This window comes from Camellia sinensis, chromosome 4, assembly GCF_055761805.1.
Source record: "Camellia sinensis isolate YWXY chromosome 4, ASM5576180v1, whole genome shotgun sequence".
NCBI classification, from domain to species: domain Eukaryota; kingdom Viridiplantae; phylum Streptophyta; class Magnoliopsida; order Ericales; family Theaceae; genus Camellia; species Camellia sinensis.
The window spans coordinates 155,758,334-155,830,422 of record NC_138964.1 but is presented as its reverse complement, the minus strand read 5'-3'; the positions used below and the strand labels follow the sequence as shown (position 1 = coordinate 155,830,422).

General features: G+C 33.5%; 4 protein-coding genes across 11 annotated transcripts; 1 reads left to right on the top strand and 3 right to left on the bottom strand.

The window, feature by feature from the left end:
* Positions 1-13,168: 13,168 nt before the first annotated feature.
* Positions 13,169-19,733, top strand: LOC114285615 (transcription factor PIF7). Of its 2 annotated transcripts, none has more exons than XM_028228667.2 (6): positions 13,169-13,457; positions 16,491-16,977; positions 17,512-17,610; positions 17,716-17,781; positions 18,039-18,455; positions 19,378-19,733. In XM_028228667.2, the coding sequence occupies exons 1-6, from the start codon at positions 13,312-13,314 to the stop codon at positions 19,489-19,491; spliced, it is 1,329 nt and encodes a 442-aa protein (XP_028084468.2). In that variant the 5' UTR covers positions 13,169-13,311; the 3' UTR covers positions 19,492-19,733. The 2 variants fall into 2 exon arrangements, with proteins under 2 accessions (XP_028084468.2, XP_028084469.2); XM_028228668.2 differs by having other exon boundaries at positions 19,242-19,733.
* Positions 19,734-20,352: 619 nt separating this feature from the next.
* On the bottom strand, positions 20,353-24,988 carry LOC114285613 (uncharacterized). 2 transcript variants are annotated; one of them, XM_028228666.2, is made up of 3 exons: positions 24,722-24,988; positions 20,883-22,528; positions 20,353-20,766 (listed from the first exon to the last, which is right to left on the bottom strand). In XM_028228666.2, the coding sequence occupies exon 2, from the start codon at positions 22,480-22,482 to the stop codon at positions 20,893-20,895; it is 1,590 nt and encodes a 529-aa protein (XP_028084467.2). In that variant the 5' UTR covers positions 22,483-22,528; positions 24,722-24,988; the 3' UTR covers positions 20,353-20,766; positions 20,883-20,892. The 2 variants fall into 2 exon arrangements, with proteins under 2 accessions (XP_028084467.2, XP_082722754.1); XM_082866628.1 differs by having other exon boundaries at positions 20,353-22,528; positions 24,722-24,969.
* A 16,502-nt stretch (positions 24,989-41,490) lies between these two features.
* LOC114285612 (uncharacterized) lies at positions 41,491-47,190 on the bottom strand. Of its 3 annotated transcripts, none has more exons than XM_028228663.2 (3): positions 46,935-47,190; positions 44,909-45,144; positions 41,491-43,833 (listed from the first exon to the last, which is right to left on the bottom strand). In XM_028228663.2, exons 1-3 carry the CDS (start codon positions 46,990-46,992, stop codon positions 41,695-41,697), a joined length of 2,433 nt encoding a protein of 810 aa, XP_028084464.2. In that variant the 5' UTR covers positions 46,993-47,190; the 3' UTR covers positions 41,491-41,694. The 3 variants fall into 3 exon arrangements, with proteins under 3 accessions (XP_028084464.2, XP_028084465.2, XP_028084466.2); XM_028228664.2 differs by having other exon boundaries at positions 46,648-46,982; XM_028228665.2 differs by lacking the exon at positions 46,935-47,190 and adding an exon at positions 46,691-46,928.
* Positions 47,191-56,166: 8,976 nt separating this feature from the next.
* LOC145789615 (uncharacterized) lies at positions 56,167-69,249 on the bottom strand. 4 transcript variants are annotated; one of them, XR_014327718.1, is made up of 8 exons: positions 66,728-69,246; positions 65,981-66,092; positions 62,570-62,682; positions 62,394-62,487; positions 59,972-60,003; positions 59,703-59,875; positions 59,284-59,364; positions 56,167-56,463 (listed from the first exon to the last, which is right to left on the bottom strand). XR_014327718.1 is itself a non-coding variant. In XM_082866626.1 (7 exons), the coding sequence occupies exons 2-7, from the start codon at positions 66,072-66,074 to the stop codon at positions 56,373-56,375; spliced, it is 597 nt and encodes a 198-aa protein (XP_082722752.1). In that variant the 5' UTR covers positions 66,075-66,092; positions 68,721-69,249; the 3' UTR covers positions 56,167-56,372. The 4 variants fall into 4 exon arrangements, 3 of the variants coding, with proteins under 3 accessions (XP_082722752.1, XP_082722751.1, XP_082722753.1); XM_082866626.1 differs by lacking the exon at positions 59,284-59,364 and having other exon boundaries at positions 68,721-69,249; XM_082866625.1 differs by lacking the exon at positions 59,284-59,364.
* Positions 69,250-72,089: the final 2,840 nt, after the last annotated feature.

Below are 72,089 nucleotides of genomic sequence, written 5' to 3'. Positions count from 1 at the left end.
AAAGTGAATATAAGTTTTTGTTTCTCTGAGCAAAATTATTTTTTGTGTTTTTTCTTTCAATTTAGATGGACAATGCAGTGTTTTTTGTTATCTTGAAGGTGTATATAAGTTTGTAAATTTCTCTGGATTTTTGTATGAGTGCAATATTGCAGAATGACTCATAGAAAATTATTAGCTTGTAGTTCAGTGAAAATCACAGAAAAGCCTATAATTTCATAACAGATATTCTGTGTGATTTTTTTCTATGATTGTGTTTAATAGTTAATAGTAAATTTCTCTGTGATTCTCTCTAGATTCATTAAGTTTCTGTTATTTTGTTTTTGTTATCTTGAAGGTGAATATAAGGTTGTAAATGTCTCTGGGCTTTTATTTGAGTCTAGAGAAAATTATAAGCTTGTTATTATAATCCAGAGAAAATTATAATTTTTAGAAATTTCTCTGGACTTTTATGTTGTTCTTGTGAGGTGTTTTTATGTTGAACAAATTATTTTTCTTGTTTTTTCTTTCAGTTTCGATGGACAGTGCAATGTTGTTACTGTGCAAATATGTGAATGATACTATTGTCATTAATGTTTCATGCGAATTGAATTTTGAGGAATTGGTTGGCATTTTGTGTAAAACATGGGAGAATTTGAAACCTGAGACTCTGTGTATTTCATATTCTATTGTGGGCCATCTAAATTGTATGGTTCGAAATAATATTGATTTTCTGAATATGTTGAGGGTTGTTTGTTGTTTGTGCACGTGGTGTTGATATAGTTGATGTTTCAGTTACTAGGTGTAGTACTTTTGATAAAGAAGATGAAGTGGGGTCTAATTGGGTAGATGTTGTGGATGGTAAATGTGATAGATTGGTGGATATTGAAAGGAATTCACTCTCTAAGTTTTGTTCTCACCAAGAAAATGTGTTATTGTCAGCTAGTTGGCGAAATAATATTACGAGTGTTGGACAAAAGTTTGAGGGTGGTGTGGTTGAGTTCCGTACTTTTTTATGCAAGTATGCTATTGAGGTTGGTTTTCAGTTTACGTATGTTAAAAATGACAAGCTGAGGGTTACGGCAGAATGTGCATATAAGGAATCAAGGGGATGTATATGGCATGTACATACTTCAGTTGAAAAAACAAATGGGTTCTTTTACATAAGAACTTTGAACAATGAACATACGTGTGGTGTGGCTGTTCGTACTAGTAAACATGCTAGGATGACTTTCAGCTTAGTTTCTGGGCTGATACTTGAAGAGGTAAGTGCAAAACCTTTAACTCGTCTAGTGGATGTTGTCAAAGAAATGAAAGACAAGTATGGGGTCTCAATCAGTTATAATTGTGGTTGGTTGGGGGTTGAAAAAGCAAAATGTAGTACATGTGGGAATTCTTGTTTGTCATTCGATCAATTACGGTGGTATTTTGACGAGGCATTGAAGAACAATCCAGCTAGTCGTTTTGAGTTAGATTTTGAAGGTAACAAACGTTTCAAAAGAGTGTTTGTGACTTTTCATGCATGCATTGCTGGTTTCAAATATTGTCGGTCATTGGTTTTTCTTGATGGAACATTTTTGAAAGGACGATACAAGGGAGTTATGCTTGCTGTGACGGGGAAAGAAGGGAATGAAGGTAATTGTAAATATATCTAATTTTATCTAAGAATGTTAATTTTCTATACATGTAAGAATTGAGTGAATGTGATTTTTCTTTGACACTTTGATTTTTCTCTAGTTTTGGCCACTGTGTGGATTTTCTCTAGTTGTGGCCACTGTGAGAATTTTCTCTGGATTTTGGTCAGTGTGTGAATTTTCTCTGGATGTTGTCATTGTGTGAATTTTATCTGTAGTTGGCCACTAAGTGAATTTTCTCTGGATATTGTCACTAAGTGAATTTTCTCTGGATGTTGCCAATGTGTGAATTTTATCTGTAGTTGGTCACTAAGTTAATTTTCTCTGGATATTCTAATTGTGTGAATTTTCTCTGTAGTTGGTCACTAAGTCAATTTTCTCTGAATGTTGCCAATGTGTGACTTTTCTCTAAAGTTGGGCACTAAGTGAATTTTGTCTGGAGGTTGCCATTGTGTGAATTTTCTCTGGATGTTGGCAGTGTCAAATTTCTCTAGTTGTTTGTTGTTCTAATTTTCTCTGCATGTGTATATCTAATGTGCTTGTTCCTATTTGTTTTGTAGGTTTTTTTCCTATAACTTTTGCTGTTGTTGATGTTGAGAATAAAGACAATTGGTGTTGGTTCCTTGAACATTTATGTGAAGTATTGGGATCAGAGAGGGTGATAAGTTTCATATCAGATCGACATTGCGGTATTGTGGAAGGAATTGCTAGGTTTTCTCCTAACTGCTTTCATGGATTTTGTCTTGAACATCTAAAGAGAAATTTGAGGGATAAGTTGTCATGTGGAAACACAAATTTGGTTAGGGAGACGATTGTGTCCAAGTTTTCAGAATGTGCATATGCGCCAACAAATGCATCATTTCATTTCAAGTTAAATGAATTAAAAAGTGAAGGAGGAGACACTGTGAGTGTTTTCTTGAGAAGTTTACCATATGAAAATTGGAGTGATGCATATTTTGAGGGGAAACGTTATGGTGAGATGTATTCAAATGTTGCTGAGTCATTCAATTCATGGATACAAGAAGCTCGGCACTTCCCAATAACAAATTTGGTGGACATGATACGGTTGCAAATCATGAATATGAGGTCTAATAGGAGGCTGCTCTCTAGTAAATGGAATAAAGTTCTCTGTCCTCGTATGGATAGTGTATTGGAGAAGTCTTTCTTGGATGGGAGGACATGGAATGTGAGTTTATCATCTGATAATGTCTTTAAAGTGCATTGTTTTCCTTCGGTTATGGTTGATCTTGAGTTGAGAACTTGTTCATGTCGAAAACGAGAAACAAATGGGTATCCATGTCAACATGTTGTTGCTGTAATTTTTAGAAGTGGAAAGAATTTGAATTCATTTGTTGAACCATTTTTTCATGCTGATATGTATCGTCAAGCATACTCGTTTTCGATTGGCCCAGTTCTAACTGTTGAAAAACCTGTATGTAGCATTGATGATGCTATGATTTTACCTCCATTGAGTAAGAGACCAGTTGGGAGGCCAGAGAAAAACATAATTGCTTCTACTGGAGAGTTTAAAAGGGTGATTAAGTGTAGTCGTTGTGTGAGTATTGGTCGCCATAATAAGAGGACATGCAAGGAACCTTTGTTAAATAGTTGAGGATAATACATTTTATTGATTGAATAATACATTTGATGATTACTTTTGTGTATTTTGTTTTGTGAAATGTATTTTTTAGACACTGTATATAATAATACCAATCAAATTCATCCAGAGAAATTTTTCAATAGCAGTAAAAGTGTGCATTGTGTTTGTTGATACATACTATAGGCAGTGGGTTTGTAATACCAGTTAAATTCATCCATAGAAGTTTGCCAATAGAAGAGAAATTTACTATGGGCATTGTGTTTGTTGAAATTTGCATTGTGTTTTGCGAGGTCCAATTTATCTAGAGAAATTTGCCAATAGTATTGAAAATTATAGTGTACATTGTGTTTGTTGAAACATACTATAGGCAATCTGTTTATAATACTAGTCAATTTCATCCAAAAAAATTTTCCACTAACAGAGAAAATTATCTGGGCATTGTGTTTTGAGGTTTCAAATTCATCTAGTGAAATTTGCCAATAGCAGAGAAAATTACTGTGGGCTTTGTGTTTTTTGAATTTGATGATTGTTTTGTACCAACACAAAGCATTACAGATTATATGATCATGTAGGCATCCCCTTGGGAAGATGCAAGTTAAATTTCTCTGTGAATTTCTGGTAACATCATACCAGAGAAATTTCTACAGACAATTTTCTCTGTGTGGATTGTGTTGACAATCACAATAAAAATATATATATATATATATATTTAACCATTGATAGGTATGAGATTTACATTAGTCAAAAAATGATATATACATATATGTCAAGCATCATCATTCCTTCAATATATGAAAAAACAAATTGAATGGTTAATCCTAATTATATTGTGTACATTGTCTTCCTTGCACTAGTTTCACTATTACACTTTTGGTTCTTCTTTTGGAGGTATTTGAATTGGTTCTGTCCATGACCGGCCAACTTCGGTCACAAATCTCTCTATGATTTCTGCCCACATCAACCTTATGTCTTGTGTGGACAATTTCGAGCTAATAGGTTCATGTTTGTTATATTGTCTCATTATATAGCATACAAAGAGGCCACAATCTAGACTGCATACAAATTATAGGTATAGTTAGTTTTAAGAATCATTCAAATCAGATTATCTTATTTATAGATGTTTTGTGAAACTTACGAATCACTGTCTTATTGTTGAGCATTGTTGACATACTCAAAGTCGTAATTTGTTGTGAGTTTATCAATTTGAAAGAGGGTTGTGATTGTGCCTCTCTTTCAAGGCAAGCTTTCAAAAAATTCTTCACATAATCTTGCTGCAAAAAAATAATTTGTAAGTAACAGAGAAATTTACAGACAAATCAATGGGATTCTATGAAAAATATCATCGCATAAACATTATGATGGATCAGAGAAATTTGCACTTGTTACCAATTGTTTTGCATCTCTGACATATTTGTCTTCTGCATCATTCCTCATTGGCCTTAGTGAGTTGTAGAACCTCCATAAATTGTCTTGTTTGTCGAGGACAAGCAAGGTCCAGTGATTTCCATATGTTGACTTCTCATTACCCCCAGTATTTATTGGGAAATGGAGGAACCTGTAGTTCCACCATGTTGTTTAAATATGCTTGTCAAATAATGAGACTCGGAAAGTTTGATTTTTCTTCATCTTGATGAAATTCTGTGGTCAGAGAAAATCAAGAAATGGTTATGTTATGAAAAAGTTGAAATGACATGAATTTAAGAAATATACAGACAGAGAAATTTTAAATGCACGCAACTAGCCAGAGAAAATTAGTCTAGTGACACAACTGGCTTCAAGAAGTATCTTAACAAGAGAAGGTAGTAAGTAAATTCCTGAGAAAATCAGATAAAATAGTAGTACTAAGCTCATGGATGTGAAAAAAAATGAAATTGGTTGTTGTCTTTATCTTATTTGGTCAGCAAAAAGGATCTCTCCATAGCCATCAATGACCTGAAAAATATAATTTATAATTGTAATATTTGTTTATAAAGGCTGATGGAGCATTGCAAAGAAATTTTGATGAAAGACTTACATTGTTGGCAATTTCTTTTTGCTTTATTAGGTTTCCAATGTCTTCAAAAGTAATGAGATTCAACTCACTTGTCCAGATTAAAGCCCTACAAGATGACAAAGAATGGATTTAATAGTTGTTAATGCAATATAAGTTAGTAAATTGTTGTTTGTTATTTTCTATTTTATTTGTTGTACTTACTCAAGTCCAGACACATTTAATATGTGCTGCAAGATGTCTTTTATATGATCTTTTATCAATCTTGAAATCGGTAGAGTTTGTGGAAAAACCCAAGATTTTCTAATGCTTGTTGGTTGAGGCAAGACGTACACATCAGCATCAAGTACTTCTTTGTCTTTCGTGGTTTGCTCGGTTTGCTTTGCAACTTGCTTCGAACCTCTAGTCACTTTCGCAACTTTGGGATATTGAAATTCTGGATCGTGCTACTTTTCTTTCCTTTCTTTTGCCTTTAAATTTTTTATCATTGATGTAGGATCTTTTTTAACAGTAGACAGTGAAAATATCAATAAAAGTGAAATTTTTCTGAAGTAACAGATGATATTTCAATATGTAAATTTATTTGATTCAATATTTTTCAGTTACCATAAACTTTTGTCTTTTGTTTTGGTTGTTCTTTGTGTGCTATTTGTTCTTGTTGGGTTGTTGGTTGTTGTTCCACTTGCATTCCAACTATACACAGTGAAAATCAAACAAGTCCCAAAAATTGAATAAGAAAATAGACAGAGAAAATCAAATAAGCAATAGAAATCAATAGAAATAAGTAGCAGAAACTAATGTGTTCAAATAAATTTAACTTCCAGAGAAAATTACCGTTGACAGAGAAAATTATAATAATAAAAATTTCTCTGAGTTATGTTGACACAAGAACATAACATTTTGTGGCTCAAGATTTTCACTGACCTTGTGGTTGAACTTGTGTTGGTGTTCGGTATGGTTGTATTGTTAGTTGAACGGATAGTTCTTGAACTTGTTCATGCAATTTAGCATTTTCATTTTCAAGCTCCGAAATTGAATACCTCAACTGTTGAATTGTTTTTGTATCATCTTCTTTTTGAACCTCCAACATCCTTAGTTTCGTTTGGATTGTGCTGTTTCTTTCTTGAAGTTTTGAGTTAAGTGATGTCAAGGTTCTTATTGCAATATCCTTTTCTGTAAGTAATTCATTCCAATTTCTCTCTTCTTCTATTTTAGATTTGGAAAGTGACTTTAGTCTTTGGCGTAGATCAGCAATTTGGGCATCCTTTGATTCCTTAGATTCTTGAGGCTGACGCATTGGTGAGCCACAAATGCTATCACGATGTTGGTCCATCGGCTCATTATGTTTTTCTTCATCACTTTCCTCATTTTTTTTTCTTGCTGTTTAGATTGAGTGCCTTCATCTTCTTCTTCACTCTCTTCTTCTTTCTGTTCATTTTCTTCTTTATCATCTACTTCTATTTCTTCACTTTCTTCTCTAGCTTCTCCTTCTCCACTGCTTGCTTGACCTTCTTGTCCATTGCTGGCTTTGTGTTCTTCTATGTTGCCTTCTGCTTCTTCATTCCCTCCTTCTTCAGATGAATCTTGTAATGTCTCCTTGAATTTGACAATTGCCTTTTTTGATTCTTTCTTTGTCTTTTTACCAAGACAGAACTCCTCTGATGGATTTTTGACTAGTTCTTTATTATCTATCTATAACAAGAGGCTCTTTTATTAGAGAAATGTTACAAAATTCACTGAGAGAAAAAATTCAAATAAGGAAAATAAAATTCATCTAAATGATACTAATGGGAAACAAACTTCAGAGAAATTTGTATGGGCTAGAGAAAATTACAGACAAGGAGTTAATTTTATGAGGCAGAGAAAATTATGAAACAAGCAACATTATTTAGATATAAGAGAAAATCAATCAAGGCATATAAGTTAATGTTTTACTATAATTGTGTCAGACAAATTTGGATTCCAGAGAAAATTCATTAGAAGGGTAGAAATAAACAGTGTTAATAAAAGATGCAAGGCCCATAAGTTATGGGCCAGAGAAAATTACACCCAAGGAGAAACAATTTTATGGGCCAGAGAAAATTATGAAACAAACAACATAATTCAGATATTAGAGAAAATTAATCAGGACATATAAGTTAATGTGTTACAATTGTGGTTAGAGAAATTTGGATTGTAGAGAAAATTGATTACAATGGCAGAAATAAACCAGTGGTAACCAAAGAAGAAACATAAATTGATAGTTCAGAGAAAATTGATCTCAATCAATCCAGGCACAAGGAGGGAAACAAACCAGTGGTTAGAGAAATTTTGGAATTTCACTGAGATTTCAGTGGCGATAGAAATCTAACCTGTCGAGGTGCAAGAGAGTGGACTGGTGTCTTCTACAGCTGTTTCGTCAAGCTTTGCAGGTTCCACTTGGCACATCTTGGGAAGCCAGTTGTGTTACTGTCTTCCGAGTCAATGATATTTGCATGTTCACATAGCCAATATTGTGATGAAAATTAAAGTAATTAAATTTTGCTAAACACACAAATTTGTAAGTATGATAACTGTAAATTTGAATGGATATTATACTTACTAGCAATGCAATGACACACCCCGTAACTTTTTCTAGAGTTTTGTGCAATGCTATGATAGAATCAATCAATGTTGATGTTATTGTTTTTGGCCAATTATACTGTTTCATTGATTCAAGAGGTTCCACATACTTTATAAAAATCCACCCTATTGAATTCCCACTTGTTGCAAAAAAAATAGGGTGAGACACAAGTACAATGAAACAATGATTGCTACATCTTTGAAGTCAGTTGGTTGCTTGCCTTTCATTGCTTTGACTAAGACATATTTAAGAACAGGACCAGTGAGCCTTGTGTCCTTTTGGAATCTTCTCCTTAGGAATGCAGATTTTGGCTTTTTAGAGTATCTTAATGACATGGCTCATTTACCTCCTTGCAAACCAAAAATCAAGGTCATGTCATTGGTTGTAAAGGTCAAGTTCTTTTTACCAACTGTGAATACTTTTATTTTTTCATTGTAACATTGGATTATTGTAACTACATCATCATCAGATTTTTCAGATTTCCTAGATTTCCTTGGATCCATCCTTCTAGTGGTTAGAGTTTGGATCAAATACCAGAATAAGGTCTTTTGAAGCTCTACAAGTTGGTTTGAATTGAATTTAAGTGTTTGAAAAAATGAGACAACAGATGAGAGGTTGGATCGGTATTGAATGTTGTAGTGAGCTCTCTTTCTTTGGAGTTTAACAGGTTTTTTCCCCCCTTGAGCTTGTGCTTGTTGAAGTTGGGGTACTCATCTTGATGGTAGTTGCTTCATCACCTTGGACTTGTGTGTTTTGGCAAGGAGTTAGTGGTGTTTTGCTACTAGTTTTTTATCTTAAATCATAAGAAGACCAAGAGAGTTTCTGTTTCTTGTTTGGTGTTTCCGGTGTTTTGCTGCTAGTTTTTTTATCTTAGATCATAAGAAGACTGAGAGAGTTTATGTTTCTTGCTTGGCGTTTCCGGTGTTTTGCTGCTGGTTTTTTTATCGTAGATCATAAGAAGACTGAGAGAGTTTATGTTTCTTGCTTGGTGTTTTGCTGCTTTTACGTTTTGTCATTTCTAGACAATGATGAATACATAAAGATGTCAACATTAAATCCCAGAAAAAATTAAACATGCCAGAGAAAACTGGACATGTTAGAGAAAATTACACATAAGGGAGAAAACTAAGGTGGCTAGGGAAAATTATAAATGTCAGACAAAATCAGATACTAAAAATTAAATGTCAGAGTACTAATTGTTTTCCTGTAGAATACATCTAGCCACAGAAAATTTTCATTGCCAAAGAAAATCAACAAAGCATCATAAACATGGTAGAGAAATTTTCAATAATTGTTAAAATTACATATAGAAGTAAAATATAGCCAGAGAAAATTGAAAAAAGAAACATATATCTAGCAAGTACAGAAAATGAATGACAAAGAAAAGTAAACATGGCAAGCCAAAGAAAATTTTCATTCCACAATTAGCAAGATAAAATAAACAAAGTAATGTAAACATGCCACTGAAAATTATACCACATTGAAACCAAGAATTGAACAAAATAAACATATCAGAGGAAATTACACATTCCGGAGAAAATTACACATTCTTGAGAAAATTTCCATTCTAGAGAAAATTTCAAGTCCATAATATTAAAATGACAGAAAAATTTACATACACAACCAGAGAAAATTAAACATGATAGAGACACACAAGGGAGAAAAGTGATGTAGCCAGAGAAAATTATAACTTAGACACAAATAAGAGAGTAATAGACATTCTAGAGAAAAATACATATTCCAGAGAAATTTATAGACATAATCACAGAGACATGTTCAAAAATAAGATCAAAACATAGAGAAATAACTTTTTTTTAACATAAACATGCCAGAAAAAATTCAAAAAAGAAACATACATTCCAGTCCATAATATTAAAATGCCAGAGAAATTTACATACACAACCAGAGAAAATTAAACATGATAGAGACACACAAGGGAGGAAAGTGATGTGGTCAGAGAAACTTAGACAGAGACAATAAAGTAATAGACATTCTAGATAAAGATAGACATTCCAATTAAAAATACATATTACAGAGAAATTTATAGACGAAATCACAGAAACATGTTCAAGGATAAGATGAAAACACGTAGAAATAGCATTTTTCAAAATAAACATATTAGAGAAAATTGAAAGAAAAAACATGTATCAAGCAAAAACCAGAGAAATTCAAATGCTAGAGAAATTTACAGATAAAATCACACAAACATGTTCAAAAATAAGTTCAAAACACACAGAAATAAATTTTTTTAAATTCATGTAACTTTTTATTACGAAATTGAAACCTTAATTTATAGAAGGTTAATATAAAATGCAATTAACTGTGTTTTCAGATAAAATCTAGTTGTATTGTAGAAAAACTTACTAGAGTTAGGATGAAACTTTAATGACGAGCTGATATGTCCTGAGATGAAGATGCGACGTGACGAAGATGAACTGAGATGACGATGAATAGTGAAAACGAGGTCAGAGAAATTTGTGAGGAAGGAATGGGAATGATTTTTACAGAAGATAACGAAGCTCTAATGTCGATAGTGAAGATGATATTGAAACCCTAGTTCTGTTGTTCTCTTGTTCGTGAAGATGGTCGGATGCTTGGAATGGAACTCAGTCGTCGGAATCAGTTTCGTCTCTGTGTTGATTTTGTGAGGGGTATTTTGGTCCACGAAATAATTAAAAATGTGCGTCATGTTGTTCAAGGACCTAATGCATCACTCTTTTTTTTGGTGTCCTTTATCCTCTAAATTACTATTATTAGGGACCTTAAAAAAAATTCCCCTTAAATCATTCAGTTGTGTTCAAATCATTGATTTGGATAAAAATTTAAAAAATGTAGGTGAGATGTACTTGTATTTCATCTATGTTTTTTGAGTGCTGCTATTAGCACCTACCAAAATTCTTTAGACCCCCCATTTCTTTGAACCCTAACCCTAAACCCTAAATTTTAATAATATTTTTTTGGACATCCCACTTATTACCAAATATACCCATATTCACAATGAAATGCACACCCACCTGAATCCATTCCAACATATGCACGCAATTCACACCCCCAACCACACCTACTCTCTGCCTCCCTCTCTTCTCTCTCTCTCTCTCTCCTCATCAGTGATGTCTTTTCTCTCTCTTTTCTCTCACTCTCCCAAAACCCCTTTTGTTCATATGAGAAAGTGAAGATTTTTCTCTCTCTTCTCTCTCTTTTCTCTCTCTCTCTCTCAAAACCCTTTCAAAACCCTAGTTTTTTCTCTCTCTTCTCTCTCCAACATTAACCACATCTAAAAAGTGGTTCCTAAAAACACAATGCATTTACTTGTGGGGTTGGTGTTCTTCGTTGATTAGGATTTCGACGACGTTGGTCTCTTTGGAATTTGCCATTGATTGGGAAATTCAGATGAGAAAGTGAAGATTGATGCGAATTGCAGGAATAGAAAACAATGTATATATATATGGAAAACTATCTCCATAATATTTTCATAATAGAAAACTAATCTCCATATTTTCACAATGAAATGCACACCCACCCAATTTGTTCACCACTGTGTAGTCGAAAAAATGTATTTTGTTGAAAACTGTTTTGTCGAACAATAATGATCCCGTCAGCACTGTATGTCCGAACAAAATTTGTTCATCACTGTGTAACTTGAATCCATTCTAATTCACAACTTAAAATAACATTAATTAAATCTATTCAAAATACATAACTTAAATCCATTCCAATTCACTCTTTTCCATTCTAAGTTAGTTTAACAAAGAAAATTACATAATTGACTATCTGCATTAATGTTCGGAACCTATGTATTGAACGAAAGGATTATGTTCAGTACTGTGTTACCGAACATAATTGTAACAGTCAGCAAACCAGTACCGAACAACTTGAACGAAACAAGAACGACCGAGAACGACTGAGAATGTTAATACAAGATAGATAAACGACCGAGAATGTTGTTCTCGTCCTCCATTGCTCTACACAATGAAATAAGTGATGAAGTATACGTTATACTTGAAGTAAAACTTTCATGTTCAATAGCGTTGATGATGGTGATGAAGATGACACATTCAGGATTTAAGATGATTATGAAAAATAATAGATTTAGGATTTATGTTAATTGGTTATGAAAAGTAATAGATTTAGGGTTTACAAACATGGAATACGTATAATTGGAGTTGGAGTTGGAGTTGGAGTTGGGGGTGGGGGTGTGGGTGGGTGTCTAATATTATAGAGTATTAGTTATTATTGATAGGTGGGTGTTCCATTTCATAATGTCTTTTAATGTAATTTTATTTTAAGGTATAATTGTAATAAAAAAATTATAAAATGAGAGGTCCAAAAAATTTTAACAAATACTAATAGCAACACTCTTTTTTTTTAAAATTATTATTTAATTTTATAATTCAAATACAATCTCCATAGAGGAAATTAATTGCGATGGTTGATGATAACAATTGGTGGACATGTGTTGGCAATCATCCCCTTAAAACCTTGAATTTTATGCGGCAAGAATGATCTTGTATTTAATGCCTTTTTAAATGGCCAACCAACTGAGTCGGTTCATCTATCATAATTTTTTTAATAATTTTATTTTTTATTTTTATCATCGCAAGATATGTTTGCAAAGTATATAATTTAACGATTCAAATTAAAATAACTAATGGTAGAAACTCTAAAAGTTCTACTAAAATTTTTACTAAATGTTTCACGTGGGTGTGAGCCCCACATTCTGAGATATTTGGTAAAAATTTTGATAAAATTTTTAAATTTTCTTATATTTTTTAATTAAAATTGATGTAAAATGACATCTACGGGCTAGCCTAATTGGTTAGCGAGTGTACTCTACTTTATGGGCCTTTCTCATTTATTCAAACAAAAATGATTTGGACCCCCAATTTTTCAAACCCCCATGACCCCCAGTGTTTTCTTATTGGCTGGAAATTTTTTTTTTTTTTTTTTTTTTTCCTATCTGCCAATCACAATGCCCCATGTGGACTGGGGTGCTGGGGGTCACCCCCACTGGGGGTCCCCAGCACGGTTGTTTATTCAAAAATTATTTTTTAATAAATATTTTGAACCTCTCGTTGTTTGGAAGTAAAATTGTTTTTGCACAAAAATAAAATTGATCGTAAACAATTGGAGTTTTTGAATTTTGTAATTTTGCTTTCAGAAAACACAAAAAACAAAAACAATGGAAAATTAAAATTACAATGACCCCACTAAAAAGACATAACTATACACATTCTTGTGTTTTAGGAAAAACATTATAAAAAATAATAATTGATGGGTATATTTTGAAATGACATAGATACCCTTAATAAAGGCTGCTAGATGTGGGAGCCAATCTATATCCAATTCCCTCTCAAGCTTTTCTTGCTACCACATGTTTGTGTACAATCTCTACCAAACCAAGGGGACCTCCAAGAGGGGACCCCAGAAAACAATATGAGAGCGATAATCCAGACTCAAAATTCAAGCTCCTCTTAACTAGGAGAGAGAGAGAGAGAGAGAGAGAGAGAGCATGAAAGGAATCATGAATCAGTGCATAGTGCATAATTGGAATCCAAGGCACCAAAGACAAGAACAAGTTGAAGGTGAAGAGGAGAAAACATCCTCTCACGTGCACAGCCATCTTCACAACCTCACTACTACTCATATTGTCCCTATGTATGCACTACCCACAACTCCTAAGTTTCTTTTGATTCTCTTTCCTCTACTACTGATTTCAATTTTCGATACTGGTATTCATCGGCAGATATCTCGATCGATATTGTCTGATATTTCCTAATATATATATATATATATATTACTGATACCGATAAGTATCTCAATGTGATTATCTAAAACCATGCTACTAACATGTGATTTCTCTCTTCTTTTTATTTTTGCTTATGGAGTTCTCTTTCTCTGGTAGGGGAATCTCAATTAGTTTGTCCATTCACTATTAAGGAAAGTAAAGAGAATACAAATTTCTGTGTCTCTCAAGAAATTACCTGCATGCTTACTCTGCTCTTAGTTTTTCACTTTTTCTTCTTTCTTGTAAAATATATTTTTGTCCACCTTTCAACTATATATGTTAAACTCTATTCTACTCTTCTCTTTCTCAAGCTTTTGTAGATCCGAGAAATCCCTCTTTTATTACTTCTACATCGGCTTACTTTCTTCTACATCAGCTTACTTTGTCATTCAGTATAAGATCTTATGAACAAATCTTAAATACCCGCGAATCCATATTCTTTTTACTTCATAAATTTTATTACTACAGTCCTTATGAATAATCTTCGAATAAGCATGTTAATCACCATTCTCAACAATTGTTATTTTTACCAAGTTCTTCGGTTTCTTTTAGGTCTCTCTCTCTCTCTTCTATTTTATTGAAGAAGATTCAATTTTCTTTTCATTTTAGTGTTCTGAGTTCATCTACATCACACAAGTACATTGTTGCATTTCTTGATATATTTGCTTATAGAGCACCGACGCTTCAAAATAAGTCTCGTATTCGTGTCGGAGACACAGGTTCTTCGAGAACACGCGGACATGGCAGGTAGACACGCCATATGACGTGTCGTCTTATGTAATTAATTTATTTTTAAAGAACAAGCCGGAGACACTTCGGGGACATATTAAGAATATGGCAAGTTGTCTTTTCTCTTATTTTCTTTAGTACTTTTGACTAATGTTAAATGTTTATTATTATTTTCTTAAATTTAAATACTTCATAGATCATCTATAAAAAAATATATATAAACTATAAGTGTTAATTTAAAAGTGTTTTTTTTATTAAAAAAATATAGAAGGGTAAATTACACTTTGCCCCCCCTAAAGTTTCATCTATTTTCCACTTTGGTTCTTTAAATTTGATTTTTCCCACTTTAGCCCTTTAAGTTTGATTTTTTTCATTTTGGTCCTTCATGTTTGCAATCATTTCCACTTTGACCCTTCACATTTGCAATCCTTCCCACTTGGTTTGGGAAGTGGGTTGACTTTTTGACTTTTTTGGCTATTTTAGCCTGGACTAAAAAGCTTGGTTTGGAAAGGGCTTTTTGACTTTTTGACTTTTTTTGTGAGAGAAGAGTATAATGATTATGGGTTTGATGTGATGTTTTGTTGGTTGTGGCTAAAATAGCCTATTTTGTCTTTTGTGGCTAAAATAGCCAAAAAAGCCTTCAAACCTTCTTCCCAAATGGTGTTTGGAAAGAACTAAAAAAGTACATTTTTTTTAACATATGTACATTTATTTGGGTCACATCTATCAACATTTTCTCTCTACTTTTCTAACAACTTTCACTACTTTTTTGCATATTTTTTTTAATAAAAAATCAAAAAGTACACTTATTTAAAACATCTCAAACCACTCCTAACTTTCATCCAAAATACTAACAGAATCTGTTACATCACCAACACATCAACGCCATGTGTGATATAAAAAATTACTAAAAATGCAAAAAAGGAAAAATAGAAAACAAAAAAATTGAAATTTTTTTTTTATTATTCTGAAATTTTTTTCTTCAAATTTATTCATAAACATTATTAGATTATAGATGCATCTAGATTAGATGCACTTAAAAAAATAAAACCAAATTTAACTAAAAAAAGAAAAAAGTTTACTAGAGATGAAGAAAATAAAAATATATTGACTCAAACACCTGTATTGTCAATTTTGAAATGAAAAAATTATTATCGTTTTTTTTTCCGTCTTAGTGAATTTTTTTATTTTTTCAGTTGAACTTGTTTTTTTTTTTTTTTTTTTTTTGGTGCATCTAATCTAGATGCATCTATAATATAATAATATTTATGAATAAATTTGAAAAAAAGTTCACTAAAGACTAAAAAAATTCTAATTTTTTTGTTTTCTATTTTTCATTTTTTACACCTTTAGTAAATTTTTTACATCACACATGGAGCTGATGTGTTGGTGATGTGGTAGATTTTGCTAGTTTTTTTAAGAAAGTTAGTTTAGGAGTAAAGTGGGAAGGATTGCAAACATGAAGGGTTAAAGTAGGAAAAAATCAAACTTAAAAGGTCAAAGTGGGAAATGGGTGAAACTTTAGGGGGGGCAAAGTGTAATTTACCCAATATAGAATTAGAGTTATTTTAGTTAATATTGATTATTTATGAATGTGATATTAACCTAGATAGTAAATAAAAATATATTTTATTTCAGTATTCCTGTCGTGTCCTCATTTTTTTTAAAATCACCGTGTCTTGTGTCCGTATCCATATCTTTTGTCCGTATCCGTATCTTTGTCTGTATTTGTATCCATATCCATATCCATATCCATACTTCTTCCATCTTTGCTTTCTGTGTCTTTCAACTTGATTCATGCCAACAAGAAGTCAATCCTTTTCATTTGTTGTTCACAAAATATATTAGTTTGTGGAAATCCAACTTTTCAGCGGTTTAATGTAATCTTCTTTACAATTTCTTTGCTTGTATAAAAAGGTTTCCTACTTTATCAAATTAATTAGCAAACCTTTTCAATTTTCTTCTCAATGATTTTCCTGCTTGAATAATCTTTTTTTAATTAGAATTATGATTTATTTGTTTAGGGAACATTAAACAATTACCTACTCTTGTTTTAATGATTTCATTAACAATAAGTTTAGTATCTTTTTGGTTTTCATAAATGCTTTAACTCAGACTATAAATACTTGAAACTCATGTGATTTATTTATTTTTTTTTGAGTACACAAATTCAGGTCTAATTTTGAAGTTACAGAGCTAACATGGGAAAATGGGCAGTTAGCCATGCATGGGCTTGGTGGGCTCCTTCCCACAGCCCCGACAAAGCCCACATGGGGTAGGACCGGCGACACGCTAGAATCCATAGTCCATCTAGCTGCATGCCACCAACAAAATCTAAATCTACTTCCTCCACATGACCATCTGCATCATCATAATCCGGCTCCAAACAGGACGACCTCCTCCGCCAAAAAATGTGCCGAAACCGTGGGACACATGCCGATGTCTCCAGGATTCTCGAAGAAGCGGATGCGGTCAGAATCCGAAAAAAAATTTGCTAGTGGTATTCAAGACGATAGAAGTGCTAGTGCTAGTGCTAGTGCTAGTGCGACAATTTTTAAGGATAGTGGCACAACTATGATGACATGGGCTTCTTTCGAATCCCGTCCTCAAAGCTTGAAGACTAAAACCACGGATGAGGATTCAGCTTGTAATGGTGAATCGGTAAAAAAAGCGTGACTGTTAATACAAATCGATAGATATTAACATTATTACTAAAAATGTTGTCATGGCTTAAATTTTAGTCATTGGCATGGATTAGGAAATAAGTCTATAAATTAATAATCATGTTTAAAAAAAATTGTGAATATCTATTTTATATGGCACCTTCATAAGTAAAAGGTTTATGTATATATATATATATATATTTTTTTTTAGGTACATAGGAAATAAAACTATGTGGTTCATAAGTGCCTTTATTTTTTTAGGTACATGTGTAGTTTTTTAAACATTGTAGTTGCAACTATAAATTTGGGAGAATTTATTTAGGATTCTTTTGGTTGCAACTTATAAATCAAGATATTTTCTTTTAGACTTATTTTTGTTTTTAATTGCTTTTTTTTTTTTTTTTTAGCATACTATTTTCAGTAAGTGAACTTCACATACTAGGTTATGTTAATTCTTTCTTCTTTAGTTTTATGTATATATTTGAAAAATTTTATTCATCTATTAAATTTTTGCTTAAAATTTTATTAATAGGAAAACCAAGATGAAGAGCGGGAAATGAAAGGGGAAACAGGCCGGTCCCACTCAACAAGGCGATGTCGAGCTGCTGCTGTACATAATCAGTCTGAAAGGGTAATATTATATTATATCTAATTATTAATATTAAAAACTTTAATTTTTTATTTTTTATTTTTGGTTTTTGGTTTAAGGAAATTTAATTTATTAACTTTGCTGTAGAGACGTAGAGATAGGATCAATCAGAAAATGAAAGCTCTGCAGAAGCTTGTACCAAATGCAAGTAAGGTGAGAAATTTTGATTTCATTTTGTTACTATGATCACTAAGAAACAAAAACTTGAATAGAGACACAACACATGACACAATATGAATACGTTGATACAATAAATTTTAAACAAACGTAAGACATGATACATATAGTTTGTTATATTTATTACAAGTCTCTATTCTTCTTAGCATGATCATATGAGTAAAAAAGCTATGTGCTTTTATCTCTTTAATTTTATTTTTTTTTTAAATATTTTTTTGATTGCAAATTTGCAGACTGATAAAGCATCAATGCTTGATGAGGTGATTGCGTACTTGAAGCAACTACAAGCACAAGTTCAGATGATGAGTAGTGCAAGAAACATGCCCCAACAGATGATGATGCCACTAGGAATGCAGCAACACATCCACATGTCTCTCCTGGCCCGTATGGGCCTTGGTGTTGGGCTTGGGCTGGGAATGGGCCCAATGGGGATGCTCGACATGAGTACCGTGGCTCGGCCTCAGTCTCTCTCTCCCCTCCTCCATCCGGCCACCGTGGCTGCAGCGGTCACAGCCGGTCCCACATTTGTTCCCCCTCCCTTTGTGGTGCCTCCCATGATGCCAAGCCACACTCAGGCACAGGCAACTTCAGATGCAGCTATCAACAATTCATTTCCTTTTAACAATCCCTATTGTGCATTTCTAGCTCAAGTAAGTGAAAATTGAACGCCTTATTGAGGTGGGCTTGGAAGCAACTTTAGGAAGAATGATTGCTGGTTGCCCCATACTTTTAAAGGATTAGTAAACATAGAATTGAACACAAAAAATATATGAATGAACAAGATTTTACAATATTTGTTGGTGGTCTACTTCTAGAAAATCTTGTCTATCAATATGTTTTTTGTGTTCAATTATGTGTTTAGTTTCTAGATTCATAGTCATTGTAAGCCAATACAAGAAGCTTTTAATGAGTTTTAAAGGCCTCCACAGGGCCTTGGTTGAGGTGGTAAGGGGATGGAATCAGGCAAGCCTTAGGCTCTATTTTCTGTAAAAGAAATAAATAAATCAATACAGCAGTGATATCACGTTATCACTGAAACGTGATATTACTATTCAATAACATTTTATCACATAGACATAGTAATAGTCTTTCTTGCCTTAGAGGGAGGTTGAAAAGTCAATTTTAGAGATTAGTAGTAGGGCTAGGATCCTGTCTCAAAATCCTTATCTTTATCTCCAATACAGTTCTAACTGCATGATATGGCAAGATTCTCGAGATACAATCATATGAATAGAGTGCATTGGGGACAGGGATAGAATTTTGATGATGGGGCAAACTTATTTGCAGTACTAAAGACATTTACCAATGATCAATTCTCTGAAAGTCATTCTTTTTGAAGTTGTTTCTAAGCACACCCATAGAAAAAGAAATTAATACACCACTCATGCATGCTTTCAAATAAAAAAAAATCCTAAGATTAGCTTCTTTTTTTTTAGGGGGGTGGTTGGAAGCATCTTTGCTTCCTACCCTAAAGAGGAATCTAGATCGCACGATATCCTACAGGATACCTACTTCCCTCCGGGGGATAAAGTTTTCTCTAATGAATTGATGCATTGTTTTGAATGAATGCAGTCTATGAATATGGACCTATACAACAAGATGGCGGCAATTTACCATCAACAAGTCAATCAAACAACACAGCCAACAAGCAAGCCTTTGCCATCAAGCCATGTTCAAGGGGGTTAAAGGACACATATCTAAATTGGCATTTTTATATTTATGTCACAGATGCTTGCCTCGTTGACCCAAAATGTTAATAGCTAGGAAAAGTTTTGGTGTTTGTTGGGCTGGTAATAAATTTTTTCCTTTTTCTTTTTCTTATTTTTTTAAATTGGGGAAATATGTATCAGTGTGTTTGATAGAGTTTTTACATACAACTTATGAATTAAAATTAGTTTCAACAAGTCGAAAAAAATGATTATCGAAAAGTTATAGAGGGGATTGCTTTTAACTTATGTTAAATTTAAGTTATGTGTGTATATATATATATATATATATTTCAATATTGGTTTATAAAGAAAAATTAATGAAAGGAATATATTAATGTTTTCTTTTCCTAAGCATTTTTCATCTCATGTTCCATTTTTCAAATGCAAGAGAAAAACAATTAGGTTATGTTTGGATTTTAAATTTGTACAGAACGGAGTAAAGAAAACCAGTTCCTTTCATGCTAAAAGTAGTGTTTGATTTTGTGCAATCACAGTGGACCTAGCCATCTCAATGTGCACCACATGTATGCTATGGTCATAACTGATGGGGACCATTGTGCCATCCTGTAGAGACTATTGTGGGTTGGTTGTAGAACAACCAACTACATACATGCTTTGAATAGAAATGCAAAAACTACTCAGATTTCAATCCAAGAAAGAGTGTGATTCTCTATCATGCTACATGTCCGTGTCCGTCCTTCTTAGTTTGTCATGGATGATACTTATCATCACAGATCCAAAGGAATTTTTCGTGTGAAACTCATTGGTGATGTTTGTCTAATTAAGTATAGCATACAACATAGAAAGCTTCCTCAGCATTGTTTACGTTACCATAATATCATCTCTCAACTATTTGAAGCTTGTTTCATTTATTTCAAAAGTCAAACATTCAATACATTCTCTGTATATTTATTCAGATTCCTAAATCTCCTTTGGATTCTAAACTTCCAGTCCCTGTATGCTAAACTATACATAGCACACTTACACCATGATTTCAATGTTGAAACAGCAAATAATTCTAATACATTCCAAAGAAAGGAAAATAACAACAATCTCAAAAAGCTACATGAACTACTCATTGAACAATATACGTGCAGGTTGAAAATTGCCTATCATTAAGTATAAAAAGATTCAGTAAAAAAGATAATATAAAAATTAAATTAATGAGTAATGCACCGTTGAGCAGATGTGCAGAACAACACAGACGAGCCAGTGTCTCATCCAAGCGTCCTCAACTTGAATGGATCTTCCTCTGATTTATGTTGTCATAAAATCATGTAACTTTCAGTCCCATGTTATCTTCAAATCATCAATTATCTACCAAAATTTATATACAGAATCGCTACATGGACATAACGAGAGACTAACCTTTAGCAACTCAAGGTGCATTAATTGTTGCCGAGGATTTGCTATCCTGGAGGGAGATTAGGCTTTCAAAAGCACCCACCAAAGCCTTAACCTTACTCTTCCTGGTTTCGACAAGCTTGCTTGCAGTCTCTTTAATCACATTATTTAAAAAACGCTGTTGGCCTCTCCCTTTTTCTACTTCTACAGCCTGGTGTCTAAGAACAACTCTCATTGTTTCAGTTTCAGAACCATTTAACTCATCAATAGCAACTACTTTCTTCAAGCTTCTCTGTTCGGTATCAGCCTTGCCAATTTGGTTCTCACCTAACACTACTCTTTCCTTAAATCTGTGTCTACTTGGACTAGTGTTCTCAGAAGGAACATCAACCACCTTTCCTATCCTGAAAGTTAGCTTCTGGGGTGAGCCCACTTTATCTTCCAAGCTTATTCTTTCTACTTGTCTAGGCTCGCTAGTGCTTTCTACTTCATGATTTGGTTTTTGGTTCTCAATTTTAGTTCCAATGCCTTCAGAAACAGGGTCACTTTCATTGCTTTTCACAGACTCGGATGCATATGAGGACGATGACAACAACGATAGTGAAGACGAAGATGATGGAGCGTTGTGTCTCAAACTATTCTTATGAGACGACAGAGATGAGGATGAAGATGAACATGATTGAGTGGCCTGACTACCATTTTGGTTGTGTTCCAATGTTTTCTTCTCAGAGGATGGTGATGATCGAGAACTATGCATCCCAATTCGACCACATTTCAATTTTTTGTCCCCAGAGGATGGATTTAGGGACTGAGGGGAATGAGAGGTGTCACAACCATTTTGAGTTAGGTGATCAGGCTGCGTTTCAATGACATAAATTGTCTTCTCTGGGACTTCTTCATTAATGGGTTGCTTGGATTCTGCTTTTCTAACACTACGACTTTTCAGATGAGACACTTTGTTGAGGTCCTTATTGTTTCCAGACTTTGCACCCAATTCCCTCTTGATAGACGGTCTCAGAGACAAAGAAACAGCTGGTGGCACCAAATCTTTCATCTTCCCAAATTTGGGCATCCTCGTGTCCTTGCTTGTGTTACTGTATCTTCCACTGCTTAAATGTCCTGCTTTTAAGAATGAAGGTGGCTTTGATTGGACAGGCTTTGGCCTTAAATCAGTAGCATGTTTTGCAGAAACATCCATTCTGGAACCAGGTGATGAGAAACGTTTTGAAGATACAGTTACTTTCTTGGCTGATGTGGGAGCTTCTTTCACAATGACTTGGTGTTTGTCAGTTGTCTGGCTCTTTGAATCAGGCAAATGCTTTGGATTGATTACTGATTTCTTCTCTCTCTCCTGTAAGTTTACATCTTTAACGTGATCTTGGCCTTCCCATGATCTTGCTGTTATTCGTTTTGGTGTGAGACTCCTTGCCTTCTCAAGGCTAGTATTTATTCCATATTTGCATAAATCATGGCACGAACTCATCGAATCACTGAGATACCGAGGTAGCACCTTCACTTCGTTCTTTGAAATAATTAAGTTTCCAGTGGAGTACCTCCTTGTATTATCACCTTCGAGCTCAATTTTCTCTGGGGTTTCCGGGATATCAATTGTCTCCTTGGCCATTAAAATGAGATACAAGAGTAGTTGAGGAAGTTTTGAACTAACAAACCTGCAGAAAATGACACCAATGAGAAAGAGACAGAGAGAGCATTTCGCCAACAAATACAATTATGCAACAGTACTATGATGGTGAGTTCCAAAGCTTCACAAGCTTGTCTTCCTGGAAAAATGAGGTTCAAAACATGTTTCTAGGATCTGATGATGCTCATAAACTTCAACAACAACCGTGTCAAATCATGATCTTAATCTCAAAATCAGAGACAACTAAAATAGTTTGTGATTGGTGTTTGGATATCCCTTGCAAACCAAACAAATCCATCCATTATGAACTCTAGCAAGAGGCCTTGAAATCATTGTGTTTCTGACAACATTCAAATCAGTGTTACCACGCTAATACTAGCAATTTACATATGGGTATGAATGCTCCAAAATATGGCACAATTTCATTCCTAAATAGTGAATTCAAAAAAATCCACAAAAGTTCCCTATTTATCTCCATGAAGGAGTCTTTAAAAGAAATAAATAAATGTAATGATCTAAAATCTAGAGAAAATGGAGTATTAGCAGGATAAAATGTAAAATGTGCATCATAATGCTCCTAGAAATGTTTTTTTACTTGATTGATTGAGATATAGACTATGTTTTATTAAATGTCTGATTGTTAAAAAAATTACTCTAGAAATACCTCAATTTCAACAATGTAACCCATACAAGTATACACATACGATACCCACATTTTAGAGCATGTAACATACTATGTTCCTATTTCTATTCCACGTACCAGAATGATCCGCATTCCAGGTAACATAGATTTAGATGGACCTAATTGTTTCCCTTGGCACTCACAGGATTCATGAAACAACAATTTCATTTTCAGTGACCATAATGTCTGTGTCAAACTCCCAACTTTTATGTTCCAATATAAGAAATTATGAAAAACAATATCGACTGACTCAAATTCCATGATACATCCAAACAACCATCTAGTGTTTCTAACAAATTTGTGCTCTGGGGGGCTCAGAAAGTTACATAAACTTAATTTAAATACTTAAAACTGAAACGTAATCTAAACTATGTCAGACCATTTAAAAACCAAAATGAGAACAACACAGTTTTCTCAGTTCTGAGAAACTCAGGAAGGACTTGAAAATCTTAAAGGAGAGAACACAATCGTGCCATAATAATCACTCTTCTCGATTTTTTATCCAAGACAATCTAGTAATAGAATAACTAATGTTTGAGAAGCCACATAAAAGAATAAATCAATTTTTAAAACAAAGGAGAAGATCAAACCATTTGAAATGGGCTAGAGACACATGCTAGGGGAGAGAGTACATAATTTTACATGAGCCAATAATCTAGAACCCTAGAACCATTCATTCAACAATATTAAAAAAAAAAGAAAAAAAAAAAAAACTACCCATTTTCTTCAATGGATTCCTGAACTAGAACAACAAGAAGAACATGTTTCTTTTAATTCATTGAATGTCAAAATGAAACCAAACTGGCCAAATCTAAATAAGAGATGAGAAAACATGTGGATTGAAAATATCATCTTTGAATTCTTTCAATTCAAGAATGCCAAATAAAATATATGTACATTAGCGAATCAAACAAAAATCTTAAAAGAATCAATCACAAAATGAAAAATCAATCATTGAATCAAATGAAAAATGCAGGATGTATATGATAATGTGAACAAATGCAAGCTCAAAGCAATGGGAAAGAATCTACACAATAATGGGAGCAAGAATAATAGCATCATTTAATTCTAGATATTTGAATACAACATTAATAAACACATACATCTCTAGAGAACAAGCATTTGTTAAATTCCAATAACCCATATTTCTTTAAAAAAATTAAAAATATATATGTATATATATCCAATTTTGCATGACACAAAGAAATCCTCACTTCCAAATATGAAAAAACAAAAACAAAGAAGAAGAAAGGAAAAAAGAAATGCAATTTTGAATCCAAAACACCCAAATGTAGATGCAATACAGAGACCAAACCATATATTTGTAAATGTTCCACAAATTCAATTCATCATCCAAAACAAAAAACCAGGAAAAATCAAAATTTAGGCTGAAAAAACCAACAAAGACCATTAGGAACCTGTTTTACTCTCCCATTAACAAAATGAGGATCAACCCAGTTAGAAATTGACTCGTTGTCAGAGATAAAATCAGATAATTTTTTTTTTAAAATAATAATAATAATTGGGTCAAGATCATACCCTTTGTTGCAATATTGTTGATGGGAAAGCAAATGACAAGAAACCCAAGAATGGTCAGCTCGGGACACCAAAGTTTGGATTCAGGAAATCTAGGGAGGCCACCAATGGCAGATTTTTGGGTGAATTTAGAAGAAAATCTCTTTCTTTTTCTTTTTCTTTCTCTTTTTTTTTCCCAGATTATTTTCTACAAAGAGAGTGTGGAGCGAAGGAAGGGGCCCATCTGAAAAAGGAAAGGGCTTGGCGGTCTTGTTTTGGGGCCATCTTGATAATTCGAATTCTTTGATGTTTGTTTGTTATGCTTATATCGCTTTTTTTCTTTTTATTGTGAAAATTTGTATCAAATTATTTCATTTAATTTTGTTTACAGTTTATTAGGTAAAAATAATTCGAATAATTTGAAAAAAAATTAATTATTTAGAAGTTGAGAAAAAAGTGATTTTGGTTTCTTTTGCTTATATTAAGCTACACTAACTTTAATTTGAAGAACTTATTAAGGGTTGGTTTGGGATGTTTTAAAAAAGTGCACTTTTTGACTTATTAGCTTATATGGGTTGGGTTTGGGTTGGATTTGATGTGATGTGTTAGAGAGGTGATGTGATTTAAATAAGATGATGTGACTTAAATAAGATAGTGACTTTTTGACTTTTTGTATTATTTAGTAAATGCCAAACTTGGCCTAAGAAGATCATGCATGTAAATAAATAAATTGATCAGACATTAATAATTACATAATTTAATCAAAATTATCCTAAAAGCATAAATAATTTTGAGAATAAAATATTTAATTTTTATAATATGATTAGGATATTATCGTGCGGCCATTGATATCCAATCGTCTTTGATTTATATTTTTATTTTGTGCATAAATATTCTACTCAATAAAACATTTAATGATGAATGGTTCATATCACTAAAGTAAGTCGCGGAGAGGGCCCAACAATGTCTATATAGTTGGGCCTCAACTGGAAAAAATCCAAACCCTCTAAAGAAAATAGTATGTGTAAATTTCATTTATTTTTCCTAATATTACTGATTATGTAAAAAATAAAGGGGAAATAATTGCAAAGTGGTGACAGCAAAAAAAATACAAAATCATAAAAAAGTATAGTATTTTAATTATTAAAATATATAAACTTTTTCATTGATTTATAAAAAAATTTATTGTCCAACTATATTGTTATTTCTCAACAAATATATAAAAATATGTGAAATATATATCAAATTTTTTTATTTATATATTACTTGGCTCCTAACCATTGCAGACAGACCCATAAATTATCCATTCTTGGAAGAGATCGGTTTCTCTTTTAAATTTTTTTTTTCCTAACAAAAAAAGATAATAGCAGCCATTGATTTAAAAAAAACAAGAAAAGTACATCAAAAATGGTACACAATTTTCTAAGCAAGTTGAAAAATATTTAGGTGTTTTCACAAAATACAAAAAATAATAATTTTGTTTTGTTTTGTAAAAATAAAATCAAAATTTTATTTGATGTACAAAAATGTTTTGAAAATACATTTTCAATCCAAATTATTAAAAAAATAAAAAAACAAGAAATGCATATTTTGTGAATTTTTTACATTTTGGAAGTTATGTTTTCATTTTTTATTTTGTTTATCACAAAATCATGTATTCTTAAATATGTTGATTTGAGATGTTTCAAAGTTTGAGATGTTCTAAATAAGTATATTTTTTTATTTTTACAAAAAAAAAAATATGTAGAAAAGTAAAAAAAATAGGTAAAAAAGTAAAGAGGATATATTGATTGATATAACCTAAATAAGTATATACATATATAAAAAATGTACTTTTTTAATACATGACAAATACCTACTTAAAAATATATATATATATATATATAAAAGAGAATTGCTTTACTATAGAAGTCCCACTTGTTATTTTATTTTATTTTTGTAATCCTGTTTTGCCCCTTAGATTCATAAATATTTCGACGGAATAGTAAAATGTCCACCGGCCATCAGCTTAGGACAAAAGATGCATGTATGAATTTACTAAAATGTCAGAAGTGCCTGGAGAGAGGGATGCTATTAGCATCTAGCTTATTTCTTTGGATCCTTTCTTTTTTATTTTTTTTAAATTTAATTTTGTCTAAAAATAAAATTCTATTTCTACCATCATCTCTAATCCCCCAATCCTAATTTCCCAAATCCTAATCCTAATTCCATGACCTCTAGCTTCACTAGCCCTCCAACCATCGCCACCAGCCCTCCAACCATCGCCACCATCGCAGCACCACCATTCACCTTCTTTCTTCTTTCTTCCTTCTTCCACCTCCTCTTTTCCTGAAACCCTAGATCTAAATCCACCACCATCATCACAACACCACTGTTAACCCTTTTCCTTTCTTTCTTTTTTTTTTTTCTTTTTCTTTGTCTAAAGAACAATCGATAGCATCTGGGTTAGAATATATTGCTCGGAGTTTTCTCATAGCTTCGATCTTCAAACTCATCATTATACATAGGCCTATATATATATATATACACAGAGAAGTCGCAACAGAGATTTGGCAGTTGCAATGGTGCAACGATGGTGTTGGCGATGCAGCGTTGATGCTATGATGGGACGAGAGATATGGGTTTTCCAAATCAAGATAGCAAGAGAGAAGGTAGAAATGGCAACGGGGCGGGGTTGGGGATCACCCTCTCCATTCTCGATCCTCAAAGGCACAAAAGTCCCCGTCCCCGATCCCCAGCGGTAAACCCATCACCCTCCCTGCCCCCGTCCCCTAACGGGGATTGGGGATCCCCGAGCCCGAAAAATCCACGTACAAAAACAGCATCCACAACAAACAACCACAACCCCAACAGATCAACAACCACAACATTACAACCAAAAAAAAAATGGATAGATCTGATACACACACACACACACACATGTATACATATACAACAGATGAACCAAAAAAAAATGAATACTGATACACACTCACACACATACATACATGTATACATATACACAGATCTGTATGGATCGCGCACGGATCCATGTAGATCGACTTGGATTTACGCCGAAACATGGCTGAAACCACGGTGCTACGGCGAGAGAGAAGCGAGAGAGGAGGTGCTACGACAGTGCTGCGATGGAGTATGGCAGAAGAAGTGTTGCGATGGAGGACGGCGGAGCGGCTGTTCTTGAGGATGGCAGAGGAAGTGATGCGATGGTACTGCGACGAAGGATGTCGGAGCGGCGGTTCTTGAGGATGGTGACCTTGGCGAAGGTGGAGACGCACTGGATCTGGTCTGGATCGACGTGTGTTTGAGAGAGTTGACAGAGAGAGAAGAACGAGAGAGTGAGAGAGAGTGAGTTGAGATGAGAGTCAGAGAGAGATGTATATGAAAGAGAGAGATGTATATGAGTCAGAGAGTGAGAGTTATATAAATATAATACAACTAAACAGATATATAAATATAATACAACTAAACATATAAGTAGTACATACGCGGGGATCCTTCGGGAAAATGTCGGGCCTGGGCTGGGTCGAGGTCGGGGTCGGGGTCGGGGTCGGGGCCGGGGCCGGGGTCAGAGCCGAGAAATTTATCCTCGTCCCTGGCCTGAAAATATTGGGGATGTATTTTTCAATACCAACCCTGACCCTATGGGGAATAATTTTCAGGGAAAAACCTATTTATCGGGACGGAGTTCGGGTCCCCGTCGGGCCAAGTTCATATTGCCATCCCTAAGAGAAGGGGGCTCGCGAAGGAGACTCACGAAGATGGATTTTGTAGGATGAAGAAGAAGAAGAAGAAGAAAAATGAGGTGGGTTACGGCAGCAAGGTAGTAGTGCCGATAAAGAATAAAAGTTGGATCCAAAAGAAAAGTGGTATAGTTGAAATTAAGGTGAGAGTTCAAAGAGAAAATAAATGAGAATCATTTAATTAGGTAAGGGTTCAAAGATATTAAGTAGATGTTAAATAGTAGAATTCCCTAGAGAAGGTCTGTGCAAGCTTGATAAATAATTGCCCATTATACCTTTAGAATTTTACAATTACCTATAATAACTGTGGTAATTTCTTTATGGTTGTGGTGGTTGATTTTGGTATACCATTGCTTTGACATTTTGCTTCATCTTTATTTTATTTTATTAAGGAAATTACAAAAAAGTGTATGTTTTGAAAAAGGAAAAATTGGTCTAAGGTTCCTTCCTAACTTTTGATCGGAGGAGAGGTACACAATAATATGTTTTGATGGCTAAGGTCCCTCAACTTTATTTTATGTTATAAAATACCTAATTTACCCTTCTTTATAACATAAGTTTGTTTGGATTTTGGCAAACTGAATATTCTATTGTTGACTTCACGGTGGAGATTTTGGGAACTGATTTCGCGGTGGAGATTTTGTCGGAGATTTCGTAGGGATTTCTCAAGTGTTGCAGTGAACTTGACGATAGAGATTACGACGATCGTGTAGGTGTTACAGTGTGTTGATAGCGTAGGTTTTTCAGTAGAATTGAATCAGGTATGGTTTCAATAAAGATTCCACATGAATTTTGATTTTTGTTTTGAATTTTATGTAAGGATTCTGATTTGTATTTTTGCATTAGGTTTTTGTTTTTAGTTTTGATCAATTTAAAAGAGAGGCTAGCTCAATGAAGTTGTTTATGATTTTTGGAGTTGATTTTTCATTTTCTGTTATTAATCAATTTTAGACAAAGGCCATCTTGATAGAGTTGATTTTTATTTTTGGAATTAATTTTTGATTCTCTATTTTTTGATCAATTTCAAAGAGTGTTGACAATGTAGTTGATTTTGATGTTTAGAGTTCATTTTTCGTACTCTGTTTTTCATCAACATGCTGATCAATGATAAGTTTTGTTCTCTATTTTTTCAAACCAGAGAAATTTTATTCTCTGCACTTTTGTTGGTATAGTCCAGAGAAAATTGAAGTTTGTTATTATAATCCAACGAAAATGGCAGAGAAAATTATAAGTTCATATAGACATTATTAGAAGTTTCTAATGCAGATAGAATCTGAGAAAGTGAATGTAAGTTCTTAAATTTTTCTGGACTTCTATTTGTAGTTAAGAGAAAATTATTCACTTTCAGTTTGTAGTTCAGAGAAAATTATAAGTTTATAGAAAATGAATATAAGTTTTTGTTTCTCTGTGCAAAAGTTATTTTTTGTGATTTTTCTTTCAGTTTAGATGGGCAGTGCAGTGTTTTTTTGTTATCTTGAAGGTGTATATGAGTTTGTAAATTTCTCTGGATTTTGATATGAGTGTAATATTACAGAATGACACAGAGAAAATTGTAAGCTTGTACTTCAGTGAAAATCACAGAGAAGCTTATAATTTTATAACAGATCTTCTGTGTGATTTTTGTCTATGATTGTGTTTAATAGTTAGCAGTAAATTTCTTTGTGATTCTCTCTGGATTCATTAATTTTTCTGTGATTTTGTTTTTGTTATCTTGAAGGTGAATATAAGTTTGTAAATATCTTTGGACTTTTATTTGAGTCCAGAGAAAATTATAAGCTTGTTATTATAATCCAGAGAAAATTATAATTATTAGAAATTTCTCTGGACTTTTATGTTGTTCTTGTGAAATGTTTTTATATTTCACAAATTATGTTTCTTGTTTTTTCTTTCAGTTTCAATGGACAGTGCAGTGTCGTTGCTGTGCAAATATGGGAATGATACTATTGTCATTAATGTTTCATGCGAATTGAATTTTGAGGAATTGGTTGGCATTTTGTGTAAAACATGGGAGAATTTGTAACCTGAGACGATGTGTATTTCATATTCTATTGTAGGCCATCTGAATTGTATGGTTCGAAATGATATTGATTTTCTGAATATGTTGAGGGTTGTTTGTGCACGTAGTGTTGATATAGTTGATTTTCAGTTACTAGGTGTAGTACTTCTGATCAAGAGGATGAAGTGGGGTCTAATTGGTTAGATTTTGTGCATAGTGAATGTGATAGGCTGGTGGATATTGAAAGGAATTCACTCTCTAAGTTTTGTTCTCACCAAGAAAATGTGCTATTGTCAGTTGGTTGGCGAAATAATATTACGAGTGTTGGACAAAAGTTTGAGGGTGGTATGGTTGAGTTCTGTACTGTTTTATGCAAGTATGCTATTGAGGTTGGCTTTCAGTTTACTTATGTTAAAATGACAAGCTGAGGGTTACGGCAGAATGTGCATATAAGGAATCAAGGGGATGTATGTGGCGTGTACATGCTTCAGTTGAAAAAACAAATAGGTACTTTTACGTAAGAACTTTGAACAATGAACATACGTGTGGTGTGGTCGTTCGTACTAGTAAACATGCTAGGATGACTTCCAGCTTAATTTCTGGGCTAATACTTGAGGAGGTAAGTGCAAAACCTTTAACTCGTCCAGTGGATGTTGTCAAAGAAATGAAAGACCAGTATGGGGTCTCAATCAGTTATAACTGTGGTTGGTTGAGGGTTGAAAAAGCAAAATATAATACATATGGAGATTCTTGTTTGTCATTCGATCAATTACGATGATATTTTGATGAGGCATTGAAAAACAATCCAGGTAGTCGTTTTGAGTAGATTTTGACGATAACAACCGTTTCAAAAGAGTGTTTGTGGCTTTTTATGTATGCATTGCTGGTTTCAAATATTGTCAGTCATTGTTGTTTCTTGATGGAACATTTTTGAAAGGACAATACAAAAAAGTTAAGCTTGCTGCGATAGGGAAAGATGGAAATAAAGGTAATTGTAAATATATCTTATTTTATCTAAGTATGTGAGTTTTCTATACATGTAGGAATTGAGTGAATGTGATTTTTCTCTGACACTTTGAATTTTCTCTAGTTTTGGCCATTGTGTGAATTTTCTCTAGTTATGACCAGTGTGAATTTTCTCTAGATTTTGGTCAATGTGTGAATTTTCTCTAGATGTTGTCATTGTGTGAATTTTCTCTAAATATTGTCATTAAGTGAATTTTCTCTGGATGTTGACAATGTGTGGATTTTATTTGTAGTTGGTCACTATTGAATTTTCTCTGGAGTTTGTCACTAAGTGAATTTTCTCTGGAGGTTGCCATTGTGTGAATTTTCTCTGGATGTTGGCAGTGTCAAATTTCTGTGGTTGTTTATTGTTCTAATTTTCTCTACATGTGTATCTCTAATACGCTAGTTCCTATTTGTTTTATAAGTTTTTTTCCTATGACTTTTGATGTTGTTGATGCTGAGAATAAAAACAATTGGTGTTGGTTCCTTGTATATTTATGTGAAGTATTGGGATCGGAAAGAGTGATAAGTTTCATATCAGATCGACATTGTGGTATTGTGGAAAGAATTGCTAGGTTTTTCCCTAATTGCTTTCATGGATTTTGTCTTGAACATCTAAAGAGAAATTTGAGGGACAAGTTGTCAAGTGGAAACACAAATTTGGTTAGGGAGACGATTGTGTCCAAGTTTTTAGAATGTGCATATGCGCCAACAAAGGCATCATTTCATTTCAAGTTAAATGAATTAAAAAGTGATGGAGGAGACATTGTAGTGTTTTCCTAAGAAGTTTACCATTTGAAAATTTGAGTGATGCATATGTTGAGGGGAAACGTTATGGTGAGATGTATTCAAATGTTGCTGAGTCATTCAATTCATGGATACGAGACGTTCGGTACTTGCCAATAACAAATTTGGTGGATATGATGGTTGCAAATCATGAATATGAGGTTTGATAGGAGGCTGCTCTCTAGTAAATGGAATAAAGTTCTTTGTCCTCGTATGGATAGTGTATTGGAGAAGGCTTTCTTGGATGGGAGGACATGGAATGTGAGTTTATCATCTAATAATGTCTTTGAAGTGCATTATTTTCCTTCAGTTATGGTTGATCTTGGGTTGAGAACTTGTTTATGTCGAAAATGGGAAATAAATGGGTATCTATGTCAACATGTTGTTGCTGCAATTTTTAGGAGTGGAAAGAATTTAAATTCATTTGTTGAACCATTTTTTCATGCTGATATGTATCGTCAAGCATACTCATTTTCGATTGGCCCAGTTCCGACTGTTGAAAAACCTGTGTGTAGCATTGATGATGCTATGATTTTACCTCCATTTAGTAAGAGACCAGCTGGGAGGCCAAAAAAGAACAGAATTTATTCTACTGGAGAGCTTAAAAGGGTGATTAAGTGTAGTCGTTGTAAGAGTATTGGTCGCCATACTAAGAGGACATGCAAGGAACCTTTGTTAAATAGTTGAGGATAATACATTTTATTGATTAAATAATACATTTGATGATTACTTTGTGTATTTTGTTTTGTGAAATGTATTTTTTGGACATTGTATATAATAACACCTATCAAATTCATCCAGAAAATTTTTCCAATTGCAGTGAAAGTGTGCATTATGTTTGTTGATACATACTATAGGCAGTGTGTTTATAATACCAGTCAAGTTCATCCAGAGAAATTTGCCTATAGCAAAGAAAATTCTCTATGCATTGTGTTTTGAAACTTCAAATTCATCCAGAGAAATTTGTCAATAGTAGAGAAAATTACTGTGTGCATTGTGTTTTTTGAATTTGATAATTGTTTTTTACCAACACAGTGCATTACAGATTACATGATCATATAGGCACCCTCTGTGGGACGATACGAGTGAAATTTCTCTGTGAATTGCTGGTAACTTCATACCAGTCAAATTCATCCATAGAAATTTGCCAATAGAAAAGAAATTTACTATGGGCATTGTGCTTGTTGAAATGAGCATTATGTTTTGTGAGGTCCAATTCATCTAGAGAAATTTGCCAATAGCATTGAAAATTACAATGTGCATTGTGTTTGTTGAAACATACTATGGGCATTGTCTTTATAATACCAGTCAATTTCATCTAGACAAATTTGCCACTAGCAGAGAAAATTATCTGTGCATTGTATTTTGAAGCTTCAAATTCATTTAGTGAAATTTTCCAATAGCAGAGAAAATTTTTTTGTGCATTGTGTTTTGAAGCTTCGAATTCATCCAGTGAAATTTGCCAATAGTAGAGAAAATTACTGTACGCTTTGTGTTTTTCTTAATTTGATGATTGTTTTGTACCAACACATAGCATTATAGATTACATGATTATATAGACATCATACGAGATAAATTTCTGCTATTGGCAAAATACGAGTTAAATTTCTCTGTGAATTTCTGGTAACATCATATCAGAGAAATTTCTGCAGAAAATTTTCTCTGTGTGGATTGTGTTGACAATCACAATAAAAATATATATATAACCATTGATAGCTATGAAATTTAAATTAGTCAAAAAAAGATATATACATATATGTCAAACATCATCATTCCTTCAATGTATGAAAAAACAAATTGAATGGTTAATCCTAATTACATTGTGTACATTATCTTCCTTTCACTAGTGTACTTTTACTACTATACTTTTGGTTCTTCTTCTGGTGGTATTTGAATTAGTTCTGTCCATGACTGGCCAACTTCGGTCACAAATCTCTCTATGATTTCTACCCTCATCAACCTTACGTCTTGTGTAGACAATTTCGAGCTGATAGGTTCATGGTTGTTGTATTGTCTCATTATGTAGAATACAAAGAGGCCACAATCTAGGCTGCATACAAATTACAAGTATAATTAGTTTTAAGAAACATTCAAATTAGATTGTCTTATTTATAGATGTTGTATGAAACTTACGATTCACTTTCTTGTTGTGGAGCATTGTTGACATATTCAAAGTCGTAATTTGTGTTTTGTAAGTCTATCAATTTGAAAGAGGGTTGTGATTGTGCCTCTCTTTCAAGGCAAGCTTTCAAAAAATTCTCTACATAATCTTACTGCAAAAAAATAATTTTTAAATAATAGAGAAATTTACAGACAAATCAATGGGATTCTATGAAAATTATCATCACATAAACATTATGATGCATCAGAGAAATTTGAACTCGTTATCAATTGTTTTGCATCTTTGATATATTTGTCTTGTGCATCATCCCTCCTTGGCCTTAGTGAGTTGTAGAACCTCCATAAATTGTCTTGTTTGTCCAAGACTAGCAAGGTCCAGTGATTTCTATCTGTTGACTTCTCATTACCCCCAGTATTTATTGGGAAATAGAGGAACCTGTAATTCCTTCATGCTGTTTCAAGATGCTTGTCAAATAATGAGACTTGAAAAGTTTAATTTTCCGTCATCTTGATGAAGTTCTGCGGTTAGAGAAAATTAAAAAATGGTTATGTTATGAGAAAGTTGAAATGACAAGAATTTAAGAAATATACACAGAGAAATTTTAAATACACACTACTAGCTAGAGAAAATTAGACCAGGGACACAACTGGCTTCAAGAAGGATCTTAACGATAGAAAGTAATAAATAAATTTCAGAGAAAATCAAATAAAAGTGTAGTAACATACTAAGCTCATAGATGTGAAAAAATATAAAGTTGGTTGTTGTCATTTTCTCATTTGGTCAGCAAATAAGATCTCTCCATAGCTATCAATGACCTGAAAAATATCATTTATAATTGTAACATTGGTTTATAAAGGTTGATGGAACATTGCAGAGAAATTTTGATGAAAGACTTACATTGTTGACTATTTCTTTTTGCTTTATTAGGTTTCCAATATCTTCAAAAGTAATGAGATTCAACTCACTTGTCCAGATTAAAGCCCTACAAGATGACAAAGAAGGAATTTAATAGTTGTTAATGCAATATAAGTTAGTAAATTGTTATTTGTTATCTTCTTTTTTATTTGTTGTACTTACTCGAGTCCAAACACATTTGATGTGTGCTGCAAGATGTCTTTTATATGTTCTTTTATTAATCTTGAAACTGGTAGAGTTTGTGGAAAAACCCAAGATTTTCTGATGTTTGTTGGTGGAGGCAAGACGTACGCATCGGCATCAAGTACTTCTTTGTCTTTGGTGGTTTGCTCTGTTTGCTTTGCAGCTTGTTTTGAAACTCTAGTCACCTTTGCAACTTTGGGATATTAAAATTCTAGATCTTGCTGCTTTTCTTTCCTTTCTTTTGCCTTTAAATTCTTTATCATTGATGTAGGATCTTTTTTCACTGTAAACAGTGAAAAAATCAGTAAAAGTGAAATTTCTCTGAAGTAGGAGATGATAGTTCAATACGTAAATTTATTTGATTCAATATTTTCCAATTACCATAGACTTTTGTCTTTTGTTTTCGTTGTTCTTTATGTGCCACTTGTTTTTGCTGGGTTATTGGTTGTTGTTCCACTTCTATTCCAACTACACACAGTGAAATCAAATAAGCCCCAAAAATCAAATAAGCAAATAGACAGAGAAAATCAAATAAGCAGTAGAAATCAATAGAAATAAGCAGCAGAAACTAATGTGGTCAGTGAAATTTAACTTCCAGAGAAAATTATAATAAATAGAAATTTCTCTGAGTTATGCTGACACAAGGACATAACTTTTGGTGGCTCAAGATTTTCACTGACCTTGTGGTTGAACTTATGTTGGTGTTCGATAAGGTTGTGTTGCTAGTTGGACGGATAATTCTTGAATTTGTTCATCAATTTAGCATTCTCAGTTTCAAGCTCTGAAATTGAATACCTCAACTATTGAATTGTTTTTGTATCATCTTCTTTTTGAACCTCCAACATCCTTAGTTTCATTTGGATTGTGCTGTCTCTTTCTTGAAGTTCTGAGTTAAGTGATGTCAAGGCTCTTATTGCAATATTCTTTTCTGCAAGTAACTCATTCCAATTTCTCTCTTCTTCTATTTTAGATTTAGAAAGTGCCTTTAGTCTTTGATGTAGATCAGCAATTTGGGCATCCTTTGATTCTTCAAATTCTCGAGGCTGATGCATTGTTGACCTACAAATGCTATCATTATGTTGGTCCATCGGCTCATTATGTTCTTCTTCATCACTTTTCTCATTATTTTCTTTTTGCTGTTTACATTGAGTGCCATCATCTTCTTCTTCACTGTCTTCTTCTTTTTGTTCATTTTCTTCTTTATCTTCTACTTCTATTTCTTCACTTTCTTCTCTAGCTTCTGCTTCTCCACTGCTTGCTTGATCTTCTTGTCCATTGCTAGCTTCGTGTTCTTTTATGTTGCCTTCTCCTTCTTCATTCCCTGGTTCTTCAGATGAATCTTCTAATGTCTCCTTGAATTTGACAATTGCATTTTTTGAATCTTTCTTCTTCTTTTTACCAAGGCAAAACTCTTCTGATGGGTTTTTAACTAGCTCCTTATTATCTATCTGTAACAGGAGGCTCTTTTATTAGAGAAATGTTACAAAATTCACTGAAAGAAAAAATTCAAATAAGGAAAATAAAATTCATCTAAATGATACTAATGGGAAACAAACTTCAGAGAAAAATGTATGAGCCAGAGAAAATTACAGACAAGGAGTTAATTTTATGAGGCAGAGAAAATTATGAAACAAGCAACATAATTTAGATATCATAGAAAATCAATCAAGGCATATAAGTTAATGTTTTACTATAATTGTGTCAGAGAAATTTGGATTCTAAGGAAAATTCATTAGAATGGTAGAAATAAACAGTGTTAATCAAAGAAGCAAGGCACATAAGTCCCAACATTTTTTGAACATCATCATCACAAACAATCTTAAACTTGTTATACTCGGGTATATTAAACAAGAAAAACACCAATCCCGACACAACTTCCCACACACACCATCAACCAATTGTGCAAAAGTGGAATCTTGATTAAGATGAAGCACCACATTCGTCTGCCTATATGTACACAACAACAGCACAATGAACTTCATTCCTGCAATAAGAAAAAACAATGGGTTACACTAGAATGAACACCTACCATTACGTGCATTACAACCCACATCACCCTGCCCACACCATCCAACAAAGAAAACGCCATGAAAAACACCTTAAACCTTAAAATAAACAACATCAACATCTGACCATGAGACACCACTGCCCCCTACCAAAACCAAAAGGCCAGAGAAAATTACACACAAAGAGAAAAAATTTTATGGACCAGAGAAAATTATGAAACAACCAACATAATTCATATATTAGAAAAAATCAATCAGGGCATATAAGTTAATGTGCTACAATTGTGGTCAGAGAAATTTAGATTGCAGAGAAAATTGATTACAATGGTAGAAATAAACCAGTGGTAATCAAAGAAGAAACATAAATTGATAGTTCAGAGAAAGTTGATCTTAGTCAATCAAGGCACAAGGAGGGAAACAAACCAGTGATCAGAGAAATTTTAAAATTTCACTGAGATTTCAGTGGCGATAGAAATCTAACATGTCGAGGTGCAAGAGAGTGGACTGGTGTCTTCTGCAGCTGTTTCGTCAAGTTTTGCAGGTTCCACTTAGCACATCTTGGGAAGTCAGTTGTGTTACTATCTTCCGAGTCAATGATATTTGCATGTTCACATAGCCAATACTGTAATGGAAATTGAAGTAATTAAATTTTGCTAAACACACAAATTTGTAAGTATAATAACTGCAAATTTGAATGGAAATTATACTTACTAGGAATGCAATGATACACCCTGTAACTTTTTCTGGAGTTTTGTGCAATGATATGATAGAATCAATCAATGTTGATGTGATTGCTTTTGGCCAATCATACTGTTTCATTGATTCAAGAGGTTTCACATACGTTATAAAAACCCACCCTACTGAATTCCTACTTGTTGCAAAAAATAGGGTGAGACACAAGTACAATGTAACAATGATTGCTACATCTTTGTAGTCAGTTGATTGCTTGCCTTTCATTGCTTTGACCAATGCATTTTTAAGAATAGGACCAGTGAGCCTTGTGTCTTTTGGGAATCTTCTCCTTAGGAACACAGATTTTAGCTTTTTAGAGTATCTTAATGACATGGCTCCTTTACCTCCTTGCAAACAAAAAATCAAGGTCATGTCATTGGTTGTGAAGGTCAAGTTCTTTTTACCAACTGTGAATGCTTTTGTTTTCATTGTAACATTGGATTATTGCAACTACATCATCATCAGATTTCCTAGATTTCCTTGGATCCATCCTTCTAGTGGTTAGAGCTTAGATCAAATACCAGAATGAGGTCTTTTGAAGCTCTACAAGTTGATTTGAATTGAATTTAAGTGTTTGAAAAAAAGAGACAACAGATGAGAGGTTGGATCGATATTGAATGTTGTAATGAGCTCTTTTTCTTTGGAGTTTAACAGATTTTTCCCCCCTTGAGCTTGAGTCTTTTGTAGTTGGGGTACTCATCTTGATGCTAGTTGCTTCATTACCTTGGACTTGTGTGTTTTGGCAAGGAGTTTGTGGTGTCTTTCTAGTTTTTTTTTATCTTAGATCAAAAGAAGACTGAGAGAGTTTCTGTTTCTTGCTTAGTGTTTCCGGTGTTTTGCTGCTTTTACGTTTTGCCATTTCTAGACAATGATGAAAACATAAAGATGTCAACATTAAATCCCAAAAAAAATTGAACATGTCAGAGAAAATTACACATAAGGGAGAAAATTAAGGTGGCCAGGAAAAATTATAAATGTCAGACAAAATTAGACACTAAAAATTAAATGTCAGAGTACTAATTGTTTTCCTGTGGAATATATCTAGCCACAAAAAAATTTTGTTCCCAGAGAAAATCAACAAAGCAACATAAACATGACAGAGAAATTTTCAATAATTGTTAAAATTACATATAGAAGTAAAATATAGCCAGAGAAAATTCAAAAAAGAAACATATGTGTAGCAAGCACAGAAAATGAATGATAGAGAAAAGTAAATATGGCAAGCCAAAGAAAATTTTCATTCCACAATTAACAAGATAAATTAAACAACGCAATGTAAACATGCCACTGAAAATTACACAACATTGAAACGAAGAATTGAACAAAATAAACATACTAGAGAAAATTACACATTCCGGAGAAAATTACACATTCTTGAGAAAATTTCCAATCTAGAGAAAATTTCAAGTCCATAATATTAAAATGCCAGAGAAATTTACATACACAACTAGAGAAAATTAAACAAGATAGAGACATACAAGGGAGAAAAGTGATATGGCCAGAGAAAATTATAAATGCCAGAGAAATTTAGACACAGACAAGAGAGTAGCAGACATTCCAGAGAAATTTACAAAGCAAAGAAATTTATAGACAAAATCACAGAAACATGTTCAAGAATAAGATCAAAACACAGATAAATAACTTTTTTCAAAATAAACATGCCAAAAAAAATTCAAAGAAGAAACATACATCAAACAAAAATCAGAGAAATTCAAATGCTAGAGAAATTTACAGATAAAATCAAGAATAAGTTCAAAACACAGAGAAATAACTTTTTTCAAATTCATGTAGCTTTTTATTACGAAATTGAAACCCTAATTTATGGAAGGTTAATATAAAATGCAATTAACTGTGTTTTCAGAGAAAATCTAGTTGGATTGTAAAAAAACTTACCAGAGTTAGGATGAAACTTCAATTACGAACTGCTATGCCCTGAGATGAAGATGCGATGTGACGAAGATAAACTGAGATGACGATGAACAGTGAAAACGAGGTTAGGGAAATTTGTGAGGAATGAATGGGAATGATTTTTGCAAAAGATAATGGAGCTCTAATGTCGATGGTGAAAATGATATTGAAACCCTAATTCTGCTGTTTTCTTACTTGTGAAGATGGTTGGATGCTTGGAATGAAACTCAGTCGTCAGAATCAATTTCGTTTCTGTGTTGATTTTGTGAAGGGTATTTTGGTCTACAAAATGATTAAAAATGCGCGCCATGTTGTTCAATGACCTGACGCATCACACTTTTTTTTGGTGTCATTTATCCTCTAAATTATTATTATTAGGGACCTTAAAAAAAATTTCCCTTTTAAAAATAATTTTAAAATAATGGTAATTTTTATCAATTTTAATAATTAAAGTTATAAATTTTTCTATGAAACCACTGAAAGTTAATTTTGTTTTTAACTCTAGTATAGTTGAATTTTTAACAAATTAAAAATTAACACATATCTTGTTAGTGGGAGATATATTGTAATAATTTAAATTGTAAGGTGGTGTTTAAAAAAATTGAAAATTGAAAGGTGAATGTTGAAAATTAATTATTAAAAACTAAATGCTAAATTTATCAAATGAAAAGCTACTTGTCAAAAAAAAAAAAAAAATGTTGAATATAAGATCAAATTTAAAAATTATTATTTTTAAATTATAATTTTTAATTTTTATATTGTAATGACAACGACACCCTAAAAAGTAAACCGTCGCCTAGGTATAATAGTCTATTGAATATTAATGAATTTGTAGAAAAAATTATTAAATATTCTTCAAAAATATTATGTGATATTATTTATATAGTACTCTTGATTAATGACAATTGTAAAAACACTAATAGAGTCATCTTTATCTCTTAATTACCTAATAAAAGTGAATTTTTAAAAAAAAAGTATACAAAAGGTTTTAGACTTTCAAATTCAGTTCAATAAGACGAACTGCAAAATTAAATAAAATAAAATAAATTCAAAGAAAGTCCAGAAAAGACCAAAAAAAAAAAGTCAAAAACAAATTATAATTTTTTTTTTTTTTGTGTTTATTTAAGCTTTTTCAATTTTTTTTTTTAGAATTTTTTTTCTTGTTTTTATTTAGTTTTTAGATTCATCCACATAAGGAGAATTAAAAAAGTAAAAAATTTTGACATAAGTTTGAAAAAAAAAATACTAAAGATAAAAATTTGAAAAAAGATCTAACTTTTTTAACTAATAAACCAACTTTCCCACATTCACTTAAATTACATTTTTTCATATAATACTTTCATTTTATCATTCACCTGTGCCTTGGGCTTTTCTACTCAGTAGTATGTATATATATATTTGCACACAAGATGGTTGTAAACTTTCATATACAAAGAGGCCTAAAACTTAATTTTTGGCCTAAAATGACATGTACAAAACAATCCCATGTCTCAGAAGCCATGCAACCATGTTCTTCTTTCTTACCATCTTATAGTAAAACCAAAATCCACCCCACTCCTCTCTCTCTCTCTCTCTCGCCTAAATCAGTCACTAATACACTCTTAAACGAATATAAGCCGACGATTACTTGCTGGAATCCTCGGCCCCCTTCGCCGCCTATTCATCTTCCCCCAACCTTGCAGGCTCTTCTCTCCAAAACCCAACTCACTTTCATTGTTTTCTGGCTTCAAAACTGGGCAAATCGAATTACTTGACCGCCTTCTTGATCTTGAACACCCATTTCTACCCGAATTTCTTCTTCCCAAACATGTTCCCACTGGAAAACCTGCAGCCTCCATCAGCCCTCCAATCATCTGAAGATCCTCAGTCACCTCATGCCTCGATAGAGAGGCAAGGGACGGTAAAATTTCCGATTGGAAGTCCTTTCGCTGCCTCACCCTCCTTGCCCGACCCCTCCTTGGTTGACTCGGCAATAAATTTGCCTCAGTTTCTTCCTCATTTTGTCCATTGTTCTTACACCGATAGTCTTCCACTATTGTCTCAGTTAGCTCCAATGTCATGGCTTCAAAGTAATCACTCACATCAGACAAAAGCTCGTGTCGATCGTCACTGTCCTCATTTTCATGATCATCGGCCACAGAAGAAACTACCCCGGCAAACCAATGTAGGGAGTCACCAAGAGAAACTTCCGATGCTTCACAAACAGTGTTTTTGATTAACGGTTTTTGAAACCCGGGTGTAGAAATCAAGACTATAGCCTCTGCTGCTGTCTTGAATGCAAGTTCATCATCATTCGTGTCCCTATCCATGGGCTTTGACAACCGGATAGGCGTCTCGAGTTGGTTCTCCTCTGATTCACCTCTAGGCGGAGAGGACTCCTTGTTTTCAGGACTAACAGGCGCTTCAAGATCTATTTCCGTCACCGTTTCAATGAGGACCTTTGGAATGGAAAACATTGGAGAAGACTCGTCTACATCGTCTATGCATGAGTTCAAGTCAATTTGATTTCTAGCCCATGAAAGCTTACTATCAACTACAACATCTAAAGATTGATCTTTTGTTGTGCAATGTTTTCCTGAGTCAAGTACATGATAGCTACCCCGGGTAGCTTTCTCGTTACTTTTAATGTCAATATTTTCTGATTCATCGGTAGTCTTGAACCTCTTTGGCTCAACATCACAGACAGATGTTGGAAAAGCTTGTGAAAAACCCAAATCTGTCTGGGATAAATCTTCCCTTTCCTTGTCCGGTTTGTTACTGCAATCAGGCTTTGCAGTGGACCCAGACAACATTGCTCGTGAATCTTCAAGCTTCTTTACTCCATTTTGAGTCCTGACATTTTGTTCAGACACTTCTGAGTCTAGAACACAGCTAGGAGGCATATTCAAGTCCATAATCCCAAAATTCATATTCCTATCACTTGAACGCTTCGGATGATTAAAGCCAATCAAGGACAAGCAATCCTCCATCCTGGAATCTGACTGGGAACCGACACAAAAACTGTTTCCACTTTGGCACACATTTCCAACACCTGGGCTACTTCTAAAATCTCCGCTACAATGGAACTTGTTTCCATTAACCGGAGGGCTTGCCGGTGATGAATTAGTACTCTTACTAAATGGCACGGGAACATTAAAGCACGGGAGTGATTCAAGTCTGATAGGTTCATTCAAGTCAGCCAAATCATTGGTCCTCCTAGAAAGAGAATCAAGACTAGAAAAACCTCCTTGACCACCACAATGAAACAGTTTTAAATGACTCTTCTCGGAAACCTCTATCATTCTCTTTGGTGGATAAAATGGCACTGCAGGTACTTCAGAAACCTTTCCCTCTCCAAACTCATTCTCCTCTTCACTATCGATGTATTCCTCAGCCGGAAGTTCAAGGTCCAACATTTTCTTTCTAGGCTTCTCACAATTGGATTGCAACGATTTGCAGTCTTTTAAACTGTGTTCTGTTTGGGCAGTATTGGGACCCGCTTGCACGTTCCTCCGCACGGGAAAACTTGACGTTGATAGGAAGTTTTCAGAACTCAAAACTGGTAATCTATTAGCAGCAGGATTTACCCAGGGTAAGCTCGGGGTTTGCCATGTCCTCTGGGCAGCCTCGGATGAAATTTTAAACAAAAAAGAACTGGACTGAGATGTCTGAAGCCGGTTGTTGTGCGTAGATAGCTCCCTCCTTTTGATTTCATCCATCAATTCCTGTTGTCTTCTATAAAGGCGGTGGAGTTCATGGACCTGGATGGTTAAAACATATTTCAAATGCATCTGGGTATTTAAGAATTATAAATAGTACACTAAAGAGAATGATATGTTTGTCTGGTCTTCTTAGGCTGTGTTTGGATCAAGGATCTAAGGAAAGGATTTGTATAGTGAAAGGAAATATGAACTCAAAAGTGAATGAAATAGAAGCTTTCCCATTTTCTTTTCCTTTCCCTCCACAAATCACTTCCCAAATCCTAGATCCAAACACAGCCTATCTCAATGACCATTTACCGATGCCAGAAGAATGTATGAATGATGAAAATCAACTTCCTAAAAAACATAACCAAATAGTTTATAAAAGGCCTATTAAGATGAACATTTTCTTTGTACATGGTTGAAGATGAGCGAAGTGCATGGACCGTGCATTTGGCAAAAACACTTCCATTTTAACTTCTAGAATATCCATTCTCTTCTATAAAGCAAGCATACGTTTGGTTGAGTTTTTAGAAGAAAAAAAAAATTGAAATTTAGAACTTAGTTTGATAATTTGAAAAAATTTCAAAAAAAAAATTCTGAAAACTCGACCATATAGAGAAAACAAGAACTCAGGACCTATTGGCCACTTGAAGTAGTTATGCTTTTATAGTTTCTGAATCAACCTTGGGATTAGTAGATGTCTAAAATCCAAAAATTGATAAATGGTATTCCAAAAACAATATACCCAAACAACAAATATTATATCAAAATCACCAGAAAGAACATGAAAGTCAAACCTATTAACTCAAAAACCAATGGATTGCCTTGCAATATTCCATAAAAATGAACTATTTTAATAGATACATGCATAGTAGCTTAGAATGGGAGCATTTTGTTTCTTGTAGCATTTGAAGAGAGCTTCTCCTGCTTCTTGTTTAAGTTCACTTCAAGGATTTGAATGAATTTTACCATTCCTAAAAGCAAAATTAAAAATATAGATTTGTGCCAAAAGATATATTGAGAATTGAATGAAAGGATTTCATCATTGACAAATGCTCATATCCAACCAAGAAAATGAAACCTAACAACAAAAACTCAGCTGCTCAACATGGAATATTGATACTGAACATACCTGATCTCTAAATATGGATTCATGCTTGAGCATCATCTGCCTCAATACTTCCTTGTCACTGACTCCAAATTGGTCTTTCGTTGGTGGTGGCAAGAAAAGATTGTAGGAATGGCCATTCATCAAGGTTATATCATTATCATATAGGGGCCATGCACCACCATTAGCACTCGCATTAAGATCTCTACTGGAGTAGCATCCCGGGAGGAAGCTCGTACACTGCATACTTGCTTCAATACCTGAAATTGGCCAAAAAAGAAAAGGTCCACAAGGTTGATTAATAACATGTAAACGATTTTTCCTAGTTTCACTTAGAGAAGCATGCACAACAAAACCAATAAGATAAGAAATGAAAGAAATGACACGGACTACTTAGAAAAGGACCACGAGGTTGAGTAATAACGTGTAAACGGTTTTTCCTAGTTTCACTTAGAGAAGCATCTACTTAGAAAGGACTTCCAGCTAACATTTCCAAACTTGAAAGAAATTTAGCTAAATGTTAACTGAATGAACAGCATGTAACAACACCACACAAGCGCGACTCTCTAGCTCAACATAAAACACTCAATGAGACGTGTTAGCTCAAACTTTCAACATATGTGTATGCATATTAAGCTCGAATTCCGTTGCCAAAAGTGGTTGACAGAGATCAAAGTATTTTCTTCCACACACACACACAACACAACACAAATTAGTGGATTATGACATGGTGATGGGAATTCTTAAATCCATATTCTACCGAGTTAATTCCAACATGATTTGAGAAAAGAATAATAAAAGGGCCAAAAAGAAAAGAAAATAAATATTATCATCTCTAAATATTTAAGGAGTCAGCTATCTTAGGTCGTACAATCTCCTGATAGTCATATCAGAGACGAAAAATGCTAGGGACTCCAAATATTTTACCAAATGTTCTACCAAATATCCCACGGAACCCATATCATGTGGCTCCCAGGACTTGGGATCAAATCCGACCTTGCTCATGGACTGCAGGACGGCTACCCCATTGCGTAGCCTATCACTGTTGGACCCCAAAAAAACCAAAAAAAAAAAAAAACTAAATATCTGGTGTCTACTTGCACACAACAACATTAAAGATCCATTGTAAAATGAAAAAATAAACCTATATCCTCATGATTTCCCCAAAAAAGCAGGGATAATTGCATAAATAAGGGAAATTCTAATGTAATCTGGGAAATTTGCACAGTTGAGACAAGGCATATGTTATCTAGCAACCATAAAATTCTTGATAGTATCAGTAAGAACTTTAAAATAAATAAAAAAATCAAAAGGGTAATAAAATCAGAATCAGATGCCAAAAAATGGGATTTCACAGTAATTGAAACCCACAAAGTAATATATTCACTATCATCACAAGGAGGAAACAAAATTTTAAGACTTTGATCAAACACTAAAATTGAACACATTGAGTAATAAACCTCAACCTCAATCAGATGAAAGAATTCTATATTACTAAAGGGGTTTGAGATCAGAACTGAGTAGAATCTCAAAGAAAATTATAAATCACCAAAAATATATCAAAAAAAGGAGGAAAACTTCAATCACAATGTGCAGATCCAATCATTGAGCTCATCAAACCCATAAAGAATTCGAAACGAATATCAAGAAATATAGACACATATTCAACCAAATCTCCCCTAAAAATGAAGAACGAAAAAGAAGATAATAAAAAAGAAAAAAATCTTCAAATTATTGGAAATTAGGGGATTTTGGAAGGTGACCTTGAACCCACAAAGTCTTAGAACTTCCTCTTCAAAAACCCACCATGAATTGACTCATTGAACAAGTCATGACTCCGTAAAACAGAGCACAGAGGCTGAAAGAGCTGAAATGAGAAAACGGGTAGTGTTGAAAAGGCATGAAAAGACTTGGATCTTGATGAAGCAGAGAAAACTTGAAAAGAAATTGGAGATTTTGGATCTGAAGAACGTGTTGGGACCAGTTCTTGAGAAGGAAAATGTAGAGAGAGAGAGAGAGAGACGAAATCTGAAAGAAGGAATAAACTTACATGAGAAGGGACATAAGATTTGTCCACACCTGGGTCTATCTTCACAATTTTTATTCATTTGTATCTGTTTTTGGAATTTTTTATTCAGAAGGTATGTTGAGATTCTCTCTACCACCTTTTCTTTCTTGGTGTATGTGTATAAAAGTCATTTGATAATTATCTATTTCTTTTTCTTTCACAAAAAGAAAAAAAAAACAGAGAGATAATAGTCAACACTCAACACCAAACCTAATTTGCTACAAAACACCGCAAAACTGAGAGAGAGAAATTAACCAACCATGATTTTCTCATACTTATAAACAATTGTCAATGAAATCTGGGTGTCTTTGTGCTAAACTTTGGCAAATGTTCTTTTAATAAAAAAATTTAGTTTTTTTTTTAAACTAGTTATTAGAAGAAAAAAAAATTATGCATTTGACGAATGTTAAAAAAAGGTGTACTTTTTAATCAATAGTTTTGCTCATAAGAATACAAATAAGAAAAAGAAAGAAAAAAAGAAAGACAAAAGACAAAAGAAAATTAAGAATATTTCATTAAAATTAAAACTTTCAAAAAATTTCATCAATTTCAACGTATTTTTAACACAAATCTTAATATTAAACAATGTCTCAAGGCATTTGTTACATTTATCTTATGGTAAGGAGAGTGAGAATTTTTATTTTATTTTTCCTTCTGTCAGCTAGATAAGCCATTGTCAAATTGGTACAAGACAAATTTCAACTTATTTATAATTTATTTAAGTTTAAAATTTGAAAAAAAAAATGTTTTATTAATTGCATACTAAAAAATTGTGTTTGGTTACACAAATTTAATTTTCAACTTATTTGTTTTCTTGTTAAAACAAATTGAAATAACTAACTTTTTAAAATTGAGTTCTGAATTTCTTTATTTTTTTCATAAAATAGTTATTATCTTAGTGAAAACAAACAGGATCTATTCAATGGTCTATGATTAATTTTTTTTAAATATTTTTTTCTTGTCCTCTTTTGTTGGTCATGAGTTTTTCTTTAGATTGTGTGTACATCTAAAGAATCTAATCACCTTGTTTGGTTCATATTTTTTAAATTTATTTTTTAAAAAATTAAATTTTTTTATTTTTCACGTTTTTTTTATTTTTATTGATTTTTTTTAATATTTTAAGTAATTTTTTTTAATTTTTAGATACACCTAATATAAATACACTTAAAAAGTATAATATTAATGGAAATTTTTTTTTAAAAAAAATTACTAAATACTAAAAATACAAAAAGAAAATACAAAAATTTAATAAATTTTTCGTATTCCTATGTATTTATTCATTTTAAAAATATTTTTTAACAAATATTTTATTTTTTAAATATATCTACGTAAAGTGTGTCTAAAAAAATAAAAAAAAAATCTTAAAATTTTAAAATATTCACTAAAAATAAAAATATATAAAAAAATCAATTTTAAAAAAATTAAAACCAAATATACTGAACAAAATTACGAAAGGACGTATGCAAGTTTCTTAACAAAGGGTTCAAACAAAGAGTTCAAACTCCAAGGAACATGGAGCTTTTTTTAAAAAAAATATTCTATAAAAACAAAAATAATTTAGAAAATTGACTCACTTTTCAAGTTATTTGAGAAATTAACCTGTTTTTTAAAATCACATTTTAAAAATGTAATTTTAAAGGGCAATGATTGGTGGTCACAAATTCTGTGGCTCAAATAACTTGAAAATGTCAAAACGACGTCGTTTTGGGTACAAAATAACTCTGAAAATGTCAAAACGACGCCGTTTAAAACGACGTCGTTTTGGCATTTTTGAGTCATTTGAACCACAGAATTTATGGCCACCAAACATTATCCAATTTTAAATTGAAAATGCAATTTATGATGACATAGATTTCACTAAGATATATTGTATTTTCAACATGTGATTTTAAGGTGAAATTACATGTTGAATATGCAATTTTAATTTCAAAATCCCATTTTTAAAATGCGATTTCAAAAAGCAGATTAGTTTATTAAGGCACCGTTTGGGAAGCAAGATTTGAGATTTTTTTGGTTATTTTAGCCACAAAAAATAAAATAGACTATTTTAGCCACAACAAACAAAACATTACATCCAACCCATCATTACACTCTTCTCTCACAAAAAAAGTTAAAAAAGTCAAAAAATCAAAAAACTCTTTCCAAACCAAACTTTTTAGCCCAGGCTAAAATAGTCAAAAAAGCTAACTCACTTCCCAAACCAAGCCTAAATAATTTAAAATGTGAATCAATTCTCTAATTTATTATTTTTTTTAGACTATTAAAAAAAAAAAAACTCAGGAACATGACCATGGTACGTTACTCAAGATGAGAAGTTTGTGTTAATATGTATAGAGCCTTTCTTTCATACAACATTGCTTAGAGCATTTCCAACCCAATTTTCTCATCAAGAGGATGAAAATAATTTTTTTTATTCAAAAAATAAATATAGAGTATATCACTACTCATTCAAGTTTTAATCACAAACATTTATTTTCTTTTGGATGGATGCTATCTTCCGGATGGGTTTTTCATGATCTTCCCTCTAAATATAGAGGATCAACCCATCCTCCTTCCAAATAGAGATGGATTTAGAGGATGGGTTGAAAGAACAAATCCTTCAAATATGAAGTTATAGAGGGTGAGTTGGAGATGTTCTTATTAAATAAAATAAAAACTTTCATAATTTTTGCTTATGTTAACAAAAATTTAGTCTTTGACTCTGTTTGGTAGAGCTCTCCAAACATATTTATACCCCCATTTTTTGTTTACAAATTTTAAAAGTTAATTTCACACCTACTTTTAAAAATTCTTTCCAAGGCGAGAAAGTTTGGGCTAACCGGTCATCCTCCCAGACGTCCGGTCGGTTGACTAAAATAGTGATATTTTTTTTAATTTTTTTTTTTTTACAATTGGCACATGTTATTTTTTATTTTTTAAATAAAAAAAAATTCAGAGTTTTTTAAAATTTTTTATGAGTTTTGAATAGAATTTTGAGTTGTGTGTTTGGTTATGAGTTGTAGATTTTTGTATCAAATATCATATGTCACATCAAATATTCACAACTCAATTCAAAACTATTTTACCAAACAAATTTTTCACACTCAAATCATAATTTCAAAACTCACAAACTCAAAATGCAACTCTATTCTCAAATCATATTTAGAAAACTCTACCAAACGTTACCTTTGTTTTTTTTCCTAATGATTGTTTGGTTTGACTGAATAGTCACTTTTTGACTATTTCAATCAAAAAAAAAAAAAGTTTTGCTATTAGCAGTGGCGGAGCCACATAGGGCTTAGGGGGCACAGGCCCCTTGGATTATTTATTTATTTATTTATTTTTTTACATATGTATATAAATAAAATTTTAAACAAAAATAATATTTAGAATAAAATGTCAAGGGTATTTTTAAATTTATAAAAACAATAGTGAATGTTTTATTGAAAATGAAGTGACTATAACAAATTATATTTTTATATATGAAGATTTTATGAAAAAATCTCAATATAAAGGTAATAGTCATCATTATTGATATGCAAATATAATTAACCTCACTATACATATGTAAAAATTTTTAGGAGTGTTAGTTATATTTGCATGTGAGGCTCACCCTTCATATGTTGCTTTACTATGGTTGGTGATATCATATGTCAATAATGACGTGATATCACTATTATATGAAATTTTTACTCAAATTTTGTAAAAATTTGATTTATCTTACCATTATATAATTTATTTTAAGACTTAAATATATGACTATTTTTACATTGTCCATGATACAGGAGTTACACGTAATACTTTTTTTTCGATTTTACTCGAAGTTAATTATAAAATTTTATGTGAAATACTTTTGTAGTAATTTTATTTAAGTTTTTGTACTTAATATTAATTCAAAAATTATTACTTATCTTCTTATTATTGGTTATGAAAAAAAAATTAAAATTGTAATTAAAAAATATCTTTTCTGATTTAATTTTCTAACTCCATCACTGATTATTAGTAATGACTAGTTGATAGAAGGAAAGAAAATAATTTTTTCATTCAAGTTTTTCACTATAAAAAATATAAACTTTATTAAGCCTCCGTTTGGGAAGTGGGTTGGCTTTTTGGCTTTTTGGCTATTTTGGCTATTTTAGCCTGGGCTTAAAAGCTTGGTTTGGGAAGGACTTTTTGGCTTTTTGGCTTTTTTGAATTTTTTTGTGAGAGAAGAATATAATGATTATGGGTTGGATGTGATGTTTTGTTTGTTATGGCTAAAATAGCCTATTTTGTTTTTTGTGGCTAAAATAGCCAAAAAAGCCCAAACCATGGCTTCCCAAACGAATTTCCAAGTGCATTTGCTTTATTAATAACTATTTTTTAAAAAGAAAAGTAAAAATGCGCAAAAATACTTTAAAAAAAACATTTGTTAAACCCTGTCTAACTTAGCCTCCGTTTGGGAAGTGGGTTGGCTTTTTGACTTTTTTGGCTATTTTAACCTGAGCTAAAAAGTTTGGTTTGGGAATGACTTTTTGACTTTTTTAATTTTTTTTGTTAGAGAAGAATGTAATGATTATGGATTAGATGTGATATTTCATTTTTTGTGGTTAAAATAGCCTATTTTGTCTTTTGTGACTAAAATAGCCAAAAAACTCAAGAGTACTCATTGAACTCTTTGATAGTTTGGATATTGGATTTGTGAGCAGAATTGAAAATAAAGGAAAAATTTAAGAAAAGAAGATGAAGTAAAAAATTAAATTTCTGTCCTTTTTTTGGTTAGATTAGAAAAATGAGAAGAATATATATATATATTTTTTGATAATCAAGTATGCGAGTAAACTTTGACCAATCCTAAAGACTGATGCAAAGCGTCCGTCTACACAAATTTGAAAAATTTTGAGATATAATTGCAGGCACTAACGCCCTGTTTGATTACAGGATATAAAGAGTGTGATTGGATATTATATCTTGTAGGGTCTACATATCTCATGTTTACAAATTTTTTTCAAAGAGGATATAATATACTATGGGATTGTATATCCCATAAAAGTGGAGAATATACAATACCACCACTCCCTCATTATATCATATCCCCTTGGTTGGGATATGATTTAAAAAGTCCAATTTACCCTTTTGTCTATCTAACATAATATAATTTAATATATTTTTTAAATTTAATATAATATAATTATTGAATTTAATTTAATATAAATATTATTGAATTTAATTTAATATAATTTAATACAAATTTTGAATTTAATATAATATAATATTATTGAATTTAATTTAATATAATATAATTTAATACAAATTTTGAATTTAGGCCAAGTTTGGCATGATTGAAAAAAGGTAAAAAGTCAAAAAGTTACTATCCTATTTAAGTCACATCATCTTATTTAAGTCACATCACCTCTCTAACACATCACTTCAAACCCAATCCAAACCCAACCCATATTTCATAAAAAGTCAAAAACTACACTTATTTAGTCTTCCCAAACTAGGCCTTAATATAATATAATATTATTGAATTGAATTGAATATAATATAATTTAATATAAATTTTGAATTTAATATAATATAATATTACGAGGGCAATCTTGGAAATTACTTGTTTATATCCTATAATATATTTTGTAAAACAAACATGGATAATATATATCCAATGTTATATATCAATGTGAATATATTATCCAATACCTATATCCTATTCATTATATATCCTGACTAAATCTCACATCATATTATATCTTTCATTTTATATCCAGTAAAACAAACAAGGCGTAAGAGGCAAGTGACTAGCTATCAAGCCAAACCCTTAAGGTTAGAAATGAGAAGAACATCAAAATATATTTACCTAAAAATATTTTTTGATTACTCCATAAAAAAATTAAATATGTATAACTATTTTTATTTTCGTTTCTCTCAACAAATTTAACATCCAGTTTAAATTTCTAACGAACAAATTTATACAACTCCATACAAGGAAAATTTCTCAATCCAAACATGGCGTGACGTTTAATGGAAGGTGACCTATTGCAATCAACTAATCAATGAGAAATATATAAATTCATTTAAAGAAAGGGTAGTTTGACAAATTGTGAAACAATGTTGGTTAGTCTAATTAAGCTTTCATCACATTAGATATTTGGATAATGAGTTGTGTGACCCACACTCAGCTCTTGTTGCTAACTCCAAAAAAAACAAGAAAAAAAGAGTGAAGTGAGTCTCCTTTGGAACCAATTTTTTCCAACCTTTTATTATTTTTTTATTGATTTTTTTTTTTTTTTTTGCCTATTTCAATATTTTAGTTTTGGCTTCTGGTAAAAACATCCAAATTCATCTTAATAATCATTAAAAAGTTAAAAAATAAGAGAAAGTCTAGAAATCCAAACTTACCCATTTAGAATTTTTTGGATGGACGATTGTATGGTTGAGGTTAATTTGTATAGTATAGAATTAATGTAGAGTCTATGTAAGATGTAGTAGAGATTAATTTTTAAATAATTTCTAAGTTGATAAATGTGAGTTTATAGTATTATTCAAAAAAATAATGTTTGGTTTGGTATTGAGAGAGTAGTTTTTTAAAATTGTTTTGGGGAGAAAATTTATAAATTTTTTTAGTTTGTTTGGTTGTATATTTTGAAAGTAGTTTTAGAGTTTGGGAGTTTGGAATGATTTGGTATTTTGTTATAATTGAGTAGATGTGTGAGAGAAAAAGTGATTAAGAATGAGAGAGGAGAGAAATAAAAAAGTGATTAATTGATGTGTAAGAGAGAGAAAGTAATTTTAGAAATTGTTTTGAAAACATTATAAACTAAACAAGTTTTTTAGAAATCTTTTTCCAAAATCACTCTATCAAGCCAAACCAAACATTTATGTGCCATTTGGTAACACATTCTAAGGCACATGATAAAGATTAAAAAAAATTAAAAATACAAAACACTGTTTAAAGATTTCAAAACACATTTCATTAAATTTAAAACTTCTTTTAATTTTTACATAAATTTCAAAATATTTCTTACACTAGTTCTAATATTAAACAATATTTAGGGTTGCTTATTAATATTTGTCAAGAATAAACATAATTGGAAAAAAAATTAAAAATAAAAACTATCCAAATCTCAAACTGATTTTACAATTGGAGTCAAGATCCCTTCCTTAACTTTCCTCCTTGACTTTTTACTTGCGGGGCTATTGGGTCTACTTTTAGGCCCAATTTCTATAATCCGAACCGTTCATATTTTAAGATTTGTTGATTATATCATACCTGTAAAAAATCAAATTAATCAGATATCAAAAAGTATGTGTTCGGATCATCGAATTAAAAATCATTTTTAAAAAAATTTAATAAACAGTTTTTCAAACACATACTTTTTAATATCCGATCAACTTGATTTTTTACAAGTATAATATACTTAACAAATCTTAAAATGTGAACGGTTCGAATCATTAAAATTTGGCCTAAAAGTAGGTCCGATTACCCAGCAAGTAAGACGTCAAGAAAGGTAAATAAAGAGGGGATCCTGATTCTTACAATTGTGTTATATGCATAAAAAAAAAATTCACAAAACAATTAAATAAGAGACAAACAGGTGGACCCATATGTGCCAACTTCACATAGATCTCACTTTTTATCTTTTATCTATATTTTCTATGAAATTTTTATGTGCATTATTATATATTTTTTTAAGGATTTAAAAGTTACGCTTGAGACGTTCGCTCAAAAGTTTCAGCCAATCTAAAATAAAAATGGGAGAGATGGAACTTGTGAGATGGATAACCAAATCTAAGGAGTAAATTTCTTTTGAACATTGGTGCTGTTTGGTGTAACTGTTAAAACAGATTATAGATTATAACTCAACAGATTATAAATTATGACTTTAATCAGAAGCTGTTAATCTGTTTGGTATAACTGTTGGATTATAGATTTAAGTTGCTGAGTAGTGTTTGTTAAATAAGCTGTGAAGTAGCTTTTTCAATTAATTTTTATTTTTTATTATTTACTATTTGTCTATATTTTTTTATAAAAAATAATAATAATATTTTATAGTCCATTTGGGTTTTTTTCTATTTTTAAAAGAATAAAAAATAAAAAAATCAAAGAGTATAACCGTGAATTAACATGTCCACAGCAGAAGCTGATAATCAGAAGTAAGGGGTGAGCAGTTTCTCAGAATCAACTTTTTTGACTTAAAATAAGTTGTTAGAATCAGAAATTGTTTGAAATAAATTTAACCAAACAATCCAAAATAACTTTTTAAAAATCAAAAGTCATAAATTAACTTAAAAAAACTCCACCAAACACCCCATTGATCCCATATAACAGTCTCCAATCAACAAGGACAGGCTAAAATATTAATTAATTAATGCAAGAATAAATTTATAAAGAAAAGAATAATGCTTGGGACCCCCTTTTGGGGGTCACCCCCTCACCCCCTTTGTCACGTGGCGGGTGGTGATTGGAGGAGCAGGAAAAAAAAGAAAAAGAAAAAGAAAAAGTAACCAATGAGAGAGAGAGGGGGTCAAAGGGGGTGGGAGGAAAAGGGGGGATGAATCATTGTTGTAAAGAAAAAAAGCCAGAAGAAAAGAAATGGCAAGTCAGCCAAAGGATTAGGAAAAAGTTAAAAAGTACTACCACTCTCATAAAGCTAGTGGTTGGACTATTAATGAGGAGTGAAGATCCAATTTGAATGAGTTTCATGACCAAGTCTTAAAAATAATCACTACAAAAATTTTAAATTTTTATCGTCGCGTATATTTAAAACTTCGTTTTAAAATTTTTTTACAATGACAATTGACTTTTTAACGGCAACAAATGAGAAGTCACAATAAACAACGTTACTAAATAATTTTAGTAACGACACCATGTCATCGCTTTTTTTTGCGACGGTAAAATTATCTTTTTGTGACGAAATTCTGCTGTTGACATTAATATGTAAAAATTTGAAAATTTTTGCGACGGCACTATTTTGCTGTCGCTAACAGTGTTATTTGTGACGGCAAAAATGCCGTCTCGAAAGTGTTTTTTATTGCAATGGAATACCTGCCATTCCTAAAGATTATTTACGACGACAAAGAATACCGTCGCGAAAGGTTTTTCGTTTCAACTGTTGTCAATATTTTTTGCGACGGCAATGCCTACGTCGCAAAAAAAAATTGGTTCTAATGTTTTTTGAGACGGTGTGGTGCCGTCACCAAAAAAAAAAAACTGCAATAAAAATATGAAAATTACATGTATTAAATAAAAAATAACTGAAAAAGAAACCAATAATTACATAATAATATAAAAATTTCAGTATAAAAATAACAATTCATCAATAATAAAAATATTCTTGCATTCATAACAATACATCAGCAAAACTATCTCACTACATAATGTTGCATAATACATATATAATGTTTAAATACATAATGTTGTTCACAATTCAAAATAACGTAAATGAAAAACAAAAGTTTTCCTCATGATTCTTCCGTGGAACAAAAACAAAAGTTAGTCGCAATCTTCACACGCAAGCATTTCACAAGAAGCCAACTCCTACTCGGGAAATATCTGAAAATAAAAAATAAAAATAATTAATGACAATATAATTATGTGTTAATATTTTAATTACAAAAAAAACATAAAAAATTAACTACTATATAATTACAAAGATAATTAAGTAAATAATTTTGGCTAGACAGAAATCTGGTTCTAACTCTCAAACCGGAAACCCGATTGGAATCCCGTCTTCTCCCACAAGTCTCTCGTGCCTAGATGGTCGTGTGTGCCAAGTTTCATGCTAAACGGACGCCGTTTGGTGATTTTGGGACGTCAACACCTCCAATTCAAATTTCTTAAGGAACTAGTTTGCCTAGATCAAAATCCGGCTCTAACTCCCAAACTGAGAACCCGATTCGAGCCCCGTCCTCTCCCACAAGTCTCTCGTGCCTAGGCGGTCGTGTGTGTCAAGTTTCGTGCTAATTCGACGCCGTTTGGAGATTTTGGGCGTCAACACCTCGAATTCAAATTTCTTTAGGAACTAGTTTGCCTATACCGAAATTCGGCTCAAACTCCCAAATCGGGAACCCGATTCGAGTCTCGTCTTTTCCCACAAGTCTCTCGTGCCTCAGCGGTCGTGTGTGTCAAGTTTCGTGCTAATTCGACGCCGTTTGGTGATTTTGGGGCGTCAACACCTCCAATTCAAATTTCTTAAGGAACTAGTTTGCCTATAGTGAAATCCGGCTTTAACTCTCAAACCGAGGACCCGATTCGAGCCCAGCCTTCTCCCACAAGTCTCTCATGCCTAGGCGGTCGTGTGTGTCAAGTTTGGTGCTAATCCGACGCCGTTTGGAGATTTTGGGACATCAACACCTCGAATTCAAATTTCTTAATGAACTAGTTTGCCTAGACCGAAATCCGCCTCTAACTCCTAAACAGGGAAGCCGATTGGAGCCCCGTCTTCTTCCACAAGTCTCTCGTGCCTAGGTGGTCGTGTGTACCAAGTTTCACGCTATTTCAACGCTATTTGGTGATTTTGGGGCGTTAACACCTCGAATTCTAAGTTTCTTAAGAAATTAGTTTGTTTAGAGTGAAATCCGACTCTAACTCCCAAACCGGGAATCCGATTCGAGTCCTGTCTTCTCCCACGAGTCTCTCGTGCCTAAGCAGCCATGTGTACGAAGTTTTGTGTTACTCCGACATCGTTTGGTGATTTTGGGGCATTAACACCTCGAATTCTAAGTTTCTTAAGAAATTAGTTTCCTTAGAGTGAAATCCGACCCTAACTCCAAAATCGAGAACCCGATTTGAGTCTCGTCTTCTCCCACAAGTCTCTCGTGCCTAGGAGGTCGTGTGTGCCAAGCTTCATGCTACTCTGATGCCGTTTAGTAATTTTAGAGCGTTAACACCTCGAATTCTAAGTTTCTTAAGAAACTAGTTTGCCTAGACGGAAATTCGGCCCTAACTCCCAAACCGGGAACCCGATTCGAGTCCCGTTTTCTCCCACAAGTCTCTCGTGCCTAGATGGTCGTGTGTGCCAAGTTTCGTGCTACTCTGATGCCGTTTGATGATTTTGGGACATTAACACCTCAAATTCTAAGTTTCTTAAGAAACTAATTTATTTCTTAAGAGTGAAATCCGACTCTAACTCCCAAACTGGAAACCTGATTTGAGTCTCGTTTTCTCCCACAAGTCTCTCATGCGTAGGCGGTCATGTGTGCCAAGTTTCGTGCTACTCTAACGCCATTTAGTGATTTTGGGGCATTAACACCTCAAATTATAAGTTTCTTGAGAAACTAGTTTGTTTCTTAAGAGTGAAATTCGGCTCTAACTCCCAACCCGGGAACCCGATTCGAGTCTCGTCTTCTCTCACCAGTCTCTAGTGCCTAGGTAGTCGTGTGTGCCAAGTTTCGTGCAACTCTGACGCTGTTTGGTGATTTTGGTGCGTTAACACCTCGAATTCTAAGTTTTTTAAGAAACTAGTTTGTCTAGAGTGAAATCCGGCTCTAACTACCAAACCGAGAATTCGATTCGAGTCACGTCTTCTCCCACAAGTCTCTCGTGCCTAGGCGGTCGTCTATGCCAAGTTTCGTGCTCATCCGACGCCATTTGGTGATTTTAGGGCATTAACACCTCAAATTATAAGTTTCTTAAGAAACTAGTTTGTTTCTTAAGAGTGAAATTCGGCTCTAACTCCCAAACCGGGAACCCGATTCAAGTCTCGTCTTCTCCCACAAGTCTCTTGTGCCTAGGCCGTCGTGTATGCCAAGTTTCGTGCTACTCCGACACCATATGGTGATTTTGGTGCGCTAACACCTCAAATTCTAAGTGTTTTAAGAAACTTGTTTGTCTAGAGTGAAATCTGGCTCTAACTCCCAAATCGAGAATTCGATTCGAGTCCCGTCTTCTTCCACAAGTCTCTCGTGCCTAGGCAGTCGTGTGTGCCAAGTTTCGTGCTACTCCGACATCGTTTGGTGATTTTAGGGCGTCAACACCTCAAATGAAAAATTATTTTTTTAGTATGTGTTTGGTTAAGATAATTTTTTTGAGAGAAAGTTATAACATATACCAACTTTCATGAGAAAATAAATTTTCTTGTATCTTTTGCAAGGAATTAGAACCTAAATTACAATAATGATGTAGGTCGTCTTTACTAAAAATGAGAGACTAAAGCGAAATTTTAGGAGGAAGTTTAATGGTGGAACATGTAATTACCCATAATGTAGTTTCAAAACTGGTGCTAACTACACATTTATTATATAAGAGTACATACCCAAGAAGCCCATGCCAAGCCATAAAACACTTCCATGAGATAAAATTTATACATACTTTTGACTATGATTAAGTCCAAAGCTGCAGGGACTTAAATTAAGTAAATAAAGGACAACTCACATAAGCTATTGATGAAAGTAAGGTTATGCAAAGTATCGGTTTTGCTCCAACAAATGGATTGATGCGAGGAAGAATCAGAATCTTGAAACAATGCCATGATAAGAAACATATGGTGAGTAGAGAAACTCCAGATTTAAAGAACATTTCAAAAAGTAGAGTTAATGGGCTCCTTCTGTTAAAGTGACAAAAGAAAAGAAAATGATCTTTAGAAAGAATGCCTGGGAAACAATTAATCATATTCCCACCATTATCAGAATTTCTGAAAATTGATTTTTGTTGAAACCAAAGGCTGCCTTCAGATAGTACTGTAGAGGTAGCAAAGGGACTTGAATAACAATTGCATGTCACCATAAGATCTAGCAAAATTTAGTTGGGATTGGGCACTAAAAGCATCACTGATGGTTTACAGATAAAAGCACCTGCTTATAACAATAGTTGTTGCATGCCTCATTAAATTGTATCGTTCCTTGACAATCTTCAGTGCCTCGTGCAACCAAGGAGCATGTTGGCGATGTCTTGGAGTTGATTGGACTGTCTCAACCAGAAACAGGTGCATGTAAAGCGGACAAAAGAATAACAAAGCAATTGAAACCTGAAACAATAAGCATTATTAGAAGGACTAAAACAATATAAGGATGATTAAGAGATTCACCATAAGCAAATGTCGAAAGTCACAACACCAACATACCTCAAAAATGAAATCTTCAGGCAGAAAACGTGTGTCACGACCCAAACCCGGCCCTATGGGTTTAGCACCGTAACCGGCCAGTAATCGGAGATTACCGAAGGCCTGCTTAACAGTAATACAGTAAAACAGAGTGCAGGGCCTGGCGGAAGCCAATACAGTAAGTAAATAGTGTCCATTGAGCTGTGACAGTCTGTATGCCAAAAAGATTTTTCATGCATTCATACATACACAAACAGTACAGTCTATACAAAATTTACAGTCACACAGTACAGGGACCTAATCCCTTGATAACAGTACAGTTAGCAACAGACAGTCTATACAATAATCCAAACAGTATGGAGACAGACGGGGGAAACAAACAAAACACCCCAAAGCCATAGCATGGCAACTCGGAACCTCGCAGTGAGGCACAAAGGCTGGCTTGACAAAACTGGAGTTACCCTGACGCTCCTAGCTCCGATCTGGTGCTTGTACATCTACATATATATATGAGCAGTGAGCTAAAGCCCAGTGAATAACATAAAGCGTAAAGGGGTTTAGAATGAATGTCCTTACAGTAATGAAAACAGTTCAATTCAATCAGTATTTTAGTTGTTCAGTATAGTAAACAGTCATATGTGGTACATCCATTAGCATAACAGTGACAGTAGGTCTTAAAAGACCGAACAGTAATGATGGCCATCAGTCAGTAAACAGTAGTGGTTCCACGAGGGAACCGACAGAGATCTCTGTAACAGTAACAGTAACAGTAAACAGTAGGTACTAAGGATGCCACAGTACAGTTCAGAAATAAAGGACATACATTCATTCAGTAATACCAGTTCAGTAAACAGTTCAGTTCAATATTCAAAAGATATCAGTTGAACATATCTTTACACAATTGTTACTCACAGAGTTCTGGGCTACAGTATGCTAGAGCGTGTCTCCCCAGTTGCCAACCCTACACAGTTCACAGGTTGAACACACACTAAGCTACATAGTTGGGAAATATCATAACTTAATCCCTAATTTGCCTTGGTGTGTTCTACAACGATATCCTCATCTAAATGTCTTAAACTAGGCCTAAGAATGCCTAGGATGGGATGAGGATGCAAAAATACACTTAGAAAACATTTCGCAAGGTTTGCTGAAACTAGGAGCCTCGCTCGAGCGAGACTTTCTCCGCTCGAGCGTAAGTCCAAAATCAAAGGCTTCGCTTGAGCGAGTAATCCTTCGCTCGAGCGGTCTGCAAAACAGTAAAAATACTGGATGCTGAGATTTTGCGCGCGATGGTCGCTCGATGGTCGCTCGAGCGGAGCCCTGGACAAAGGTGCTCGCTCGAGCGGGTAATCCTTCGCTCGAGCGAGGAAGCCAAATCTGGAATTTCCAGATCTGCCTCCCAAGCTCAAACCAAGCATTCTACCACTCCAAACTCGACCTCTTGGGCCCAAATTCTGGAAAACACAACTAAATTCAATGTATAACAAGTTTCAAAGCTCAATTTATGAATTCAAGCCCCAAAGGTGAGTCAATTAAAACCATATTCAAACCCAATTTCAAGAATATGAAGAACATGCAAACATGCATGAATTCAAACCAATTTCAAAGCTTCAATTTATGCTCTAAGGAGCTAATTGTTTCCAAAACATGATGAAATCATGGACCATTACAAAATTATGGACATGCATGTGAGGAAACATGAACTTACAACCTCAAAACTCAAGAACGGCAACATGCATGCAACAATCAAGCTTCAATTCAACATTAATGACCCAAAACATGACTTAGCTTCTACAATCTAACCTGGACCATGCAACAATCAACTCAAAACATGAACAAGAAGACAATGGAGCTACCTTTAGTCTTGTAGTTCAAGAAGGGAGCTCAAATATGCAATCTCCTTAACAATTTCTTCAATTTCCAAGCAAAACCAAGCCAAAAGAGGTGAAATCTAACTCTCTTCCTTAACTCTCTCCCTCTAGTCGGCAAAAGCAAGAAATGAGCTGAGCAAAATGTTTGATTCAAGCATACCAAGGCTCTAACATGTTATAATAAGGGCCCACTAACAATGGCAATAAGGTAAATAGAGCAACTATTGCAATTAACTAATTTTAATCTAATTTAATCATACCTAATCAATTTTCAGATAAATATACCATAAAATCACATTAATTCTGAGGATCATGGAACATCAATCGGTTTCTAATTCGGCCGCCGATATGGCCTTCAATTAGCAGTTTAAACATATAAGCATGAACAGATAATCATCCAGTCAAACAGATAGAATGCAATTTAACTAACATATACTCAATCAATTCGGTTTCCAAATTTCAGTCAGTCAGTTCCGTACTTTAATCAGTTCAATTATCAGTCGTAATCAATTCAGTTTAACGGTAACAATCAGTCATAAGTCGGTAAACAGTATGAGGGTTGTTACAACGTGCAAGGACATTTCCCAATACATGTGAGAAAGAAAAGATGCCAGTAATCCAATTGAATAATGCTGCCCTCTTATCTTCTTCGACAACATCTGCCTGCTAGAGAGGGAAAATGTGATTTCAAATAACCCCACACTTGTTGTAATTTTTTTGTTAATTAGCATTGAGGAAGAACCCTTACCACATAAGCAGCAAAAATGCAGAAAATACTCCCTTGACTTATAATGTATGAAATTGTACGAAGAACGTAATAAGCATAAACAGAGGCCTTTGACTCATTGATAGCAAGCAAAACTGAAATAGCAAAATAGGAAAGTGAGCAAAGTGATCATTATGAATCAATGTGGTAATTCGTACATCATAATATACTCACATGTGCCTACTGGAAATAATCATCGATCAATTTGAAAACATAAACTCTTTGAAGCTAAGTCATTAACTTCAGGCGCTTGTATTAAAGTAAGTTAATTAACACATTATGGCACATAAAATGTTCATTAGAAGGAAAATCATATGTTTTGTGCATATTGTCCTGGCATCTAGGCCACGCTGCATCTGCCAATTATCTTGTGTCACTCATGAAGCTTGAAAATTGACATCAATTAGAAACCACAAATGTCTTATCATACACAATCCTTTGGTTGAATGATGATGATAAAGAGATAGCAGAAGCTCTGCAACATGTCTTACTTTCAAGAAATTTTTTCTTGATTCAATTTTTAGTTAAATTAGAGTCTCTTTAGAGCTAAGGGCTGTCTAAGATGGTGCTTGTATGTTGGAACAGCTGAAAATGAAAATTAAGAATTAAGCTTAACAAAGAACTAACTAACATTTAACTTTCAACATAAGTAGCACAAACAAGGACAAGCGACAAGCCGACACGACGACTTCCAACAAAAAAAAAAAATGCCGGACATGATACGCCTATGACGCTTGTTCAAAAGTAAAATAAAAGCAACATAATATTAGTTAAAATTAAAATGCTGTAACGCCCCGAAATAAATCAATGTGAACTAACCACCTTAATTGACATTCACTAAACAATATCAATAATCCTATCATCATTGCGTAGTTAATAAAAGAGTTAATACAAAAGTTTCATATGCGGGTATACATTCAACGATATAAAAAAAAACACATGAATCTATAGCATGTGAAACATCTAGTCTCAAAACAAATAAAATGCCCTTAAGGGCTTACATCTTCCAAGGCAATAGCCTGGTTATACAAAATGGTCTCTCGGATCCATACACGTCTAGACCTTGGCTTACAAAAATTTACAACAAAAATAAGAGAGCAATCTACTCTTCACAAGACTATTCACGCCATCAATTCGGCAAGATCACCACATCTTTACCTGCACCAAAATCTCATAGGGGTGAGCAATAAGCCCAGTAGAGAAATCCCTAAAAAAGTATATACATTTATGTAGGACATCCAATATTAAATGCAAGTGCAAGTGCGATGCAATGTATTTTCAAAATAATGTTATATCATTCTTTTCTCGAAAAACACCATGTTTTTTTTTCATTAACATTTTTGCAATCTCATCCATTTTCAAAAATTCAAGTTTTAAATCATAAGAGGACGTTAAATACGACACATGTAATCCCTAGGTTGGTGTCTGCAAGTAAACTCAACAAGCACTACCAATAACCCCACTTTACCGGTTGCTAACCAGAAGGGAAGTGGTACCTCCTCCGCTCGTGTTTTCGGTCTTTCACCTCGGACACTTAGGCCAACTTATCAATTCATCTATACCTCCTAACCGGACTTACCCTTAAACATTTTCCATAGTTTTCATTACAACATAATCTTTCTCAAAGTAAACGTTCTCCCATTCATGTCAAGATGTGCGATAATGATAATAAATTGAACAAGAACATGATGCAATACATAATATCTCATAACATTTCTCAATTTCAAACATCTCTACAACAATATCAATTTACTATGTTATTCATTTCTTCTCCTCAATATTATTTCACAAATGACTATGCCATCAATTTATAGCAATAACAATCTCTCATCATGCCCAATTCACAACAAGTACCCTTCAAGGCCACATGTGATGCCTTTCAAACATCAACTCCAATGTTTACAATTTCACTATCCAAGGTGCACAACCATTTGTTATTTCACAACAATACACTTTCAAATGTTTAACAATAATGTTAAAATAATATCTCATTTCTCATATACCAAGTAAATTGTCATTTTTGCTAAACGCATGATGAAAGTTCACTTTCTTAATACAAAACAACAAGATACCCCTAAACATGTTTACATCTTTCAAAATCCCCAAAATTTCTAGGGTTTTATGTTAAAAACCAAAACAAACATCTCCCTCTCTTTTGAAAGGGTTTTCTCTCAAGAAATCACACATCCTATTATGTGAGTTAAAAACCTCAAGAAGATAGTTTAGGAAGGGAGAGAGATCAATCCCACTTTTGAAACCCTAGCATTTATGAGACAAGACTAACTTTCAATATCATTAATAAAACCTTTAAATCAACCAAATCTAACATAAATATATATGTAACTCAAGGAATTTCCCTACCTCAAAGTTTGATGGAGGAAAGGAGATGAAACCCTAACTTCAAGGAAGAGAGAGGGAGCTGGATTTCTACCACACCAAGAGAAGCTCTTGCCCTAGATCTTCAAGATTGAGAGAGATGATGATGATCTAAACCCAAGGATTTCAAGAATCAAGGTGTTTTAGTGTTTTGATGAGTGTTTCAAGAGAGAAGGATGAGAGAAATGAGGTTTAGAGTGAGAGGAAGAAGCTCAAAATGTGATATAATTTCAGCCAAAAGACATACAAAAAATAGAGATTCGGATTGCCCGTCTTCCGCACGTGCGGCGCCCCTTCTCGCACGTCCAGAGCGCCCCTTCCCATACGTCCGGAGTGCCCCTTCCCCCACGTGCGGCCTTCATCTCCGTACGTGCGGTGGCCCTCTGCCGCACCTCCCTCCGCACATGCCTTTTAGGCAGTGTGCAGCATCCCATCCCCCCTGAAATCCGCATGTGCAGCCTCACAACCCGCACGTGCGGCCCTAGGCCCCCGCACGTGCGGCTAGCCAAGCAGCCCAGAAAAATTGTTGGCTCGACCCTCGGCACTCCGGACCTGACTTCACGCTCCCCGGGAATAAAGGAACTTCAACACCGAATCAAACAAGAACAAAGACTTTGTTTGGGCATAACCTCGAATGTTTCAAACTCAATGAGTGCGAGAAGAGAACAAAATGAAGAAGAAAGTAAAAGAAAGAAAAAACAAGACCCGGTCATCACAAATGCCATATATTCCATAACTTAAAAATCATCATTCATGTAACAGCATGAAACAATTGCACTATAAAAAAATGAAAAATAATTGCAGAACATTAATATACAGAAGTGTGTCCAATATACATGTACAACACGACAAACCTCTTCTATAGAAATATTTGTGATTCTTAGCTTTCAAGTATCACCACTCTAGTTTATACCAAAGGAAATTTTCACAGCTAAATGCAGATACCAACATCAAATGCAGTTAGAATTGTTCAACATAAAGTTTTGGTCAGTGTACAAATGTTCATAGAAACAATACCAAAAGGGACTATAGTTGTAGATAAAGTGAGAATGAGCAGTGGTTTTCGCCCATACTCATTAGCAAGTTGGCATAGGATTGGAAGGACCACCATCTTGAAAATTCCTACAACCTTTAAGTAGAAAGAAATTCAAAATCCATGATAAAAATTCAGTTGCAACATACAAAAAAAAAAATTCATGCTCATTTATGATCATCACTATCATTATTAGTTGCATACATCAACAATTTGAAATTCAATCAACAATTGTCCAACCTGGGTGAGCAGGGTCCCTGCACCCTTGCAATGGGCTGCCTGAAATTATAATATTAGAATTGAAGCAAAAAACAAATTCTCTAAATAAGGGTGCTACTTGATGTGGAATGACACACCATACCACACACAATACAAGCCATCAAAGTAGGGGGCTTTCTTGATCTCAATAGCCCTTTTCTTTTATTCCAATCAATTCATAGACTCCTTTACTAACAAAATATCATTCATAAAAATAACAATTGATAATGATATAATGTCTATAAATTAATTTGCACCAACCCATTAGATTAATTAAGCAATAGCAGTATGATGAAAAAAAAAAATAAAACTTGTTTCCCTAGGTGCAAAAAAGCTTGTGCTGTAGCATATAAAAAGGGAAAAACATATGCATATAAAAAATGAATTAAAAATCAACCAATCAAGGGAAAGTGCAAAGGAGTTTTAGGTAGAAAAATTTTAGAGAGAAAGAGAGAAAGAGAGAGAGGAATGACCTGTTTTTCTTGAAACCTGAAAACGAGGTTGCACACGTCATAACCCTCAAGATACTTTATATGCTTGGTCTACTTCTCATTTTAAGCTTTGTTATGCTCAATTTGGAACTTTTTATGCATGAGAACTCCACAACAATTGTTCCAATTTCCAGATAACAGCAAACCAGCAGAAGGGAAGAGAAAATCAAAATAGAAAATTAACAAAACAGAGCAGAAAATCAGAGAATATGAAGGACAAGAGAAGAAAACTAGAACCTAGAAGCAAAAGGAAAAAAATTAGTAGAAAAAATGACCTAACAAAAAAAATAAAATTATGAAATAGTGAGCTAAAAAAAAAAAAGGGGAGAAAAGGAAGAGAAGAGAAGGAAAATAATGAGGTTCTGCCTAGATATAGACGCTGTTTGGGAACATGAGTTTCAGGCTATTATAGCCTAATTTTGAAAATCAGCCCAAAAGCCTACACTGTAGCAACTTTTTTCTTGATTTTCCAAAAAAAAAAATATAGGCGGAGCGCTGAGCCGGAAATGGTTACATCAACAGCTCAATTACTATTTTGCCCCTCAGCCGGAAATTAAAAAAAATATAATTGTAGGGACAAAATGGTCATTTTAATTACAAACATCTTTTCAACACATTTTTTAATACACCAACTCAAATAAAAATTTAACCCAACTTCCCAAACACAAAACTAAAATAGCCTACTAAAATAGTCAAAAAGCCAAATAGCCTACTAAAATAGCCACTTCCCAAACGAGGCCATAATCAATATCTATTCCCAGAATTTTGACATACCCAGAATTAATTCAAAAACTCTTACATGTTCCCTTTTTTAAAATTTACAAGTTTCAATGAAACCCCATTTAAATTATGGCCCATTCCTACAAGTTTGGGTAAATAAATTTATCAGCAAACATTTTGTTAAATAAATTTCTAGTTTGTAGTGGAAATTAGTAAGAACCTTGTAAAGAAATTTGTAACAAGAACAATTTTCTGAACTACATCCATCTAGCCCTTCATTATTAAAGGAAAAATGAAAACAATTTGCACCAACATCTCTCTCCCCCCCTCTCTCTCTTTCTCGTGCGTGGATAAGGTGAGAGACAGAGGGGCAAATTTAAATATTACTTTTAAAAGACTCAACAACTGCCATGTGAATAATCAACGTTTACAGATATTTAATTCATTTAGTTCCCACTGCCCTAAAAAAATTTATATATAAGTTGCAACTAGCCAATCATAGTTATTTCAAACCCATGAAAATCTCGAGAACTATACACAATGCACGATAAACAGACTTCAATAAAGTTTGAGCTCATCATAGTTTCCTAAGGTGGTTAGCTGCCACTATTCAAAACAAAGCCAAATTTTCATTGCATATATTTTTTGTAACAAGAGACAAATTTTATTGGTAGAAGCTTTGTTAATAGTTTTCATTGATTAAAAAAAGCAACAAAAAAATTGGTTTAACAAGCAAATCTTTGGGAAAAAAGACAACTGGGGTGGTTCAAGAACTTAATTGACATATTCAGTTGTTATGCTTCAAAAAAAGCTAGATAATTTATAAAATCTCATAGCACAATTTTTCTGATTTATGAATGCATCAACCAACAGACAGAAGAAAAATCTTCCTGGAAAACAAAACCTGCTGTAGAAATTTCAGAAAGAAGATTGAGGGCCCTAATTAAAACTTCCTGAAAAAAAATAGCTCCACAAAAGAAGCCATTTCTTTGATTCCCTCCAAAAATAAAAAAACAAAAAATAAAAAAGAAGAAGAAGAAGAAGGATTTTCTCTAATTATGATCACCAACATGAGAGAAAAAAATTCGAAAGATACCATTAATTTGAAATTCTTAACAAATCAACACTAAAATGTTATTTCCCCTATGTTTTATGCATATAATGCCTCAAAGAAACAACATTTTTCATATAATTAACATCAATTAGACACAGAAGAAGATATTGAGAGAGCGATAGAGAGAAATTATCAACATACCGATAAAGAAGAAGGTAAAAAATGCGATTAGGAGAAAATTTGAACGGCGAGTCCGATGACGACCTCTAAGAAAGAGAAACAGAACTCTAGGTTTTGGATCTGAGCTTTAATGGCGAATCGAATCGCGGAAATTCTGTGTAGAGACAAGGAGAGGGTGAAGTTTGGGATAGAGCTGAGATCGAATAAAGCAGAGAGGGAGAGTGTGTGTAAGATCTAGAGCACGAAACTCGGCAATTCTGACAAGGAAGCTCCGACGGGAATAAGATCTAGAGGAGGAAATGGAAGGAGGAGGGAGTTGAGAGTGGAAGACAGTTGAGAGTGGAGTGAGATTTGGAGCACAAAACTCGTTTACAGTCACTGCTGCTCGTCACTCCGACGAAGGCCGCCGTTCACCTTCGTCACTCTGACAATGCTGAATGCGAGTAGGGATTTTGAGGATTTTAGTTTCAGAATTTTAGGGATTTTGGGGATTTTGGTTTCAAATTTTGAGGATTTGGGCGATTTTAGGGATTTTGGGGCACACTTGACCGCGAAAGGGATACAAATGAGCGGGATACAAAATTTTTATTTTTTGCGACAATATAATTCAACCGTCACAAATGATACATATTAACCAATCAAAACGACGCCGTTTTACTAATATTTGTTTGTGATGGGCTTTTGTCGTCACAAATGGTCCACTATTTGCGACAGTAACTTTTTCCCGTCGTAAAATAATATTTTTTGCGATGGTAAACCATGCATCGCAAATGTTCCTGCATTTTTCCTTTACAGTCATTAGCAACGGGGTCAGTACCATCACAAAAGGTCATTTTTTTCAATGGCAGATACACGCCGTCGTAACAGACTTTTTTTGGCGACGACAACGACAACTACACTTCGTCGCAAAAAACCATTTTTTGCGACAGCATTTACCCCGTCGCAAAAAGCTTCGTGTTATTTGCCCTATTTTCTTGTAGTGAATCAATGAAATGTTTATTCTTAAATAATATTTATACAAAAAAATTCACCATGAAAATGTGGTAATGGGATTTTTTATTATTATTTTATAATAAAGTCATTTTTAGTAAGCACTTTGTTTGCATAATTCAATCATATCATTATATATATATATATATATATAAGTTCTGCACACTATTTTTAAAATCAAATTAAATTAGTTGGTTTTATTGATTGACTGGTCGACTAGTTTAGGTTTTGATCCAAATAAATTATTAGACTCAATTTTAATAGAAATTAGTCTATTTTTCTTGAATCAGCAGGAAACACGCCTAAACTAATAGCAATTTTAGGAAAGTCAGGTGAAAAGTCAGCCATTTTTCAACTCACTAATCAAATTCGTGCAATTAATTATTTTCTTTTAGGACGAAACATCATATAATAATATAAATTAATCTGCAAAACGTTTTCTTACATCAATTGCGAGGTAGTGAGCAGATTGGACAACCTCTCTTCCTACCTTTTCTAAAACAACATAATCAAAACCTTTACTATAGTACATTATATCACTTAAAATGGATTGAAGATGCCAGTCACTAGTTCGATCATGATTTTGTAACAACAAAACCAAAACTTGACAGTTTGTTTGCAAATGATGATGCCTTATGCCCTGTTTGAGTGCCCACCGCAGAGCCTAAAGCACAGCTGCCGCTTCCGCTTGCTGTAGAGAAAGTGTCACGACCCAAACCCGGCCCTATGGGTTTAGCACCGTAACCGGCCAGTAATCCGAGATTACCGAAGGCCTACAGAACAGTAGAACAGTAAAACAGAGTACAGGGCCTGGCGGAAGCCAAAATAGTAAATAAACAATGTCCAATGAGCTGTGACAGTCTGTATGCAAAAAGACTTTCATACATTTATACATAAACAGTACAGAACAGTATACACAATATTTACAATTATTCAGACTAGGGACTCAATCCCTAGATAACAGTACAGTAAACATTCAGTCTATACAGAACAGTAAGACAGTACAGAAGGGGGAATTGTAAAACACCCCTAAGCCTTAACACGATAGGCTCGGAACCTCGCAGTGAGGCACATAGGCTGGCTTAACAAAACTGGAGTAACCCTGACGCTCCTAGCCGCGGTCTGGTGCCTGTACACCTACATATATATATGAGCAGTGAGCTAAAGCCCAGTGAATAACATAATGCGTAAAGAGGTTAAGAATGAATGTCCTTACAGTATGAAAACAGTTCATTTAAACAGTGTTTCAGTCATTCAGTCAGTACAGTCATATGTGGTACACCCATTAGCATAACAATAGGTCTTAAAAGACCGAACAGTAATGATGGCCATCAGTCAGTAAACAGTAGTGGTTCCAACAAGGGAACCGACAGAGATCTCTGTAACAGTAACAGTAAACAGTAAACAGTAGGTGCTAAGGATGCCACAATACAGTTCAGAATATAGGACATACATTCATTCAATTAACAGTATTCAATTCAGAAACAGTACAGTTCAGTTGTTCAGAAAATAATCATTTTTGAACATATCTTTACACAATCATTACTCACAGAGTTTGGGCTACAGTAAGCTAGAGCGTCTCCCCAGTCGCCAACCCTACACAGTTAACAGATTGAACACACTAAGCTACACAGCTGGGAAAGATAATAACTTAATCCCTAATTTGCCTCGGTGTGTTCTACATCTATATCCTCAATAAGATGTCTTAAACTAGGCCTAAGAATGTCTAGAATGGGATGAGGATGCAAAGATGCACTTTTAAAAGCATTTTCAGAATTTTCAGAAAAACAGAGTCCCGCTCGAGCTCAGGTTTCCCCGATCGAGCGGACATGCAACAAAGGTACACGCTCGAGCGTCAACTTTCCCGCTCGAGCGTACTGTAAAAGTACTGGATGGGTGAAATCTCCGCTCGACGGACGCTCGACGCCTGCTCGATCGTGAGACACATGCCTCCGCTCGAGCGCCCAATCCTCCGCTCGAGCGGACTGTAAAACAGTGCAGAGAAAATACTGGATGCTCGGATTCCACGCTCGAGCACCACTTTCTCCGCTCGAGCGGAAGTGCAAAATCTGGAAAACCCAGATTGCACCTCCAAGCTCAAACCAAGTTTCAAAGCACTCAAAACCGATCCTCTTGGGCCCATTTTCTGGAAAACATTTATAAACACATAGAATAACATGGTTCAAAGCTCAATTTTGAGAAATCAAAGCCCAAGGGTGTTTTATTCAAACTCAATTTCAAACCATTTTCATGAACATGGAGAGCATGCAAACATGCATGAATTCAAATCAATTCAAGCTTCAATTTGATGCTTTAAGGAGCCAATTGATCCAAAAACAAGTTGAAAACATGGACTATTACAAAATTATGGACATGCATGTAACCTTTGCCATGAAAACA

Excerpts from the sequence above, each read along its gene's own strand:
- LOC114285615 (XM_028228667.2), top strand. The coding sequence starts at position 13,312 with ATGAAAGGAATCATGAATCAGTGCATAGTGCATAATTGGAATCCAAGG. Across the intron at positions 13,458-16,490 it reads ACTACTCATATTGTCCCTAT|GTCTAATTTTGAAGTTACAG; the intron begins GTATGCACTACC and ends ACACAAATTCAG. Across the intron at positions 17,782-18,038 it reads TTGTACCAAATGCAAGTAAG|ACTGATAAAGCATCAATGCT; the intron begins GTGAGAAATTTT and ends GCAAATTTGCAG.
- LOC114285613 (XM_028228666.2), bottom strand. The coding sequence starts at position 22,482 with ATGGCCAAGGAGACAATTGATATCCCGGAAACCCCAGAGAAAATTGAG.
- LOC114285612 (XM_028228663.2), bottom strand. The coding sequence starts at position 46,992 with ATGAATAAAAATTGTGAAGATAGACCCAGGTGTGGACAAATCTTATGT. Across the intron at positions 45,145-46,934 it reads AATCTTATGTCCCTTCTCAT|GTATTGAAGCAAGTATGCAG; the intron begins GTAAGTTTATTC and ends GGCCAATTTCAG. Across the intron at positions 43,834-44,908 it reads AATCCATATTTAGAGATCAG|GTCCATGAACTCCACCGCCT; the intron begins GTATGTTCAGTA and ends TTAACCATCCAG.
- LOC145789615 (XM_082866626.1), bottom strand. The coding sequence starts at position 66,074 with ATGGTGGTCCTTCCAATCCTATGCCAACTTGCTAATGAGTATGGGCGA. Across the intron at positions 59,876-59,971 it reads CTGAAGATTTCATTTTTGAG|GTTTCAATTGCTTTGTTATT; the intron begins GTATGTTGGTGT and ends TTATTGTTTCAG. Across the intron at positions 56,464-59,702 it reads ACAACTATTGTTATAAGCAG|ATATTTCCCGAGTAGGAGTT; the intron begins GTGCTTTTATCT and ends TTTTATTTTCAG.